Source organism: Artemia sp. Qi Xiang Cuo, chromosome 12 (assembly GCF_049724085.1).
Source record: "Artemia sp. Qi Xiang Cuo chromosome 12, ASM4972408v1, whole genome shotgun sequence".
In the NCBI taxonomy this organism is placed as follows: domain Eukaryota; kingdom Metazoa; phylum Arthropoda; class Branchiopoda; order Anostraca; family Artemiidae; genus Artemia; species Artemia sp. Qi Xiang Cuo.
The window spans coordinates 33,444,441-33,501,523 of record NC_142805.1 but is presented as its reverse complement, the minus strand read 5'-3'; the positions used below and the strand labels follow the sequence as shown (position 1 = coordinate 33,501,523).

The following is a 57,083-nucleotide window of genomic DNA, read 5'->3' as shown; positions in this document are numbered from 1 at the left end:
AAAATTTTGACTCTGCCCTTGCAGAGCACATTTTTGAAAAACCGGACCATACTATTTTGTTTAATCAAGCTAGTCTTGTTTCGCATGACAAAGATATTTTCCAGCACTACAGAGAAACTGTTGAAATTTATAAATACCAACATTTGGGTCTAGCTTTAAACAAAGATTCCGGTGATTTAAGAATAAACGAGTCATATTTCGGTTTTCTCAAAAGAGAAGCCGATACTTTAGTAATCCCTGAAATAAAACTTGAACCACTTTCCCAGTCATCTAATCAAACACTTGATCAACCCCTTAGGTCTCAAAGGGTGTCTGCAAGAAATGAATTAATTAAAATCCGAAATCAAATTACATAGTTCTCCAACTTATTTAATTCCTGGTTCTTTTTGTTTTTTTGAGGGGATGAATTGGTTTCCCTCTCTTTGTTCAGTTGTTCGCTAGTATCCGTCGATGGCAGTAGATGTTTTTTTGGATTTTGTGAAAATCAATGATCTTGGTGAATAACTTGCTTTTATTGTTGTTAGGTAGTTGTTTTTAATTCTTCTATATTTTTAGCTTTTATTGATACATCGTTTCGTTTTGCTCTGAAGAAGAGAGGCGTTTGTCCTCTCGAAATATTAGGTTTGTTTTTTAAGTATCTTCATTTGGCCTATAAAAACACCATTTTTGCTCGTTTTTCTTTCTTTATGTGATGTCAGGCCAATGTGGTTTAAGAAATTATATATATATATATATATATATATATATATATTTATATATATATATATATATATATATATATATATATATATATATATATATATATATATATATATATATATATATATATATATATATATATATATATATATAGTAACGGGCCCTGGCACACGACAGGCTTCTATATATGGATTATCACTGTTGCTTGTCTTCTAAACGAAGACAATTTCAGCCTTTTCCTGATGTCGTGACGTCCAAATGGACCTTAAATTAGAAGGGGTGTCGTTGTAAATTACATTTTTTTATTGGACCTTTATCGTTTGCCTCGGCTTGTCTTTTGCCAATAAGAAAGACATATCGCCGAACCTTTGTTTATTTCCATTGTTCAGGTGGTGGGACAAAAACTTCTTTCTCGTGCAACGATTTATCTAGTCCAGGTTTTTGATTTTCAAAGGTATATATGAAAATCATATATACCTATATATATCATATCATACATATATAATCATATATATATATATATATATATATAGTGGTTTCTTTGTAAATTACATTTTTTTTTTATTGGACCTTTAACTTTTGCCTCGGCTTGTCTTTTGTAACTATGAAAGACATATCGTCGAACCTTTGTTTCTTTCAATTGTTCAGGTGGTGGGACAAAAATGTATTTTTCCTCCAACGATTTATCTAGTCCAGGTTTTTGATCTTTAAAGGTATGGAAGGCTTTGACGACTACCTTTGTTTCTTTTAATTGTTTAGGTGATGGGACAAAAACTTCTTCTTTTCCCTTGGCTTGTCTTTTGTTATTATGAAGGACGTATCGCCGAATCTTTTATTCATTTTTACTGTTCACTTGGTGAAGCAAAAACTTTCTTTATTTCAGTGGTTTATCCAGTATGCATTTTTGATCTTCAAAGGCTAAGTAAGTATTGATGATCTTATCCAGGGTAGAATCTAAAACCCAATCATCTCTATCATTTTCAATTTTGTCTGGTTCGTGACACCTTGGCTTATCTTTCGTTATTATGAAATATGTATCGCCGAACTTCTATTTTTTTAACAAAGGTATGGGGCACGCGGCAGGCATCTATATATAGATTTTCACTGTCGCTTGTCTTCTAAATGCAGACAATTTGAGCCTTTTCTTAATGTCTTGACGTCCAAATGGAACTTAAATTAGAAGCGGTGCCTTTGTAAAATTACACATTTTTTTATTGGGCCTTTAACTTTTGCCGCTGCTTGTCTTTTCCATTACGAAAGACATATCGCTAAACGTTCGCTTGTTTTATATGTTCAGGTGATAAGACAAAAACTTCTTTTTCTTCCAACAGCTTATCTAGTCCATGTTTCTGATTTTACAGTGTATGGAAGGCACTGGCGACTATTCTTGTCACTTTTGGTCGTGAATGTTGTGAGACAAGAACTTTTTCTTTTGCCTTGGCTTTTCTTTTGTCATCATGAAAGACAAATCGCCGAGTCTTTGTTTCTTTTAATTGCTGAGGTGACGGGGCAAAAACTCTTTTTCTTCCAATGATTTATCCAGTCCATAATTTCGATTTTTAAAGGTATGGTAGGTATTGATGACCTTATCCATGTCAAAATCCAAAACCCAATCATCATCGCTATCATTTTCAATTTGTTTGCTTTGTTACACCTCGGCTTATTTTTCGTCATTATGAAATATGAATTTCTAATTATGCAATAAACGTCGCCAAACCTTCGTTTTTTAACAAAGGTACAGTTGGCATTGGTGACCTTATACATGTCCAAATCTCCAATACAGTTATCATTACAACCGTTTTAAATTTTGACCCATTTTGATACTCGCTGTCCTGTCAGATTCTTATTGATTCACTGCTCTTCATTTTCCTTATTGACTCCCTCACTCGTTTGGTGTCGTATGTCTTCTAACCGCGTGTGTCTTTGCCCTTCATTTTCATTTTTAACACGCTCTAATTGTCGTTTTCGCATATCCTCTAACTCCCCGTGTCTTTGCTCTTCATTTTCATTTTTTCACGTTTTTGGATTGTAATTACTTCTGACAATTCAGCAATAGCCTTTGCTTTAGCTTTTCGTATTGGTGTTGTCGCAATTGATGGTCCAGTTCGTAAAGTTTAAATCTTATCACGTTTGATAGTTCAGGTGTTGGTTCCAAAGAATCATCTTTTATAGTAACTGCAACTGCAAATTTTCGTGTTTGGGTCTTTCAATAGACATTATATTATATAAATTACTGTTGCGTTAGAAACTCAACAATCTTATTTATGCTATGCATAACATCATATAAGAAAATACTTATATGATGTCATAAGAAATGCTTATATGATGTAATAACAGCACATGACGTCATTCGTAAAAACCAAAATTAAGGCTCTTAACGATTTTTCTCAGACTTCTGACCTATCTAGATCGTTTTTTTATGCGAGAATATCGCAAAATACCAATTTTCCCGAAAAAAATATGGAGCCGTTTTTGAGAACATACATATATACATACAAACACAATTATTACTCACATATAAAGATAGTATATATATATATATATATATATATATATATATATATATATATATATATATATATATATATATGCCCCACGTACGACCTAATTTAAACACATTCAATTAGTCTTATTCCAATGCGATCTTTGTAATTTAGTATCAACCTAGCAATCTATTCCCAACTATTTCCAAACTCCACCAGAACTCCTTGGGTAAGAGCTGCTACCGAAATTTTCTTGAGCATTTAGTATCCTTCGTAATTCTTCTATTCTCAGGGAACAAACACCTCCTTGCAAAAGTGAAGCATTAAAATTTCAGTTTGAAAGCTTTGATATTGCAAATGTTCCTCCTTGCAATATAATACGTATTAATGATATGATATGGAAGGAAAGAGAACTCATTTCTTGGCTTCCAAGGTTTCCTTTTGCATACTTTCCATAGAACAAGATTTAAATGCTCATTATTCTTGATAGAGACAGTTGCATCATCTGTTTCGTTCAAAACAACTAGCTTTCCCGCGGAAAGTAGGCAGTTGAGTATTTGCTACTGACAACTCACCGCTTGAGGCCGCAACAGATGCACAGACTGCGTCTTCCAAAATTATTTCCGTCACTGTTTACTCAAGCCCCTCCTCCTCCTCCCCAGAAGTTCTAATTGTCTTTGAATCTTTTCTTGTTGCCTCTTTTCATCCCATTATAAGACGTTCAGCTTTTATTTTGCCCCCATATTGTTTACCAAAAAGCATTATTTTGGCAGACTATATTTCTTCATCCGTAACTTGTGATCTGATTATCTAAACCTTTTTAAAGCAGTAGAAAGCGAGGTAGAACTATATTTATTGTACCACTTCTTGTTTATATGCCATCTATCAAATGAGGACCTAAGACTAATCTTAAGCAATTCCTCTGGAAAACATTTAGCATATCTTCCTTAACTTGTTAAAGCGCCCATGCTCAAGAGCCATACTGTCATTTTCGTGACGGCTAGTATCGTAATTTTAGGTTTGATGACATATCCTCCTATTCTTCCAGCTTTTTTAGTTGCAAATTAAAAACACCCTACGCAGTGTATTCCCCTTTTTGTGTCTTTGCTACATCCGGCATACTTGTCTCTAGCAATTTATTCTTTTTGGTAACTCTTTTTCATCTAGAATATTTAAGTCATCTGCACAATTTAAGTCTAGGAGATTTTTACTTTCTCATTTCACATCATGTTGCCCTGTAGCTTTCAAATATTCTGGGGCCTAAACTGGTGACTAGAACACTATGGGACACTAAGACGGTGAGATTTTGGGTAGATTTTATGATTATGGATTGCAAATAAAGATAGTGGTCTATATCAAACTGAAAAAGTATTGATAAGTTGAACGCATAAAGGGATACAAAATTAATTGCTCAGTGGTTAGGATACGGCTCTGATTATAATCCTCGGATAGCTACTAAAAATCTAAAAAGCAATACCCAATCCTAAAGGTTCCTATGTGATATGTGTATCCGATGTTTCCGATCTTCCTTACGATGACTTGAATAAAACCTCTGATTTTTAGACTAAACTCTCTCCCACTACCAAATTTGACTGGAGGGGGGGGGGGGCAGATTTGAAATATTTTGGTCAATTGTATTCTCAAGAATACATATGATGTTCTAAAAAAGGGAAAGATAAATGACGACAGAGTAAGACCTAACGATTGGCCATGTTCCAGTTTCAAAAACGTACATAGATATAACTATTATGTTTCCATTGAGCCCTTTAAAAGCTCTATATGAAGTTTATGTGCCCATTTGCTACACACAAAAAAAGAAAATAGAGACATGCCAATCCAACGGAAGCTAAATTTTGGATTTCTTCAATTTATAAGATGACTGGCTAAAAACCTCCGGTCAAGGGTATTATTCCTATCGACCACAGTTTTTGAGTCTTCAAGCTCTTATTTGAAATTCTCATGAATTTGTTTTTGCGGCGTCTCTTTACTTTTAAGCATACTATGGCTAATAGCTGCTCTTCAACAGATTGCAACCAGGCACGTACGCAGGATTTTTTTTTGGGGGGGGGGGCAAATCCTTCAAATACCTCATTCTGTGAGAAGTATCAGAAAATTATGGAAAAATATAAAAATTGTAAGATTTCGGGGGAGGGGGCGGCAATATGTAAACAATATGTTATTGTTTACATCAAGAGTTAGAGCTACCGAACCATGAAGTATGCTAGATTCTTCTCTTCCGGCGTACGTTAATGATAGTCCTGTACCCAAGCACAAAAGATATAACTATTCTAAGGTAATTTTTAGAGATGCTATCACTCTTGTTGTTATGATTTATCATATGGGACCTCATTCCCATTCACAACGCCTAAGCATACATGCAAAGACCTAAGATACAAAATTGGAATGGTTTCAGATTTAGATACTCTATCAGGAAATGGTATGGTCAATACATGGTTCAGTTACTTCAAAACTGGATGTTTAACAATGGATATTCTAAGGAGAAAATCTTACATAGAAATGGACAATGGCACAACTACCAATCTAACTAAAAATTTTGCTAGTGGGGACAGGGGAATGGGATTATCACGGTTAATTTGGTTTGATGAAAATCTTTTAGCAGTTGATGATCTAACAGGAATTATGTACATCATAGATGAAAAAAGGCTTATCCTTGGGTAATTTTATTAGATGGACATGGTAAAGTCTCAGGAAATGGGTTTAAAGGGGAATGAGCTATTCAGTCTCTGTCCTGTTAAGACATATTTATTCTTTAAAAGGATTAAATCCCATTTTTTGAACAACTGTGAATTAAAAGGATTATATACGGACTTAATTAGAGACTAAACTCCATTTTATCCTAAACCCCAAGAATGACTAGGAGAGTATGTCCCGTATGTCGCTGCAGGGCAACTTTAAACTGTTTGATATGCAATGACTGTGGATCTTACTTCTACAAACAATGTGCTGGAATTGAATGTCTCCAATGGACTAAAAGTTGTCTGTAGCTAGATCCTTTTGTGAAGAAGAGTAGTTTAAACAAGGATGGTCCAAAAAAGGTAAATACTTTTGCTAATACTTGTTCCAGTCAACTCCCACCTCTCCCATTTACTCCCACTCGTAGTCTATTGTGCAATGACCAGACGAACATTGTGATGGAAATTCGATCATCTCTTCTAGTTCCATACCTTCCAAGTAATAATGACCATCTCGAAGCCAACAAATCTAATGCCTCCTGCCAGACTGAAACTACTACTTGTGGCAATTGTTGTTCTAATCCTCTATCGGACTTATCACCTCTTTCCCTTACAGCAATGAGAGATAATTTAGAATGAATAAGCAAGGAAATATCTGCCATCATAGACCTTAGGTCGCGTCTAAATGAAATCCCTCCAAAGTCGTCTGATGTTAATGAGGATCAAATCAGGAAATTATCATTAACAAATACCACCCAGATAAATATGCAATTGTTTCCTGTAACAAAGAGGTGATGAAACAAACTTGTATTATTCAAAGTTCAGTTACCTTGGGGATTACTAAGTTAAGAGTTCATCTGACCAGTAAACTTTAAGCTGAATACTAATGAATGTAAACTGAAGGTTAAGTCAATTAAGATAAGTGGTCATGAACTGACTAAAAGTAAGAGTGTATGCGAATTCTTCTGGAATGATATTTGCAAAAAAGGAAAAAAATGTAAATATCTACATGTTTGCAAGAGTTTTAATGTTGGGGGTGAGTGTAAAGACTATGACTGCCAACTATTACACCAGAAAGTTTGTTTTAAGTTTGGAAGTGGTCGTTGTTTTGGTTGTGACCAGATTCATTTGAATCATGGCTATGGCGCATTCAAAAAACTTTTTAATAATACCAGAAAGAGTTATCATCAACTGTCAAACTCTCTTGTGTTATTATCACTATGAATATTGAGCAGACAAAAATCGAAGTTTGCCACACCAGCCCACTGTTTCCACCAGCCCTCAATAGCGACAGGAATCCGAATTATCAACAGCATCAAATAAACCCATTCAGGAGACATCTATGTTAAATTCCAGCTACTTCTCATTTAAATTACCAAATCAGTCCATCTCCTCAGTCCCGTTATTCACATCAAATGTACCTAAGAACTTACAACAAGTCTACAATAACAACTCAAGAAACCCTGGTTTAATACATTGTTCCACCTCCTACACATTTCCTAGAATCTTTCCAGAAAATGTAAGGTCACTGGTAAATAAAAAGGATAAATTTCAAATTAGTCTAGAAAAAAACTGGATAGATATCGCGTGCTTTAACAGAAACCAGACGGCAACTTAAGACTTTTGCTCCATTCAAAATTAAATTATCCATTTTAAACCGGGGTTGGACAGAAATGGTATCTCTATATCTAATGGTGGAGGGGTAGCTTTTTTTGTCGATCTAACCTTCCTAATCGGATTATTTCATTTTCTGAAATAGGGAACAACTCGAAAACCGAAGTTCTATGGCTATGGACCAAACCCAGAAACCTCCCAAAAGAAGTATCTTGCATGATTTTTTTTGTATTATTTATTACCCTCCTCGTAGTGGATTTAAGAAGGAGCTGACGGAATATCTGCAACTTTATACTGACAGAATTCGCTGCAAGCATCCTTATGCTGCAATTACATTAGGTGGTGATTTTAATGAGCTAGACCAAACGTGGCTTAGCTCTGCTCTTAGCCTTGATCAAGTGGTAAAGTCACCTACACGCGGTGATAAAACCCTTGACTTAATTCTTACCAACATTGAAGATTACTACTGTGTCCCCAAAGTGGCCCCTCTATTAGGCAAGGGACCATCTATGCATCTTTTGGACTCCTTTATCTTCCTTTCCCCCTAAGCAATTTATCAGTTACTCTTATAGACCCACTACTGACGAGAAGGTCGCCCATTTCAAATTAAAACTTCGTTTCAAATCTTGGGCCAATATTCTATATCTTACCAACGGTAATAAAATGGCTTCTAGGTTTTCAGCGGAACTTTTCCATTTATATTGTCACACCTTTCCAGTGAAAAATGTTACTCGCAAATCTAACTGCAAACCGTGGATAAATAAAAAAAATTTGTACCTAATAAATTAACGAGATAAACTCTGTAAGGAAGGATTTTTCCAAGAATATCGAAAACTTAGAAACGTCGTTGTGATCGAAATCCGTAAAGCAATAAAGGAGCATGGTGCTCACCGACTCAATATGTTATTGTATTCGGATACTACGAAATTCCCCAAAAGTGCCCAATATCTCATGGGAAAGGTGTCTTCAAAGTTTTTCTTACTGGACAGTAATCGTGACCCAGTGGGTGAGGATGTCACAAAAGATCATTTTGCTTCAATTTGTAAAATTCACCCGCCACTCCAGCATATGCCGGCCAACAGTGCAGTGAGTGACATTCCTGTGATTGAAATTCATCAGACTCAACTTAAACTCGAAACTCTTGATACAAATAAGTCAGAATGCCCAGGTGATATCCCTACCAAATTGATTGTGGAATGTGCCCAGTATTTAAGTGTACCTCTAACTGCTATTTTTAACCAATGTTTTGTAGATGGTGTGTTTTAAATGAGCTATTATATCTCCTATACCAAAAACCAAGACCCCAAAAGTTCCCTCTGACTTAAGACCAATATCAAAAACCCCCATTTTCTCTAAAATCTTTGAAAGTTTTATTTACCATTTCCTTTTTGACGATATTCATGATAAAATCAACCCAAATCAGTTTGGTTTTAGGCCAAATCATAGCAACACGCATTACTTAATTTATATACTTGACACTATTTTAAAACATCTTGAGTTAAATAGTTCCTACGTTGAGGCTGTTTTTGCTGATATCAGCAAAACCTTCGACAATTGGGATCATCGGACAGTTATAGATAATGCAAGGGCTTTATGTGCAAGAGATTTTGTTTTACGTATGTTAGATAGCTTTTTGTCTGGCCGTGAGCAATGTGTAGTCCTCCCTAACGGGGATTCATCAGGTTTATCCTCGATTTCCTGTGGAGCACCTCAAGGGACTAAGTTAGGTCCTTTAGCATTTTTAATAGTTTTTAATAATGTTTTACTAAATTTTGACAACTCTTTTAAATTTGTGGATGATTTGACATTACTGAACCTTTGTCAAACATCTAATACTTTGAATGTTAGACTCGATTCACTAATTAACAATTTAAGGAATGATCTTGACAATGTCAAACTCAACTTCAGCATACCCAAAAGCAGTTTCAGGCTATTTTCTTTTTTTAAAAATATGCCCCCTATCAATAATTACCTGTGCATACCAAATCTAAATGCTGTTGAACTGCCGGGTGCGGAGTTTGACAACAATCTAAAATGTAATTCCCGCATTTACCAACTATTTCAGTTAAGTAATTTTCTGTTCAAATCTTTTTCCCTTCTCAAACGGTTCTCCATATCAATCCAAAACCTTAAAATAATTTATTGTTCTTATATAAGACCCTGTCTGGAATATGCTTACCCTGTCTGGAACCCAGGGTTGACCAAAGACCAATGTTATAAAATTGAACGTATTCAAAAAACGGCAATAAAAATTATTCTGGGGACGGCCAATACTACATATGATGTAGGTTTGACTAGACTTGAATTTATTACATTTAAATCACGACGTCACATCCTTACCATGAACTTTGGTCTCAAGTGCCTTAATTCTGATTATCATCGATGTTTTCTCCCTCCCTTTAAAGAAAATCCCCCAACCCTTCCTAATACAAGACTCAATGGTCGTAGAGCTCCAAACATCCATCTGGACCTGCATCCCCAAATGTTGACCATAAGCTACAAAAATTCTTTTGTCCCCTATTTTGTTACCCATGTTAATAATTTATGTAACTTTTGTTTTATGTTATCCCCTGACATCTGTTTTATTATTGATTCAATTTTTTGTTTTATGTTTATAACATTTGCCATAACATTTGTTTTGTTATGGTAATTCTGACGTGCTTATGCTAGCTTTTGTGCTATTTTAGCCAATAAATCATATTCTATTCTTCTATTCTATTCTAAAAGATGGTCTCTTATATGTTGGACGTAGTGGAAAAGTGTGGACGAACGCACAAGGAGAGGTATTAAACAGCTACTGTCAGTGGGTTAAAACAATATCTCCCAAAGGACTAGTTCGACACTATGATTGGACAGAACTACAAACTTTTAGCTAAGGCTGTCAACACTGAGCACCCTGGCTGTTTAGTGCATGAAGCATGTGCATGGATTAACACACACCAAAAATGGGTATTCTTACCCAGAAGATGGAGTAATTTACCTTACAATGAAAGGGATGATGAAAGTAGAGGAACAAATTTTGCGTGTCGGCAAAATTAATCCAAGTCATTGATTTTCTAGTTTAAAATTTATTCCCGGTTCCAATGATGATTGGATTGTAGCACTTAAGTTCAGACTATTTTTGTTGCTACTAGGGCCATGTTTGTCTTTTACTCGATTGCAACTACCGCTGCAACCACGATAAAGAATACACTTGACTTGAAACTTGACATTAATACTGAATCAAGTATTAGAAAACTACAGTTATAACGAGAGAGTACATAATAGAGATCTTAAACAAATTTTTATTCAGATTTGCACGAACTACACTTTCAGTAACAAAATAGTATAGTTACAATATAACAAAGATAATTATTATAATACAACAGAAGGAAACAAAATTCGGCCTTCTCCAGAACGAAGTTACTCGAGAGTAAGAATTAACTAGCCAAATACTCCTTAAAATAAAACAAAAAAAAAATTAATCATTTACAATTATGGTACTTACTATTTTTCTAACTTTTCAATGATTTCTAGATGCATAGTAAAGAGATGATTCTCTAAGAATGCCATCAATACATCTCTCCAAAATCAAAATCCATTAAATCTAAGAGTAAAGAAATAGACTTGAGACAGCTTTTAAACTCCTAGGCGAGCACACTGTTAGAATTTTTTTTTTTTTGGGGGGGGGGGCATAAAATTGTCAAAACTTACGGAAGTTATGGGAACTTTAGTGTAAGAAAGCTTTTGGGAGAACCAGGCCCAACGCCCCCCCCCCCTGCATTCTTGTCAACTACTTGGGCAAGTAGGAAACTATAGTAAATATTATATTTTTTAGCCGAAACGAGTCCAAAAGGAGGCACGCAACAAATCTCAAAACAGCAATTGGTGTAGCAAGTCCAGCTAGAGTGACAAAAAACGTGAAAATATACATTCTTTGTTTGATTTGGACGATAGAATACCAAACTGATAAAACAGGGTTAACCAGCAGTGACAAACGTCTTTGTAATAAAAAGAAACGGAAAAATACTAGGATTACACAGAGAAGGAAAGAAACGAACAATTACACAATGTATTACTAAATCGCAATAAAATTCAGGCGCTCGAGTCGTTCTGAGCCCAACGTATTTGATTTAGTTTTACCTTATAATGTCTTAAACAATAGAATCCAACTCTACACTAAAATATACTCATGTATATTTTCCATCCTTGAAATTTAAACAAAAGCCAAATCCTGAAGATTTTTTCACCAAAAAATAAAATTATTTTCCACTTTTCTCGATTGTAAATGATCAGGCATCTACATCTTTAATGGCCAAAATATAGCACCCATCTTCCTATTTCCAGCCACATAATATTAACACCTAAGTTTCGAACCATTCAGGGATATTTCTGTTCCATTTTGTCACGACCTTGAAAGTGTCTTTTCCCTTAAAACTGTTTTACCGGTTTCTGTTTATTCATTCCATGGACACCGGATGGGGTGGTTTACAAGGTAATGATCCCCCTGGGAAACCAGACGCCAATAATATAATGAATTAAAAAAGGAAAAGAGAAATATCCCCTACTTAAATCTCGATAAAGACGAGGCTCCTCATAGTATTTGCCCTCTTTCCCCTCTGAGGAACTTCCAGGCAGTGCTCGTGATTCATTCCCGAGGATACAGCTAGATAGCATTTTTGCCGTTGTGTGCCAGAGTCGGGCAAACCTGTTGCAGATGATAAAAATGTAACTTGTGTGTCAAATATAACTGAATTGTTTTAACATACCGCTTTTAGGTCACGATACTTTAAGTACACACTATTCCCCAAAACCTTTTTTTAGGATTTTTAATTTTAGCCAAATTTAATTTTTGAAATAGAAAATACAACTGAGTCATTTTAACATACCGTTTTTAGGTCACAATACTTTAAGTACACACTATTCCCCAAAACCCTGTTTTTTAGAATTTTTAATGTTAGCCATATTTGATTTTTGAAAGAGAAAATACAACTGAATCATTTTAACATACCATTTTTAGGTCACAATACCTAGTATATACTATTCCCTAAAACCCTGTTTTTTAGAATCTTTAATTTTAGCCATATTTAATTGTTGAAAGAGAAAATACAACTCAATCATTTTAACATACCGTTTTTAGGTCACAATACTTCAAGCATACACTATTTCCTAAAACGCGATTTTTTAGAATTTGAAATTGTTGAAAAAGCTTACAACCTGCATCATCAATAAAAATAAAACAAATTAATAGCTTTGCAACATAAATATCTTTGAATTCTACATTTAAGCAAAATATGACAACAACTATATTTTTTCTCAAAATAAAAAATAACCCAGGAAATATCAAATTTGTTCAGTAGGAGAATTAAAATTAAGTTTTATCAAAGAAAAATTTTGTGGATTTCTGAAAAAGCATTATTTATAATTTATTTGTCCATATTTTTATTTATATGTATTACGCATACTCGTTTTTATATAGTATGCACCATACAGTGCTTGGAAAAGTGTGAGAGTTGTGCACTAAATGAGAACAGTTTATAGGAACTGCAAACCTGAGAATATTATTCTCATTTTCTTTTTCATATCTTCTTTTATTGGCTTCTTGTTTTCCAAGACGACCACTGCCCTCTGACCCCCACCGCTCCTACTAGCGTCCATGGTAAAATAAAACAGTTTTAAGGAAAAAGACGCTATAAAGGTGATGACCAACTAAACAGAGGCGTCACTGAACGGTTCAAACCTGGGGACTCAGCATCGCGCCATGTTTTTGAATGTATAGGAAGAGCGTGTAGATTAGTAGGATAGGTCTTAATTTTTTTTTCTACTTTAGACTCCAAAAATTTCATTCTAGTTATAGCCATTTAATTAAGAAAAAGAAAAAAATTGCAAAGCGCCAGGTCTTAAAAAGCAATCTCTATAAACTTTCGAATTAAATTTGTAGGTTTCTGGTTCTTTTCATTTGTTCTGGACAAGTATTACATGCTACTGACGAAGATACCACACGTCTCAGATGAGGAACAATTAAAATCTGGCGTGGTTTAAATTTTAAAACATATTTTTTTTTTCATATTCGCAAAAACCAGAAGCTCGACAATAGCAAAGAGTAGGAGCTTCTTGACACATAGGAAAAAAAAGTAAGCAGAAAATAATACAATCTTTACTAACAAAAAAAAATTTTTGGCATGGGTTTACGAAATGCTATACCTTCTTTAGGTTAGTCTTTGGTTTTGACGGTAAAAATCCATTGCTACTTCATTAGCTGTACCCAAAAGAGTTAAAGAAACTACAAATCGACAGTGAACAGTCTCACAAGCTCCATGAAATCTAATACAGAAATCACTACATGGGGACTAAACACCAATTCAAAACAAACAATTATTCCTCCTTTAAAGCAGTGCATTAAGTCAATAGAAAATAGAAATATTTGACAGTATCTTGATAAGTACTATAAGAGAGATTCAGTAAGCAGGTGTAGAGGCTACAGTAGCAGTCGTAACAATTCTTTCTCCTTGAGCTACTCTTCCGGCTCGCCAATCAACAAACTTCATATATGCATCAAGGCCATATAAAAGGCAAGAACAGAATCCAAAAAACTAAAAAAAAAAAAAATTACAGTTGAACTGGCATTAAAAAAAGATATAATCTTATGGCATCTAATTAATACCGAATGTCAGCAAATGAGGAGTTTTGGAATTAGTTTGATCCAAACCCGCTAGCCAGAGGTTCTGCTAGCATCTAGAACTAGATTCATACCAAGGGCGGTTCAGGTGGGGGAGGGGGGATTTCCCTGCCCCCAAAAAATTTCTTACGTTTAGAAAAAAAAACATAAATATACTTTTTAACTTATTTTCTTCATCAATTTATCTTTATGCTTATTCTAAAAAAAATCATTGTTGAGAATAATTATAATGAAGTGCTTTAATGAGATGAAGAAGAAATTAACATTTTTGACTTGATCTTAAATCCCGTATTAGACAGCTTTTGACATCTGCGTACGGAGGCTTACCCCATCATGGTTGCAGCAATAGCTGAAACTTAGTAAAGAGCGAGCTACGGCCCATAGTAACCGAATGTCTAATGTCTTTTTAGACTGTCTAGCGAAAAAAATTGCCATTTATAGCTGATTCAGGAATGGTAGCTATTATTTTGATTAGTCTTAATAGTAGAATGTTATTTTGAAAACAAATTTGCAGGAGTTTATTTGGTGCCTGAAACCACCCGAAAACAGTGCCGGAGCAAAACAAAATACACCATTAGAATTAGACCCCGGCGCCACACCGGCGCATCAACCGAACGCCGCCAATGAGAGGCATGGTTGACCGCCACCGAAGTGTCGCAACGCCACCGGCGTGCCACCTTCTGCGCGCCGCCACCGGCAGAGGCGGCGGCGTTCGGCTTACTTTGAATTAATTTTGCAGCAATTCTTTATTGCGTCAACCGCAAAGTCGGACCATTTCTTTTCTCGTGTGGTTATGTTTTTTAAATTTTCCTGATTAGAAATCAAGCAGGGCTTGCACTATCCCTGAATTTTCGGGGATTTTTCCGGAAACATAAGTGTCACCCCGAAAAAACATTTGGTTCCCGGAATCCCCGAAAATCACCCAATCACGGTGCCACCCCTAGTGATTTATCACTAGTGACTATCCCTGCCAAATATTACTTTGTATACCATAATTCTTTACTACTCTTTTGTTCGTTAATTTTCGTCTCTTGTATTACTTTGCATAAGTCAGGTGTCCCTTTCCAAAAACTAACACACAAGTATTTGTCCAACAAGAGAGTCATACTTACTCCCACCATTTACCCGTGCCATTTAAACATTTTTGCCTCTCAATTACTGGAACTATCTGTCTTGTTTTTTTTTTCTACAATTAGCCATGTCTTGATGCCTACTGCAAAATACTTCAAAATTCTTCAATTTTACTCAATTTTCAATTCAAAATCGACGGAGCTCGTAGAAAGGGAGTGAAAATCATTTAAATAACTAATATTTTATCAACCAAATGGAACTTTCTTTTTTTCACGAGTAAACCCTAAGAAGTGATAATTAAACGATTTCCAAAATGTTTTTTTTACTATGCTGATTTGTAGTTTAAAGCTGTAGCTTCAAATTGTGCAGAATGAAAATATTTGTTTATTTAGTTTTTCGTTATTCCAATACACAAGTTACTTTCTGAGCAGACCACTTCTATAAATCAAAGGTTGGGAAGAAGACTCACTCATTAAGGATTCTTGGAGCAGTTAATAAATTTATTAGGAGCAATCAATGACCAATTTTCGAAAACAAAAGTGAAAGGTGCACTCTTTGGGGTTGAGAACGAGCATACAAAAATGTTCATACTAATGACGTAACTACACTGCGCCAATACCCCAGAAAACATCAGTTTGGTTCTTGCAGGCACAAATAGTATACAAAATGTGTGCATTGTAATAGGACAATCTTTTCGAGACGACGAAGAAAGAACTAGTCTAGCTAGTATTATTTCAATAAGTCCGATAAAAATAGTAAAATAAAACTGATAAAATAAACTGGCAATCTCTTGAAAAGAAAAAAGCAATGAAACTCACCGCTGCTGCAGCAAACCAGTTACTGGCTTTACCATAGGAGGCGCAGGCACAACTAGCCGAAAAAAAGAAAAAACTCCAAACAGCACAGTAGATGAACTCCTATTTTTAAAAAAGGTCATGAATAATACATAAAACCATAGAAGCGAAAAGAGTACTCAATATTTAGACTAAATGTAATTATATACGCAAAGAAACAGAATTAGCGATAAAGAAATACAGGATAAACTATTTTAGACAAAAAAAAACCTGAGCTCTTCCACTGTATGCCTGTCTTCAAAGTTTCAGCTATTGATGAAGTGGTACCGAAAAATTTTCCCAATTCTAATCTCGATTCAATTCAATCCAATTTCAATTCAATTTAACTTCATATTTCGATTTTAGACCTTGAAAAATTCCGATTCTCCCATTGTTGTTCATCGTAATTCAATGGTTTTTGAATTACTTCAAACCTTTTTTACCTTTTTTAATTCAATGGTGAGCTTTTTGAATGTTTGGCCTCAATGCGCAAAACAGCTTCCCTAGAAATGCTAGTGAACAGTATCACTAGGTAGCTTTTCAGCTTGATGGCCTTAGTTTTAATCAGTTCTTTTCTTCTTCTTTTCCCCTAAGAAGAAAGAGTAATTGTGCAATCACTGTTTCATTAGTAGAACAATCAGGAACAGACTTGCTGCAGTTATCATTTGATTTAATTAGAAGAAATTCAGTTACAAAGAGATAAAAGCCTAAGGCCGTTCGATAACAAGGATCATTCTATCTCGTCCATTATAAACTTATTTAGTGTAGTGTGCCCAAAGTATTCAAAATTGATTGACTGGTCTTGCCATAGCTTGTATAGCTTTGATAAGAGATTTGAACAAACGACAGAAAACTACAAGTCGACACCTTCTTTCCTGGATATCTTAGAAAAAACATTTAACTTCTACCATTTCGTGACGGAGATAGAGATATTCAGATTGAATGAAACTTACATCGTGAGAAAGCATACCTTTTTTATTGAACGGAGCAAAATTTTCTTTTAAAGTTCAAGAAATGGCAGCCCCTAAAAATATTCTAGTATACCTGCTTGGAAAACATTAAAAATCAGCTAAAAAGAACTATCATTGAATAATTTGACAGTTTTGAAAGTTTCCTGCTGTGCTAAATGTCTTGATTCAAATCTTTGCGGATACGAAATATACATTATTTATGCTATACGTATATTGATTAGACAGCGATTTATTTAACAATTAGTAAGAGATTATAAGTTTCCTTTGTTTCAAACTAGCCTCTCGTTAGCTTTTCGGACTATTTACACGCTTAAGAATCCCTGTCAATCTTTACCATCAGAGCTTCGGAGGCTCCGTGTGGTGGTGGAAAAGTTAGCTAATGGGCCATTTGTCTTTGCAACTCTCAGCCGACACTGCAACTCGCAAATGACACTTATGGTTTCAAACGTCCTTAATGAAAGAGTATTAGTACAAGTACAAAGAGCTTACCTCAGCCTTTTAAAATCGAAGTGTATTATGGTATACACAATATTTGCGATTTTGAGTTAGATAGACCATTTATAGGGTTCAAAATATAAGTTAAGTTAAGCCCACAAAAGTTTTGGTCTCTTATTTCCCAAATACATAATGGCTCTCAAATATAAGCTAAATTGCTCCCTTTTTGCTATAATAGTGCGAACATCCTATAGATTATGAGACGAACTTGCAATAAAAATGTGAATCTTTTAGGTATAGCAAAGAATAACAAGACCTCTGGTGCCAAAATCACCATCTATCAAGCATTAAAGTGCATGTAAAATTTGGTTTAATCTTACTTTGAAAAAAAAAAGGTTAGAATGGCTAGATCGCGTTTTATGGGTGAAGAAGTATAGGTTACCCGGAAGTGTGCTTTTGGCAATCAGGTTGGGCCTAACTAAAAACCAGATCGTTCTCAAGTGGAATGCAACTACTACTAACAACTCACCGCAGTACCAAGCCACCTGAGGCCAACAAAACTACGCATCCCGATCTATCCAAAGCCTCCCTCTTTACACCCTCTCAGTAAGTTCCTATTTCCCTTAAATCTTTCCTTAAGACATCCTCCCATTCCAACCGAGGGCAACCTGCATTCCGTTAAGTCCTAGACGGTTGGCCGAAAAGGGCAATTTTTGGCAATCTGTCATCCTTCATCCGTAAAACGTGTGCTAACCATCTCAACCTTTCTCTCATTATAGCCCTAGAAAGCGAGATTGAACCACACTTTTCGTACGGCCTACTATTTGAAATATGGTATGTCAGTAGAGTACCCAAAACAATCCGTAGGCAATTTTTCTGGAAAACATCTAGCAAATCTTCCTCTCTTTTTCGGAGCGCCCATGCTTCAGAGCCATATTTGACCACTGTCGCCACTGCAGCTTCCAATATTCTAATCTTGGTTCGCAGACTTATCTTCTTATTCTTCCAAACTTTTTTTCAACTGTAAAAAAAAACACCTGGGCCTTGGCTATTCTACTTTTAAAATCTTCACTGCACTCACCGTCTTCACTTATAATACTGGCAAGGTAAGTGAAGCTGTCCGCTTGATCCATCTTTTCGTTACCCAACGTCACCTATTCATCTTCACTTATGAATCACATCTTCAATTATTAGAATAGATTTCAAGTAAGTAGAAATTTGATCGAGGAAGTGGAGCTCTGAACTGAGTAGATATGGAGGAGGAACGTACACAGCTACATTGGCCTCAATCGGATTGGTGTTGCAATAAGTTGTCAATATTACTATTGACAGCTAATTACAACACCGAGTGTGTTGCAAAACACAGTGTTTTGTTTTTTTCAAGAAACACTTTCATTCAAATGTGTAATGGAAATGGACAATTTGGAAAGATAGTATTTTTTTTACGAGGTGGTGAGGACAGAACTTTTGAATAGGCCTAGGTGTAAAAATGTTCATGAGAAATCTTGGTTGTCCGAAATCAAGTGATGTTACACAGCACGACCCAGTTTGTGTCCCAAGAAGTTTCGTTTTTTTTTCTATGCATTGAATTCACAGATGTAACCTACATTTTCTGTTACTCAAAGTTCGTATGCAATAACCTTTATAGTTTTACTTTTTGCAAAATTTGGTTGTTTTTGGTTTTCCAAAAGAATCCTGTTTTTGTTTATGGAGGTCATCATAATGCAAGTTTTTATGATCGACTGACAAAATTGGTTCATAATCTTCGTCCTAGCACAAAATAATTAGTAAGTTTTTTTTCTGTTTAATATACAAGGAATCCTACAAAATAAATAAATAAATATCATTAGGAATTCGTAAGCGAAAGAAAGTCTTATTTTTTATTTTAGCATACGCATTTGAACATGGCAAACCTCTAAACGACTGTCTCAAAACCTAAAACGCCGAGATTTTGCAAAAACTTGAAGCTATAGAAACTATCAAGCAAGGCCGTACCCAGGGTTTTTCTTCGGAGGGGGTTTTACTCAAAGATTTTTTTTTTGGGTGGGGGGGGGGTACGCAAAACAAACCTCAAAAAAGCATACAAAATTTGTTTATAGCCATTTTTGTTAAGTTTTTATGAGTTAAACAACTATTTCGGGGCAGGGGGGGGTCAAACCCCCTCTGGGTACGGCCTTGCTATCAAGTAGAAGCTGTGTGAGTTTTTAACAGCATACTTCACATTGACACATCCTGACATTTTGGCCAGATTAGCGTCTGAAACAGTTATTTTTATTGGTATCTTCCAAATCCGCTTTTAATAAGATATTATGCTCATGGAAGTGTCAGCAACATTCTATAAAGCTTACCACAAGTAGCCAAGGGATGAAATGAAACTTCTCGATCAGATGAAGACAGTAAAACAGGAGCAGCGTTCCAGTTGTAAAGAAACCAGCCCAGGCACAGAATGACATCCAAGTAGCATTGGAATGGTAATGAAAATCAGAGCTGCTAACACAAATGAAGGCAATAATGTTTATGACCTGACAAAATATAAAAAAAATTAAACTAAATTTTTATGGATGCTCATTTTTGCACTAAATTTTAATCATCTAAAAATACAAAATATTCAAAAACACATTAAAAAATAATAAAGAAAAAAACTCATTCCAGAAGGCTTGTAGCACCATTTCTGAACCTTCAATCTATAAGAGCTAAGGGCTTTTAAACCACCAACAACGGCTCAACAGCTCAAGAGCTTAAAAGAAGGAAGCATAGTAAGTGCACCAGCCCAGTAAAAATACTACGAAAACGTTCAACATAGGTTTCTCTTACTTTTAACAGAGCCAGCATACAGATTTTCATAGGAACATGATCAAAAACCAGAGTACAATCAATAGGCTAGCCTATTTTTTAACTTGATGGTGTGATTATTTAACTTGATTATTATTTAACATTATTTAACTTGATGTTGTGATTGTAGTGTTCCAAAAAGACCTCCTTAAGGCTTGGACAATTAAAAAGCAACACAGCAAGTTTGCCTAGGTCGAATTGAAGACTAACATCATCATTAGTTTTTTTCATGGAAAAGGGAAGTACATTGAATGAAGAACACAAATGAAACAGATTCAACAAGTCTTCTTCAAAACCAAAAAGATAAACATTCTACATGCTTCAAAATCGGACTAGTTACAACGAAAGCTGGACGTTATTAATACTACTATTACGCACGTTCAGAGACGTTATTCCGCCTTATTTAGTTCCCTAATATACAGGCATTTCAGCACCCACCATATCCTCATCTCCATCCATATAAAGGTTAAGATCACTTTGCATATTGTGCAAGAATCCAACAATAGAATGAGAAAGCCCTTCTTTACATGGTTACTTCACCCCTCCAATAGCCTACTTAATATCATAGTGGTAAAAATCCCCCAATCTTCAATAAAATCATGAACTAATCCCCCACTAAAACACCTCCAACGTGCATATTGGTTCATTACAGTATTAGGCTATGTGTAATAACATAAAAATATGTTGGTATAGCGTTTCATCACTAAAAGCCAGGTGCACACCCTAACCTAAATGTTATCAGAACCTAACCTAATATACTTTTTTCAACTTTTTAATTGCCTGGGAGATTACCATTGTTAAAAACGATAAAAAAAAACGACAAAGATAAATAAAAAAATGAAAAAAAAAAACAACAAACGAGACTGCGGCCAATGTAGAGACAAAAAAAGGCAAATGCAAAAAAATATGAACAGTTTACCTATATAAAATAAAGGGCATAATAGGTACGAGAGACAAAAGAAGACCAATAGAAAATAAGACAAGTTAAAACTAAAAAAAACAATAAAACCACCACAAAAAAAAAAAATATATATACAATTGGCGCAAACTGATCCACGGAGGGAAAAGATCTTTCATTCGTAAAAACGATCATTCAATAAAACCATCAAAAAATGAAAAAAAAATTGATTTCAGTTCCATATTATTATTTTGGTTTAGATTTTGTGCATCAAACTTAATGGCAAAATGCGAGCTACAATTTGTTTTCAAGTTTTTGAGCATTGCATTTAAATCAAATTTCGGTTTTTAAGACTTTTTGTCCAAAACTTTTCTTATGCGTTGCATCTAACACTTAATCTAACACATGGTAATGATTCTGATTTTAATTATTAATCCCATTTTCCATCTAAAAACATCATGCAAAATCTGGAGCCACAGCTTTGTACTCACATGGAGACATCAATTTCGGAGTTAGATGACTATCCTTTATCCATGTTCGAATTTGCCAAAAACAAACAAACATAATGTGCATTCTTAAACATACAAAGCAAGAATATTCCAGCACAGTATGTATTTATCTCAACTGACCGCAGTTAGTATTCGCATTGTGTTGTAGAACATGAAATAGAACTCTGATTTAGTTAGCTTCAGAATAAAGAAAATAATTCTGTAGGTATATTTCCACAATTATAATATATTCGCGAACAACGTTTACAAGGACCCAGTATTCCAGAAGTTTTCAACGTTACAATAAAGGACAGAGGTAAATGAACAGAAAAAGAATAATCCATGACAGCTTACACTAGCATGATACTTAATACCAATGGGGAGGTTAGACAATAACAAAGCCAGAACTAAATACCATTTTGTACAAAATAATAAGAACATGGAGATGATAGATCATCAGAAAGCAAGTTTAGCACAATTTTCACGTGTTCAGGATAACAATGCAGGGTCATAGTCCCCTTATATTCCCTCAAGTAATATCCTTTTTTTAAGCAGAAAATACACAATTTACAAAAGAAAAACAAAATAACCCTACCATAACGACTGCTTTTAGCATTCCAGGAATTGAACGCAAATACTCTTTATCAAATCTCAGAGAGGTATTAACGGCAGTTGACTGAGTAGTAGTGGTAGTTGTTGTTCCTCCACCCACATAGGGACCAGCACCAAACTGACCTTCCATTTTATTTCTGAAAATAAAAAAAGCAATAAATATGGCAAAAGAACAGGTCTTATCACATCCTGACAAAACTTTTAAAGGCATTTCATACAACTCAAGAATGAAAAGGTCTCAAACTAAATTAGTTGTTCAAAGTCTTGTTCCCTCGTTCATCAAGTTTTTTAATTCTGTACCCACTCGTCGATAATTGTATATATTTATTTTCTTTAGTTCATTATTCTTTTATTCTTTTTATTCGTTTGACTCTGTTTAGTTTGAACTTATGATATTTAAAATCAATTTATAATTTTGCATGACAATGGCTATGGCCGTGATTTTCATATGTTTTATATATTTAGTGCCTTATTATGATAAGAACTGCTGCTGATCGGCATGACGTTTGAAAATAAAATCGTTATTTATTTAAATCAAATTAACTAATATAAACTGAATTACACCAATAAGAGAAGGGCATGAAAAGCCCCCTCAACCTGAGATGATCAACCAGATAAAGCATGTAATATAAGAAGAAAAATGACGCTTCTCTAGAACAAAGTTTTCAAAGCCTTTTCCCAAAATTTTTTGGAGCCATATGTCTCCAATATTTTTTTGTTTCTTTTTAGGCCTTATGATATAGAATGAGTGGTCATAAAAACTTGGTAGAGGGCATGTTTCATTGTCAATTATAAGTTCTACTGCCCTTTTAAGAGTTGAAACCGATTGGAACACAACATAACAACCATTCAAAGCCCCCTTTCCCAGCATCACATGGCATCAAATCAAACTTTCAAGATGGCCATTTTGATTCAAAATAACAGAAAGGTCCAACAAATCTGCTTGACTTGCTGCCATAATAATAATATATTGCCCATATAAAATAGAGGCTTTATAGATATGCTTTAATGTCAACATGTCACATGTTCTTACTGAAATTAGTCATACAAGAGTATTCAATCTGGATTATTAGAGGGCCCAAAGTGAGGCCCATAGAATAACACTCATCTAGCTCCTTCAGGTCCCAGCATTGTCAATATGTACAGTGCCTCTCTCGACTTACTATATATTCTATCTCTGATTCCCTTTTATCAAAGTGCATAAGCTCTGTCTCCTACACACTTGGGTCAACATCATAAACAATTTGTATCTGAACTTAACAGTACATACTCTTATGCTCTGTAAGACTATTCTACCCTCTTTGGGAAACAAGGTTTACACTCTGCCTCCAATAATCTTTGGTAAACAGTACAGACAACATGTCACACGTTTGATTTATATGGGACACGTACATCAATAAGAGAAAACATGGAGCAAAAAAAAGAAGAAATTCACAGTCAATAAAACAAGAAAAAATGCAAACATTTCAGTCTAGACCTCCACTCAGCTGTCCTCAGTGGAAAAAGAATAAAAATTACATGACTGAAAAAGGTTTTAGGTCCACCTCAGGAGCCATTAATCAGAGGCAATGCTATAGCGTTGCCTATAATAAAGGGCATACAACTTCAATATTGTGTTTATTTTTCTTATTCATATGGAAGGAGTGGTCGTATAAACTTTGGAGGGGGCTCATTTGATTGGAAATCGGAAGTTCTAGTGCCCTTTTTTAGATTCAAAAGTGCTTGGAGGGCTACTAGGCTCCTCCAAGCCCTCTTTTCCCTAAATACATCTAATTGAAATTTTGAGATAGCCATTTTGTAAAAAAAAATAGTCCAACTATTATATAACAATGACTCGGGGTCATCACATCCCCCCCCCCCAAAAAAAAGCACAGGGGCAAGGTTTGAAAGTTATTCCCAGGGGCTTATAAGGTTTTTATTGAAGGGATGGTATTATAAACTTTGGAGGAGGTTCATGTTATTGGAAATTGAAAGTTCAAGTTCTCTTTCTAAGATTCAAAAGTTATTGGAGGACAACTAGCCCCTCCCCAGTCATTTTTTTTTCTCAAATGCATCCAATCAAAACTTTGAAATAGCCATTTTGTTCAGAATAGTCCAAAGACTATATAACAATGCCTCCAGGGTTAACACAACCCCACATAGCCAAGGCAAGTGTTGTAAACGCTCTGAAGCCATATAAAGTTTTTATGAAAGGGGTGGTTTTGTTGACTTTGGAGGAGGCTCATTTGATTAGAAATAGAAAGTTCAAGTCCCCTTTTTGAGAGTCAAAAGTGATTGGAGGGCAACTAGTCCTCCGTGTCCTCTTTTCCCCAGATTCAACCAATCCAAATTTTGAGATAGCTGTTTTGTTCAAAATAGTCCAAAGGTCACACAGCAATACTTCCAGGGTTGAAATAACCCCAGGGCCTGGGGGCAAGGGTTGTAAGTTATGCCTGAGGGCAAATAAGGTTTTTTAAGGAAGAGGTGATTGTATAAATTTTGGAAAAGGCTCATTTGATTGGAAATTGGAAGTTCTAGGTCCCTTTTAAAGAGTCAAAACTGATCAGAGGGAAATCAGCCTTTCCCCCTTGCACCCTTTTTTCCCAAATGGATCTGATCAAAATTTCGAGACAGCCATTTTGTTAAAAATAGTCCAAAGGCAAAATAACAATGCCTCCAGAGTCTACAACCCCACTGACCCTGGGGCAATTGCTATAGGTTATGCTAGTTGCCCATTGTTAACATCTAAGGTTTTTATAGAAGGGGTGGTTGTATAAAATTTGGTGGAGACTCATTTGATTTGAAATTGAAAGTTCTAGTTCCTTTATCAAGAATTAAAAGTGATTGGAAGTCAACCAGCACCCTCTAAAACCTTTTCCCCCAAATAGATCTGATAAAAAATTTGAGATAGCAATTTTGCTCAAAATAGCCCAAAGGCAAAATAACTAAACCTCCAGGGTTGACATCTCCCCCTGCCCCCAAAGCAAGGATTATAAGTTATGGTAGTTGCTCATTGTTAATATATAATGTTTTTATGGAAGGGGTGGTCATATAAACTTTGGAGGGGATTCAATCAATTCGAAATTGAAATAGCCCCTCCAAAGTTAGTAAAGCCTTATAGCCACCTCCATAATGAAATTTTTTAAAATTCTGCAAATGCCAAACTAATATAAATCCAAGGCTGAACCCCCATCCCATCCCCTGGCGCAAGGGCTGTAAGTTACGCAAGTTGTTTATTATTAACATATAAGGTTTTTATAGAAAGGGTGGTTGTATAAGCTTTAATTGGAAATCATAAGTATTAGTGCCCTTGTTAAGAGTCAAAAGTGATCAAAAGACAACCAGTCCCCCCATGCCCTTTTTTCCCCAAATGCATCAGATCAAATTTTACTGATAGCCACTTTGTTCACAAAAGTTCAAAGATCAAATAACTATGCTTCTGGGGTTGACACACTATCTAGGCTGTAGTAAAAGAGCCTTCAACTATCAAAAGATTCTTACCAAATATGAAAGAGTTAAATGCAAAAAAAGCAATTTCAAACTTAAAATGTTGAAAGTTTTCACTCCAAAAGCAATATTCCTCTTTTAGTTCATAAAATACTATCTAAATAATATGTTTAATAGCAAGAAAGTAAAATAACAATATTTTTTATCATTTAAAAGATATACATATGCTAATTTGTGGGTTATGCCACCTGTGATTCTCTCCTCTGTTGCTATAGCTAACCCTTATATAGCCTAATTGCATAGGCTATTCAAATGTTGTTCTTAAACTATTCTTTAGATATTGTTAGGCTTGCCACTTGTCTGAAACTGAGTTTACCTATTGTCTAGTATGTGGCCATATTGTTTACCAATGTCAATACAAAACCTATTTTGGCCATAGTATACACATAATTCATTGCCTTAATTTAGTAGCCTAGTTACATGAAAGGATATTGAACAAGCAAATGGAAAGGAAAGATGAAAAGAAAGTGCCAAAATAAGCTGAGAAACCACACCAGAAAGATAGTTAAAGAACATGAAGATTACTGCTGAATCAAAAACAAATCCAAAAAGGTTTTGACATTATGTCTCCTCTGCAAACCCCTCAAGGCGGTGCATCCCTCACCTTAACAAAGTGGAAAACACTAAGGTTACTAATCCTAAATGCATTGCTGATATGCTGAATGATAGCTTTGCCACAAATTTCTCTACCAAGTCATTACCCAATCTACCACTTGCAATACCATCATCCTTGATTCTTACATCTATGCCTCTTCATGTTATAACCACTGAAAATGTCCTCAAAAGGAGCAAAAATCTTTATGAGAATAAAGCTGCTGGGTCAGATAATAATTCACAACAATGACTCTAAGTAACTGCCAAAATTTTAATAGAACCTATTGCTAAGATATTCCAAAAAACCTAAACACCAAAAGTCCTCCCTAGTGACTGGAATCTTTCCCATATCAAGCCCATTTTTATGAAGGGAGAAAAGGTCCTAGCAAGCAACTACCAGCCCATCAGCCTTACTTCTGTACTGTGCAAGGTTCTGGAAGGTATATTAAATGATTAGTTGGTCAATCATCTATATAATAATCAGTTACTCAGAAAAAGTCAGCTTGGATTTTCAGTCAACAAAGGTCACCCCATTGAACTAACCTCATTGAGTCTTATGATATTATCATTAAACTCCTTGACATAGACCTTCCTGTGGACATCATCCTTCTAGATCAAGCAAAAGCTTTCGACAAGGTGCAACACAGCCTCCTTTTATTTAAGCTAAATGCTTATGGAATCCATGCATAGCTTATAGGCTGGATTAAGACATTCTTAGCAAATAGAATACAGAAGGTTCTTATAAATACCGAAAATGGTACCATCTTCCCTGAGTCAGCTGTAGTTCTTAGTGGTGTCCTGCAATGAACCATCTTGGGGCCTACACTGTTTATTGTGTATGCCAATCACTGTCCAACAAATCTGAAGAATCCTCTGATAATATATGCTAATGACCATAAACTACTAGGGCTAGCCAGATGTAATGAAGAACCCTCAGCCATTTAGAAAGACCTCAACACAGGGGCAAACCCAGCAATAAATTTCGGAGGGGGATGGATATTTTGACAGAGAGATGGTAGTAATGTCTAAGATAATTTCGGAGACCACACTGCCTTTCCATGACGATAAAATAAAAGTTCAAAATAGGGATAAATCCTTTTTAATAGACAGTGTATAGAAATTCACAAAAATACCAGATATTTTGGTCACATATACAGTGACCAAAATATCTGGTATTTTTTGTGAATTTCTATACACTGTCTATTAAAAGGGATTTTATCCCTATTTTAAACTTTTATTTTACTGGTTAAAAAAGATAATTAAAGTTTTTAGAATATAAGGAACATTCTTTATTGAGACAACACTGTGAATATGTAATTATAAAATAAAACCAAGCCCCCTTTTTTGTTGTGGGCTAGTTTCTCCAAAACGTATGCTGCATTTACTGGAACAACCCTGTGTATGGATACTAAGGCCAATCCATTAATGCCTTTCCTGACCCGAGGCACTCCTGGTATAAGATTTCACTCTTCTCAGGGTAGAACAAGAACGCTCGCACGTAGACGTAGTGACGGGAATTGTTGCACCAATCTTCAAATATTGATAAGGAAAATGTTCTTATCGCATTTTTTTAAGCACGTTAGGAGACATTTTTGTGTCATGTTTCTCGAATGCATCCATATTGTTTTCCACAGAACTAATTCAGCTTACAATTTTTCCCTATAGCTGTCTGCATCAAGATACCAAAAATTAGTCAGAGTATCTGATATATCCTTTGTTTTTTTCTTTGTCGAGGGAAATACAGATCTGAACAAATAGGTACTACAGTGACTCCAGCGACTTTCTATGGCTAAGGAGTCTTTGATGCAGCTGCTGCAGAAAGCAGTCCATAAATGGGATAAACACAGAAAGTCGGTAATACGTTTTAAGACCCTTTTACGCAGTTGCGTAATTATTCCTATAAGTTTGTTTAGGAGCTCATCTGGGCATTCCAATGCTGATTTCAGCATCTTGACCCATTTCAGTCCCTTCAGAAAAAGAGGATGAAACATAGCTTCACTCCTCTCTCTCATATCTCTAACTTTGCTTTTAAGACCATCAACATGTTTGAGAAAGAATGCGACATCTATACTTTTTGATTGCAAAATATTGTCAACAAATTGTGTGACAGACTAAAAACTTTACTAACAATAACCATAGCTGCAACAAAACTGCATCTCTCAAGAGCAGATAGCGAAGAATAAGTTTTGCTTGAAGATTCAGAGTCTGAATCAGGATGTTCTTGAATTTCCCTCGTAGCCTTATAGATAATAATGGACATCTCTAAACGAAATGATTGCTTTTAAGTGCCCCTCCCATATAGTCTCACAAAATTTTTTCAATCTTACTCATTTTGTCCCTGTGATAAGATTACTTTCTTGAACAATTTGTCTGAAAATTGCAGGACATTTAGATGAAATTCTAAATAAATTAATTACTTCTTTCAAAATTCCGTAGAAAATTTATTATAACAAGTATGTTGTACGAATGACACAGGGAAAGAATGACTTGCACAGTGAACATAGACTGCATGGGGAAAACTTTCATAGAGTATAGCAGCACAACCTTGAAACCGACCGCTCATAGATGAAGCTCCATTATAACCTTGCTCCCTTCAGTATTTTAATTTTTTCCCATTCCAACTAAGGTTTGTATCAACCAACCAAGGTCTGCTATCAACCAGCTGTTTCTTTTTGAAAAAGTCTATAATTGTTTATTTCTGTTGTGAAATGATGGATGACTGTTATTTAATGATGGATATTGTTTTTGTTATTGTTATTTATGGAAATAAATGGAAATAAATGGAACTTGAACTTGACTAAATAACAAATGTTCTATATGTTCTAAATAACAAATAAGTTCTATATAAAAACTGAAAAAGCCCACACGTGACTTAAATGCAGTTCAACAATCTTAGAGACTGAGGTTATAATAGCATGTGGCTTACTTGGCAGCAGCCTGGTTCCCAACTGCATTTTCACAAAACAAAAATTCTTGTGTGGAGATTGTCACACATTACCCACTTGTTGTGCATGCAGTTCTCTACATCAATGGGATTAAAATCCATAATGAATATGCTTAGCTTTTAAGACAGTTGTGTTTTAAATTTATTTTATAAAATGAATAAATAATTCAGTTTTTATCCTCATCACAATAAGATTTACAGCATACATTATCCTTTTTTATTACACAAGATCTATAAGGACGTTGACCCTACAAGACAAATTTCCCAAATTTAGGGGGGTATCTCCATTATCCCCCCCCCCCGGGGTTCACCCCTCTTTCCCACCCTCAACACACTTTCAAGATGGTTCAAAAACGGGGGCCTGCAGTTCACCACATCCAAATGTAAAGTTCTTCATCTTGTTAAACAAAAAACTAACCAATCATATACCATTAGAACAGCCAACTTGGTGTGGTAACTAAAGAAAAAGGATAGGCATTATTGTTGAGCTTAAGTTCCATAGACATACATGAAGTCAAGGCGCAAAAGCAAACTGGGCCATTGGACTCATTAAGAGAACATTCACCACCAGGAAGCCATGTATGGTAGGCAAACTCTAGAAGGCATTATAACTTACAGGATAACTATAAGGCATTATTCTGCCCTCATTTACAGCTTAATATTACTTTGGCATATCCCCAGTACATGATGGATGCTAAAGCATTTAATGTTCAGCACCAAGCTACCAAGCTCGTTCCACACCTACAAGAAAAAACCTTATAAGGATTGCCTTAGATCCCTAAAACTCCCTGCACTGGTATACAGAAGAAAAAGAGGAAATGTCATCATGACTTGTAAGTTGCTTGAACACCCAAGTCTAAGTTCAGGTCTCTCTTCACCACTCTACAGCTCCTAAAGGGGACACAGCCAGAAACTACAGATTCCAAGAAAAAAGCAATGTGTGTGTCAGAACTTCTATGTTGTTCACTCTGTGGCACTATGAAATAGCCTCTTAGATGCCACTGTTCAAACCAGCTGAATCAAACAGCTGAATCAAACAAACTGTTCAAAACAGCTGAATCATTCAAGAAGGGCATTGATTTGGACTGGAAAAATGTTGAATGGAGGCTAACTTGGGATGCTGCCTAACCTTGATGAAGTTCACACCCCAAGTGAGTCTCTACAGGAGGCTCAATACCACCTATCTTGCTGGTCAGTGTGATTTAAGGTAATTTAAGATACTTCAAATTCAAAACTGTACTAAACTTCACCCAATAGTGGGTCTAAAATATCAAAATTTACAAATGGTGGGTATACCAAGGCAGCTGTTTCAAGTTATACTGGTCCCTAAGCAGCTGGAGGATTATGTCCAACATTAAAGTTTACTATCAACAGTAATTCAGGCATAAGCCCAGAATTGGGCCTATTGAGAAAGAAACATATTAAGAAACCATTAGTTATTTCATGTTCTGGGACTCGCATTGTTTCTTCTTTATATAAATGATATGATTCCTGAAGTCAGCAACCACTTAGCCCTTTACACTGAGGATTCAAAACTATTTGGTGAACCAACAAATCATAAATGCAATCTGACCTTGATCACATACAGGCATGGGAAAACAGGTGGCATATCTCTTTTGACATATCAAAATGTCACCATTCATTTTGGTCAGAATAATCCTCTGCACCAATACACTATGAATGATAGCTAGATATCATCCCCCATTCCTTTCTCAACTTGCACTGGTGGCAAAAACCTGGGAGTCACTATGGATAATATTCAAAAGTTCCACAAACACTCTGCACAAACTGTTTCCAAAGCAAATTCAAGCCTTGGAATTATTAAAAGAACACTTACTAGTCAATCTTCTTGAAGCTATACATGGGGATTGTGAGACCAGTTCTTGACTTAGTAACCTGCCTTGCTGGTTCTTTTTACAAAGGTAACATGCAGTTGATTGAAGGTATATAAAGGAGGGCCACCAAGTGCATCTCTGGAATGGCAAGAAATCGTACAGTGAAAGGCTATCTAACCTAAAAATCCCATCTTTGACCTTCCATTGCAAACACAGTGACATGCTACTAACATATAAATTTGTAAATCAACCCCAAAATAAGCTCTTTACTCAGTTACCCAACAAAAGACAAGCACAAGGTCATTCTAAGAAGCTTCATAAGCCCAGAGTTAACTGTAGAATTAGACAAGACTTTTTTTAGCCAAAGGTTCATCAATGATTGGAACTGTTTAAGCAAGGAGACAGTGTCTTCAACATGAGCCAAAGTTTTTAAAAGGAGACTAAAAAAAGAATGGGAAACCAAACCTACAAGAAACAACTGGGGCTGCCCATCATCTGTGTTGTATCTCATAAATAGTGATTAATATGCATGTCTATATAAAAGAGTTGGGCAAGGATGCTGATGCTGCTTATCATACCCAACCAACTTGCATACTCTATGTTGTGTGGTGGTGCCTCCTCTAAACTGCAGAAGAATGGTCTCCTTAATCATACCTATCTGTGGTCACTGTCAATAAGTGGGCATAAATTGCATATATCCTAGCACACTCTTAGTTAGAAGGCACATCACTGGGCTGCAAACACAGTCACAACCTTATTTTTTATATATTTTGTGCAAAGTGTTTTAACAGCTATCTCAACATTGGAGCCAAACAGATCTAACATTGGACCTTATTTCACTCCAAAATGCAAATTATGCTTCTTAGAATGACCTTGTGCTTGTCTTTTGTTGGGTAACTGAGAAAAGAGCTTATTTTGGGGTTGATTTACAAATTTATATGTGAGTAGCATGTCACTGTGTTTGCAATGGAAGGTCAAAGATGGAATTTTTAGGTTAGATAGCCTTTCACTGTACGATTTCTTGCCATTCCAGAGATGCACTTGGTGGCCCTCCTTTATATACCTTCAATCAACTGCATGTTACCTTTGTAAAAAGAGCCAGCAAGGCGGGTTACTAAGTCAAGAAGTGGTCTCACAATTTAAGGTAATTTGAGGTATAATATACAGAAAAGTTGTAGTTAATCTATTTTGAAGGTACTTTGGTAAATATGCAGTTTTCAACATAATTTAACCTGGATTAAAGTGAACACTACTTGATGCCCTTTTTATGCTCTTTTGTAATTCAATTATTGTTTGGGGGGATTACATTTTGAGCCCTTAAAGGGCCCTAAACAGCCCATAGTAGACAAAACTTTAAAAATATGTTTCCAAAAAAAAACTGGCTAGTGAGAAAAAATTATCATTTGTAGCTGATCCAGGAATGGTAATTATTATTTTCATTGTCTTGAAATATTAATATTACTATGAAAACAATTTTGCTGGAATTTGGACAGTTATCACAAGAAACATATTATTAAACTTTTGGTTTGCCTCCTATGGAATGTCTTAGCTTTTGGGGCCCTGTTAAGGGCTCAAAATGTAATTTCCCTCTGAAGCAATTATTGAATTATGAAAGAGCATAAAAAGGCATAAAGTTATCTCACCACTCTGGTTTTCAAAAAGCCATATAAGTTGTTTATTTTTGACATCATTGAGGTCCCAGGTGCTCAGTTCTGAGACAGTCTAAGTTGTATTTCCTTTTCATAGAAAGACTTATGTATTTCCAAAATTTACAGTAAAGGAATGGCTGAACTTGACAAAACTCAGCTTCAGGCATAGATACCAAAAACCAAATTTGCATCTAAATAGAATAAAGTCATTTTCTTTTATCATCTAATTTATTTTTTTTATTTCGTTTTTAAATGGAGTCGTTTATTTTTAATATAGTTTATAGGGACTGGATTGGTAGCAATTCATGCTTTAAAAACCTCAGATCTAACTCTACTTTTTATGAAATCATTTAAGTTGTTTATTTTGACCTTCTGCAGTTCTTTGGCACTCAATTCAGTCAGAGACAGTCCACATTGAATTTTCCTTCTCCTGAAAAGACTTTGGGATTTTCTGACTTCTCAGTAGAGAAATGGTTGATTTTAGCACTATTTAGCTTTGTAATTTTATTTTTAGCAATTTTGGATTTAAACGGAGTCATTTGAATTAAACCAGGTTTAAAGGGAATGGACTGGTATATTAGCAACTTGCCTTAAAATCTGTTTATGTTCGCATTTGATTTATTTCTGTTTGATGGTTCAATAGGTTCGGAATATTCAACTGAAGCATGAAAAGATCATATGAACAGACAAAAAGCAAGAGACAAGGTTACATACATGGAGTGTCAGTCAAACTTTGACTATGTGTAGAAAAGAAGGCAAGAAATTTCTAAGCACAATGGAAAAGTAATTAGAGTTCAAAGAAGAGAAGCCCAAGAAACCCCTTCAAGGCAAGTGCATACAGGACAATGAAAAAAAATCGATTACAATACAAGATTAAGACAGAAACATTACTTGTGCTGCGTTTTCAGGCACCAGGTTCCAACAAGGTTAAAACCCAGTTCTGTACCAGTCGTTTTCAGAAGTCTGGGTTCTACACGAGTCTGCTATCAACCGTTTTATGCCATCATGTTCAAACCCAGGTTTCTCAAATCTGGAACCTGCTTTAGTACCAAGTTCAAACATGGGGTTCATAGTAATTGGCGTTAAATTTAAAAATCAACTACAAACCCAAGTTTACAGTATCCATAAATTCAATCTTTCACAATATTTCCAATTTATGCATCTCTTTAAGATGCAGTTGAAATGCAATAATAGAAACAGCTTACAAAATTTAAATTATCTTTATGGAAAACAGTTAAAATCAATGAAAATCTGAAGCATAGCTAACAAACAAATATCTTTGTACTTTTTTATTTATATTTTTTTCTTTTTAAACCTTAAGTTACTAGAGTCTATATTGGTTTAGAAGTTCATAATATACAATTTTTGAATTCTTGTCTTCAATCCCACCATAAGGTGTTTTCAGCAGAGCAGGTTCCAACATTGTTCTTTGGTGATAGAACCCACATTTTAAAAACGCTTGTTGCACAACATGTGTCCAATGAGACCTGCAGTGTCTGAAAACGCGGCTTTGGGAAGAACAAGTAAGAGTTGGCTGTGTACTCAGAATTTTTTTCCCCAGGACAGGAGTGCTTTTGAATACACTGGGATACCTAATTCAAGTTGGGAGGTAAGTTTTTGCCTGGAATGAAAGTATTGAGCAGTGTTAAAATTTATAATGGACAGAAATTATATAGGAAAATATTCCAAATGTTTGTCCCTGGCTCTTAATGGCAATTTTTGCTGTCATGCCATTGATCAACACAAATGATGAGAAGGGGTCAATATAGGCCAAGGTTCTTGTCAACTTTCAGCCATTTTGGTTCTTACTTCAGCCTTCTTTAAAACTAATGGTTCCAATTGCAGATATTGAGCTAGCAACAAAGTTGTTTCCAAACCAAGAAAGAACTCCAGATTCTACTGCTTTTTATGCAGATTTTGAAGTTCTGTTTCAGTTTTGCCATGTTGCTACTTGCTTCAGAGAAGTCATAGGTGAAGGAAATTGATGGCAACACCAGCTTAAGCAAGCAAATCAAATTTGCAAATTGGATGTGATGGCACCTAGTGCAGTTGCTGCTGCTGAAAGAACATTTAGCAAGCTCAAGTTTGTTAAGAATTTGCTGGGAACTGCCATTATTGATTCTAGACTAGATTCCCTCATGCTGATGGTGAATGAGAAAGACCTGACCAATGTCATTGACATTAACAAGAGTGTCCAGCAGTGGTCCACTTTGAAGAAACGTCTTTCAATATACACAAATAGCAGTTCATACATGTAGCATTATCTATTATATTTGCTTGTGTTTGCTTATGTATTACTTGTGTATGCTTTTGCTTATATTGCTTGCTTGTGCTTATTATGTGCTTATTTTATTATAGGTGCTTGGGTCTAAATTAAACTATTGAATCAAAGAATTCAACATGGTGTCAGAAGTCATGGATATAAGTCAACCTTCAATCAACTGGAACACCAATGATCTTGCTTCTAAATGGACCAAGTTCGAGAGTCATGCAACACTGATGTGCAAAGGTCCCCTTGCTGAAAAGTCAGAGAAAGTGCTATGTGGCTACCTTCTCATATGGGTTGGTAATCAAGGGCGAGAGACATTCAGCACATTTGAGCTCACAGAAGCAGATAAAGACAAATTCAAGGTGTATTTGAAAAAGTTCAGAGAGTATGCAGCCCCAAAGAAAAACCAAGTGTTCTCATGCTACATCTTCAAAAAGCGAGACCAAAGAGATACTGAAAATGTTGAGAAATACATAACAGAACTAAAAATTCTAGTCAAACCAGCTGGATATACTAATGAAAGTGAGAGGGTGAGAGACAAAATAGTATGTGGAGTGACAAATCCTAGGCTGTGTGAGAAACTCTTGGGAATTGGTGACACTCTTACACTTACCCAAGCTGTCACAATTTGTCATGCACATGAATCGACCCAAGCGCAACTCAAAACATTTGAACAGAAAGAAATCAAGCAAGAAGTGGATGTCATTTCAAAAAGCAAATACTATCCGCCTCATAAGAAAGCAGAGTGCTACTTCTGTGTTGGCACATACTCTCCCCAACACATATGCCCTGCTAAAGGAAAAACATGTTCAAAGTGCAAAAAGAGTAACCACTTTGCCAAAGTCTGCAGAAGCAAGGCAGTGAATGCTGTTGGCAATGGTGCAACAGAGAGCCTTAGTTTCACTAGTGAATTGCGAAATCAGGAAGAAACCGAGGTATTTCTATATACAATTGGAAAAGACTCCAGCAGTGATGAAGTCTTTGCAGAAATATCTGTCAGTAGAGAGCTGAAGATCAAATTTAAGGTTGACACTGGTGCTCAGGTCAACATACTCCCATTGCAATACTTAAGTAAACTGTCAGAAAAGCCAAAGCTATCCAAAGCCACTCAACGACTCACCAGCTATTGTGGGTCAGCCATACCCTACCTTGGGGTATGCAGCCTGTCATGAAGCTACAAAAATGGACCTATACAATCACATGTATTCTACATAGTCAAATCAAATACCACACCCATACTTGGCCTCAAAACAAGCAAAGACCTGAACCTGATCAAGCTTGTTCTGAACATTGAACAGTCCCCAGAAGCTGAAAATGTTAATATGTTTAAGGGCATAGGGAAAGTTGAAACAGAATGTAAGATACGTTTGAAGGACACTGCAACCCCAACTATACACCCATCTGTAACAGCAAAACTAGCAATACAAGAAACTCTTAAAAGCTAACAAGATAAACTATAATCCTTTGACCTCATTGAAAAGGCCTGCGAACCAACAGATTGGGCGAATACCAGGGTAATGGTTGATAAAAAGGATGGAACTGTCAGATTATCTATTAATCCTATGGACCTTAATAAAGCCATAAAATGTCCACACTACCCTATCCCAACCTTTGAGGATGCTGTTGCCGAGATAGATGGAGCAGTTATTTTCAGCAAGTTAGACGCTCGCTCAGGCTATTGCATACTACCACTCTTTACTCGATCTTCATACCTAATAACTTTCAGCACAATATTTGGACGCTATAGATGGAAGAGATATCCCTTTGGCCTTGTGTTGGCACAAGATGAGTTCCACAGGAAAATGGAAGAAGCATTTGAAGGTCTTAAAGGCATCAGAATACTTGTGGATGATATCTTAGTATACAGAAAATCCAGTAAAGAGCATGACAAAAGGCTTACTGCAGTTCTCAACAGAGCTAAAGAAACCGGAATTTGATTCAACAAATGCAAATTTGCAAAAGATCAGGTCAAATACTTTGGACATATCATCAGCAAAGAAGGAATAAAGCCTGATCCTGAAAAAATAAAAGCAATAAGGGATATGCCGAATCCCAAGTCAAAAGAGGAGCTACAGACGTTACTCGGAATGTTGAATTTTCTATCAAAATGCATACCTGATCTATCTTCAAAGAACAAGCCATTGAGAGACCTGACAAAAGCCACAGAATTCAAGTGGGAAGCTGTCCACAAATCATTGATGGAAGAAATAAAAAAGTCCATATCAGACAGCTTATCTTTTTTTGAACATGATTGCAAAACACTGAACCTTAAGGTCGACGCATCGAAACACGGGCTGGGAGCTGAACTATCCTTGAAAGGTAAAATATTTGGTTTTGCTTCACGGGCGCTAAGCAAGACAGGCAGAACTGTTCACAGATGGAAAAAAAGCTGTATGCCATCGTTTTTGGATGCAAACACTTCCACCACTACATCTATGGTTGCAAAGTCTTTGTTACAACTGACCATTACCCACTAAAGACTATCCTGACATGCCCACTCCATGATGCACCCACCCAGCTCCAGCAAATGATGATACAGATTCAGCCCTACAACTTAGACGTCCAATACAGCCCTGGAGCAGAAATACCAATACCTGATGCACTTTCACGTCTTCACTTACCTGACAGGGACACTCAATTACAGAACGACATCAAAGTTTATGTCCATACAGTGATGAAATCCTTACCAGTGAGCAACTCTAAACTTGAGGAAATCCAGCATGAGACACTCCAAGATGCCCAACTAGCAACACTTGCATCCCTTGTACGTGATGGTTGGCCGTCAAAACGTCAGTCTTGCCCAATGGAAATTTTGGCCTTCTGGAATATCCAGCACAAACTGAGTGTCCACAATGGTCTGCTATTGAAAGGCCAGCAGATCATCATACCTCACATGCTGAGAATCAACATTCTACACCAACTCCACCATGCTCACCTGGGAATAGACAAAACTAAAATGCACAGAAGAATGATTGTATACTGGCCAAAGATGAATGCTGATATAGAGAGGTTTGTCCAGAATTGTGAAATATGTTTGAAGTTTGCTGCCAACAACCAGAAGGAACTGCTAAGAAGCAGCCAGATACCATCAATCCCATGGCAACACCTCAGTATTGACCTATTTGGGTGGAACAGAGCATGCTACCTCATAATCAGTGATTATTATAGTAGGTTTTTTGAAGTTGAAAAATTGCCAAGCCAAACTTTGTCCACCATTATAGAAAAAATGAAAACCATTTTTTCACATTTTGGGATTCCCCAGCTCATATCCTCTGACAACGGTCCACAACTCTTCTCCCAGGAATTCAAAGATTTTGCTCAGTCCTGGGGAATCAGCTTGAAAACATCTAGCCCCATATACCCAAGATCCAATGGGCTTGTAGAAAAGTCGGTTCAAATCTACAAGAAAATACTCACTAAAGCAAAAGAAGCTGGAAGGTGGAACCTACTGCAGAGGTCAGTGTGATAACTATGAGTAGTGGGAGAGGTAATGTATGAAAGTGGCTGGAACAGACAGATCATATCTATTACATGAAAGAGGATTTAGGGTAAAAACCTTAGGTACTTGGACAGTTTGTGATCTTGGACAAATGTTTTGACTAAAATGTATCTTCCCTAAACAAGGACAGCAGGTTCTTAATCTTGGATCAGATGCAGATAGTTGGGATTGGCTGACTACAATCTTATAGCCAAGTCTATTTAAGTATGATTACTCTTTTTCACAACACATGTCAGGAATTGAATCTGTCCACAATTGAGATGCTTCTATTTTAAGATCCTTTGCTCAAGATTAGGCAATAGCCTATTTTCTAGGATTAGACTCAAGCTAAAAATTTGCAATTACAATTAGGCCTCAATTATTAACTGTCTGTGCATTTAAAACAGTTACCATTGTGTATGGGTAAAATATTCAACCTAATGAAACACATATTAAAAAAATTAAGACACATCTAGTAGAGAAAAATTAATTTTCCAGGTGGTATAATAGACATAACTATTGAGATGATGATTAGGGACACCTGCATTTGTAGTTTCTTTCTTATTCATTTCTGTCAATGTCTGAAATAGGTCCTCATCCTGTAATTAGACACTTCCCAGTCTACTCCTAGTTATTACCCCTCCTGTGGTTTTATGACAAATATAGAAACACATTAATTGTCCTCAATGTTAAATTCAGAGTTTAACAGTTAGGAACTTAAGAATTTTCAGAACCTACCATTTCAAGTAATGCTGCTATGCCACAGAATCAAAACCTCAGTATTTATAAACACCTGCCTAGGGCAAGGACTCTGTGTCTGTTTGAAAGGCAACTGTCAATTCAATGGATGTGCTACAAGAACAAGTGTTGAATAAAACTCACCCTGGAAGCACAAAGAATTCTTGCAAACTATTTGTGTGCATACTTGTTTGTTTAATTTTGAAAACTGGACTTGATTTCTAAGCAGGAAAATCAAAATTCTTAACCACACAAGAAAAGGTCCAATGTTGCAGTTGCACAATAGAGAACTGACTCAAATCAATTCAAACTCAGTGAAATGCTGCCACCTTGGCAGGCAGCAGCATTACAACACTGGTGGTAGTCATCCATGCGCCTCAATGCATGTGTGAGCATGGTGCCAGGGTCTAAATACAATATTGGAAGTGCAGATTAGACCAGGTAAGCCCCCCCCCCCTAAAAATCAGCTTATGGGCACCCATTGTTGAAATTAGAGGGTCTCACTCCCCTGACCTGGATTTTTCAAGCCATCCCTGGTTACCAGTAGATGTACTATACTCTCCATCTCCCCTAATTAGCAAATATATAGCCTAGCCAACATTATAGGCTACAGTCTATTTCCCATGTGTTTTTTAATGTCTTGATTTTGTCAGTGTTGACTCAATTTATAGGTCAGGCAGCCAGTAAATGTTGAGCAGTTGATAAATCCAAACAAGAGTGATACATGGCAAAATGTATGGGGAATAGGCTAATTTGGGCTATATATTTGTACATCAAGGAAAGTGGGGGGTATAGGGGGTTAGGTGTAGTGGAAATACCTTCCAAATGAGTTAAATACAATTTTTCTACATATTATGAAGTAGGCCTAAGACTTGGGTAAATTTTTACCAAATCATATTATTGAGTTTCAAATAAAGTGAATATACCATTTGATGCCTTTTTTTCTGCTGATTACAAATATAAAAATCATTTTTATTGTAAATGAATTTTAAACCCCCCCCCCCCCCTATATATGCTGATTCAGGGTATATATTTCTACATTTGGGGGGTTGGGGGCAAATTTTATTTCTGATGTAAATGGGAGGTAAGTTTAAACTTTACCCCCACCCCCCCCCCCTAATGTAGAAATATATAACCTGAATTGGCATATATAGGGGGGGGGCTACAATTCATTTCTAATAGAAATGATTATTATATTTGTAATCAGCATAAAAAAAAACACATCAAATCGTGTATTCACTTTATTCCTAACTCAATAATATGATTTGGTAAAAATTTACCAAGACTTTTTTTATTAGACAACAATGTCACCTTCTCAATGGCCATAATTCTAAGCTTAGCCTATAGGCCTAGGCCTACTGTTACTTGTATTAACTTTTCTCTAGGCTAAATATCCCTAAACTGAGAGTTTAGGCTAGTTTTAACTATCAATAAAGAATCACTTTGCACTGAGCTACCCTAACTAAAGGAAATAGCCTACTAGCCTAGTATAGCCTGCTATCTATGCCTAGCCTACTGAGAAACACCAAGTTATGGAAGTCAGACAAGATGCAGAGAAAGTCACTCTTGGGGTGTACTTACATTAGAAGATTCTGAAAAAAGAAGGTGAAGTCCTAAAAAGATCAGACTTTTGACAAATTCTCGACAGATGATAGATAAATCAACCTCAATGAATCATCATTTTTCTTCTACTTCTTTTAAATATATAAGTCTCTAATAGTGAACTGTCGCCAATGAAATATTAGGCATGGCCGCTTAAGGGCTGGGCACACGTAGCTGATTTCGGGAACTGAATTCCAAATCAGCGCCGATTTTAAACGAAATCGGCGTCGATCTGAGCTTGAAAAGTTTTCTACGTTTCGGTGCCGATTTACAACATCAGCGTTGATTTTCATCATGATCATTACACAAAAAAATAGGGCTACAAATAAATAGTCAGCCAGAGGCATCTGTGGAGAAAGACCCCACAACTGAGCTCAGAACTAAACTGAGAACTAAGCTGAGATCAATCAAGCAACTATTAATAAATTCCAGTTGACTATTTGTGTCCATGATTTTTTTGTTTTGAAAATTATACGCAATAGATTTTTCTTTCAACAAAATTTTCTTACCGCTATCGTTTGTCCACTTATACTGAAATCAGTTCCCGAGATCAGCTACGTGTACCTAGCCCTTTACTGATAAATTGCTCTGAGCCAATAATTTAGGGAAAAAACAAAATATTGGATCCAATTTAAATTTTTACGACACTTGAACATCTAGTCTAAGTGTCTAATCAGGAAATTATCCTCCAGACTGAGGATTTAAATCTTTTTAGCTTCTTATCAATTGCTTAAATTCTAACCGAACTGGGATTTATCTCGCTTTTTTGCGGACTCAGTCCACGGAAAGGCTACAAAACCCCTACAACTTAGAGTTAGCTCGCTTTCGCATCAATCCATTCACAGCATTCGGAACTTTGTATCTGTGCTTAGTTTGCTTTTCATCAAGTCAGTCCATAGCAATTCAGGGAAGTTTTACATCTTGGACTTGGTTTATTTTTGCACAGAGTCAGGAATCAGCTGTTTTTTTTATACCAGTTAGAAATTAGTTTGTTTACTTTAATTCAGTCCGCAGCTAAATTGCTAAAAGGTGCGAATACGCTCGCTTATGCTATGAAATTCTTGATTCGGGTCAGTCTTCTTCTTCTATTTCACACAGGCAGGCTTTTCAGTTGATACTATTTAGCCCTTTTCCTTTTGCTTCACTTTGTGGGCTACAGAGCTACTGGCTTGGTTGCCTTTTATTTATTAGATATCCTCAGATATCTTTCAGTAGGTCTTTTGACTCAAGGAGTTCAAATATAAGATGATAGATATCGATTTCTGTGCTCTGTGTGCAGGTATAGTTAGCTAGGTTCTCGGCTGATACTGAGATTTTGTGGTGCTTGAAGCACTTTAACAGTTTACAATGCAAGGTATGCTGTGCAGACGTCAGCGTATTACATTCAAATAGGCAGTAGTCAATTGCTTAATTTTCATTATTACAATACCTGTAAAGAGGGGACAAGGGAACTGAACCACTTGAATTAGGAAACTGATAAGAGAATGCAAAAAAAATTTAGTCCATTTGATCCAGAACAAATTCTATGATACATTTTAGAAAAATCCATTGTTGGGAAAGGGGGAAAGATTAGGATTATTCTTATTAAACATAACATCTGATAGTCTCCATCGGTAAATATCTCTAATGGGGATTGGTCTCCCACTTGGCTGGTCAATATTTATATCATTTTTTGCTATTTCATCAACCTGATGATTACCACTTATACCAGAGTGGCTAGGAATATACTGAAGATAAGTTCTTATGCCACTTGAAGCAAGATTATCGATAATACTAAGACAATGATAAGTGTCAACATCAAACTTATACTGAGAAGCTGAAGACAGCAACTCAAGGCTTGACAAAGAGTCAGAATAAACAATAATATTATTTGAATTAGCAATCAAAAGTTGGTTTTCCATAAGGTATTCTAATGCCATGATTATGGCATTTAGCTCTGCAGACATTATAGATACATTATTATACAATCTCTTACCCATTACAATGTTCAGGTGAGGAAGGAAAGCACCACTTGCTACCTTCTCATTCAGTTTGGACTCATCAACAAAAATTTTAAAATGGTTTTTATAAGTAATTATATTAAGTTCAGCGAATTTTTTCTGGACAAAAGCAATGGGGGTTAAATCTTTAGTCCACTTTGAGAAATCAGTATTTATTATGGGAATTGACCAATTCTATGGAGGGGATTGGGGGAAAGTAGGTGCAATAGACTTTACAGGTACAAGGAACTTCTTCTGAATATTGGCGTACTCATCTGTAATGCCTCAATACATAGCTGGATTTTTCAAGCAATTATGCAGAGTGTGTGAGCGATTTGATTAAATTTTTCTAAGATATTTTATAGAGAGAAAGCTACGTCTCACCCTTATTGCTGTTAATCCACTCTCAATGAGCAGAAACTTGGTGCTTGTGGGTTTCCTAAGACCAAATATGAGACGTATTATATCATTTTGAATTGTTTCAATTTTTTGCATCTAGCTCTTTGCACATGCACCATAGACGATGAGCCCATAGTCAATATGGGGTCTTATATGTGACTTATAAAATTGGAGTCAGTCCATAGAAATTATCCAGAACTTGACAGTTTCTTCTGCAAACTGGTCCATATAGCAATGCTTTGACATTTCATGTTTTTGACTTACCTTGTCGTTACAGAGAGTCGGAGCTTTCCTTTCGTTTAAAATTTCTCGTTTGTCCGAGGTATACTTTCATTGTCTATTCTTTTAACAAAAAATTAGATCCACTTGAAACCGGTGGTATGAGTATCGTGAGCCAAGGAGGAAAACATTGGACGGCTTTTAATGTATTTGGGGAAAAAGGGGCGTGGTGGGGTCTATTTACTCTAATCACTTTGACTCTTAAATTGAGTACTAGAAATTTTAATTTTCAATAGAATTAGACCCTCTAAAGTTTACACGACCACCCTTTCCCTAAAAACCTTCTATGCTATACTTTCAGAAATAAACTCGCGGTCTATACATAAATTTCGAAAGGTGCTCAAAACTTTACATCCCCACTCTTTCCCTACTTGTCAGTTCTGAAACAAATTATCGAAAAAAGGTCCTAACTTTTTTTCAAAAATCTTGTTTTTCGTCTGCTCCTCGCGCTAAAGTGCCCCCCCCCCACGCCCTTTTTCCCCAAATATATCAGATAAAAATTTTGAGATAACCATTTTGTTAAAATTAATTAAGAAAAACTTTCCGAAAAATAAGTTTTTCAAAGAAAAGTAAAGGCCCTTTTAAACTTAAGCTCAGGAAATTCAAACTCAAAACGACCAGAAATTACTATTAAAGAATAAATGAAACCCAAAACGAACAGAAATTAAATAAACAATCATAGCAAAAAACATACAACAAGCAATAATATAAATGAATAAATAGATCTTAAAGCGAGTAATGATTTGATTGAATATGAAAATGAAGCTTGAAACGACAACAAATATTTTGCTATTAAAGTATAAATGAAACTTAAAACGAACAGAAATTAAATAAAGAATCAATGCGAACAAACATACAATATATATTAATGTAAATGAATAAATAAATCTTAAAACGAGTGAAACTGAAATTGAATATGCAGATCAAGTTTGAATCGAATAAAAATAACTACCAACAAGCGTTTGGGCATCGTGTCACTGCATAAGCTTAAAATTTACTGCATCATTTGTGCTTTGCTGAAAACAATTCTTTGGAATATTCTTACTTTTATAACTTTAAGAAATCCAAAGTTAATTAAGATTTTACGGAATAAATATCAGCATATGTATATTAAATTGGCAATTCACATTTTTTTTCTATAAAGTACGAATTATATTCTGGCTTTTAGAAACCAAAGGGGGTTTTGAACCCTTCTCATATTACTTTATGCTCATTTTGAGTTTGAATCTAATATTTATTTTAGATTTTGTTCGGTTTGGGTTTCGTTTATTTATTGATATTGATTTTGGGTAGTTGTGTGCTTGGTAGATTATATGTTAGTCCGGACGCCAGGTGTTGAAAATGTGAATCATACCACGACTGAATGGGGCTACTATAAGATTTAGCCTACCCTCCACCCCCTAAATTGACCTTGCGGATTCAAAAATACCAATGGTACTTGCTTGCGAGAGGTGTAACACTCCGAAACTTGACATTTTATTATATTTTGGTGTTTCATGCAAGAAAATGCATGTTCCACAAAGTTTGAGGTGCAGTTTTCCGCTCAAATTGAAATGTCTAGAAACCGTGGAATGTTTTCATAACAAACTAACACGATTAGTTACAAAAAACGGCAGAGTTAAAAAAAATGGTAAAACTATATGAGTCTTGAACAGTCTTGGAAAGTATAAACAAAATCAAATTGAATATTAGATATATAATGATATTAATTGTTGAAAGATCCATCAGTTCAAGATTTTTTTTTCACTGTAATTTTTATTTTCATTTTCAATGCTGTAAGAACTGGAAAATAATAAATTTGTAATATACGAGTAATTCGTTTTCAGTGAAGCACCAATGACGCAGAAGGCTTTAGGTTTTTGCAGTTAAAGAAGGAGGTAGTATCCAAATTTTGCTTGTAGTGAAACTATATTTGTCTTGACCAATCTTGAAAAGATCTAATAAATTAAACTGAATATTTGATGCACAATGATATTAATTGCTAAAAGCTCATCAGTTAAAAATTTTACTGTAATTTTAATATTTATTTTCAATATTAAGTACAAAAGAAAACACTTGTAATAAAATTCGTTTTCAGTAAAGCGCCAATGACGCAGTAGGTTTTAGGCTTCTGCAGTGAGACGATACCCAAACTCTTGTTTGTAGTTATTTTTATTCGATTCAAACTTGATTTGCATATTCAATTTCAGTTTCACTAGTTTTAAGATTTATTTATTCATTTACAATAATATATATTGTATGTTTGTTCGCATTGATTGTTTATTTAATTTCTGTTCGTTTTAAGTTTCATTTATACTTTAATAGCAAAATATTTTTTTTCGTTTTAAGCTTGATTTTCATATTCAATCTAAGCATTACTCGCTTTAAGATCTATTTAAACATTTATATTATTACTTACTGTATATTTTTTGCTATGATTTTTTATTTAATTTCGGTTCGTTTTTGGTTTAATTTATTCTTTAATAGTATTTTCTGATCATTTTGAGTTTGAATTTTAACAGGTATTTGTATCTCCTGAGCTTAAGTTTAATATGGCATTTACTTTTCTTTGAAAAACTTATTTTTCGGAAATTTTTTTTGATTAATTCTTGCTCGTTTTTTATTGCAAAAAGTTTCAAGTTTTTATGGCATGGGGGGGGGGTGCTTACTGTCCGATTATTCTTGACCTTAAAAACGTATATACAACTTTCAATTTAAATCGAACGAGGCTTTTTTCAAAGTCTATACCATTAGCTCTTTGAAAAAAACAGTATATATGACCAATACACAGCGTGCATAAATTGTGGATAGCGATTGACAACAATGAATAGATTGAAAAAATAGCTCCAATAAGGGGGTTTAGACCATTTCACTTGCTGACACAAAGAGATCACGACTGTTTGGAATTGACCTTAATAGGAATTTGTGTGCCAAAGCAATTTTGTATCTATCACAGAGTATGTATTTTAACCTTATAATTGGATAATTATAATAGATTTCCTATGTGTTCTTCCCATACAAAACCCCTTCTCATAAGTTATAAACCCCCCTTAAAAAGTTATGCCCCAGGGCATAGTTGCCCGCCAATCACTTTTAACTATTAAGAGGGGCACTAGCCCTATGAATTTCCAATCGAATGAATCTTTTTTAAAGTTTCTACAACAACGCCTTCTATAAAAACCTTATATTCCCCCAGGGAAAAACTTAAAACCCTAGCCCTGAGGGTTGTGTGGGAGTGTCCTCCTCAAAAATATATTTTCAATATGGAAATCAACTACGCTGAAAAAAATGGCTATCTCGAAATTTTGATTGGATGTGTTTGGGGAATGATGGGCGTAGGGCGGGGGCTAGTTGCCCTCCAATCACTTTTGATTATTAAAAATGGCACTATCCCTTTGAATTTCCAATCGAATAAGCCTTTTTTGAAGTTTCTATGACAACACCTTCTATAAAAACTCTTATATGCCCCCAGGGCATAAATTAAAACCCTTGCCCTAAGGGTTGTGGGGGATTGTCCTCCTCAAAAATATGTTTTCTATCCGAAAATCAACTACGCTGAACGAAATGGCTATCTCAAAATTTTGATTGGATGTGTTTGGAGGATTGGTGGGCTTGGGGGGGAGGGGGGCTAGTTGCCCTCCAATCACTTTTGACTATTAAAAAGGGCACTATCCCTTTCAATTTCCAATCAAATGAGCCTTTTTTGAAGTTTCTACGACAACACCTTCTATAACAACCTTTTATGCCCCCAGGGCATATCTTAAAACCCTTGCCCTGAAGGTTCTGGGGGAGTGTCCTCCTCAAAAACATATTTTCTATCCGGAAATCAACTACGCTGAACAAAATGGCTATCTCAAAATTTTGATTGAATGTGTTTGCGGAAATGATGGGCGTGGGGGGGGGGGCTAGTTGCACTCCAATCACTTTAGACTATTAAAAAGGACACTACCCCTCTAATTTCCAATCGAATGAGCATGTTTTGAAGTTTCTACGACTACGCCTTCTATAAAAACCTTATATACCCCCAGGGCATAACTTAAAACGCTTGCCCTGAGGGTTTTGGGGGAGTATCCTCCTCAAAAAAATATTCTCTATTTGGAAATCAACTACGCTGAACAAAATGGATATCTCAAAATTTTAATTGAATGTGTTTGCGGAAATGATGGGCATGGGGGGGGGGCTAGTTGCCCTCCAATCACTTCCGACTATTAAAAAGGACACTACCCCTCTAATTTCCAATCGAATGAGCATGTTTTGAAGTTTCTACGACTACGCCTTCTATAAAAACCTTATACCCCCAAGGCATATCTTAAAACGCGTGCCCCGAGGGCTGTTGGATAGTATTATCCACAGAAACACATTTCCTATTGAAGATTCGACTACACTCAACAAAATGGGTATATCAAAATTTTGAAAGGATGTGATTGGGGCAATGGTGTGCGTGGGAGGGGCTAGTTGCCCTCTGATCATTTTCGACTATTAAAAAAGGCACTAGCCCTTTAATTTCCAATCGAATTAGCCTGTTTTGAAGTTTATGCGACAGCGCCTTCTATAAAAACCTTATATGCCCCCAGGGCAGAACTTAAGACTCTTGCCCTGAGGGTTGTGGGGGAGTGTCCTCCTCAAAAATATATTTTCTATCTGGAAATCAACTCCGCTGAACAAAATGGCTATCTGAAAACTGTGATTGGATTTGTTTGGGGAAATAATGGGCGTGGGGGGGAGGGGGCTAGTTACACTCCAATCACTTTCGACTATAAAAAAAAAGGGCACTAGCTCTTTAATTTCCAATCGAATGAGCCTGTTTTGAAGTTTCTACGACAACGCCTTCTATAAAAACATTATATGCCCCCAGGGCATAACTTAAACCCTTGCCCTGAGGGTTGTCGGGGAGTATCCTCATCAAAAATGTGTTTTCTATCTGGAAATCAACTACGCTGAACAAAATGGCTATCTCAAAATTTTGATTGGATGTGGTTGGGGGAATACTGGGCGCGGGGGGGGGGGGCTAGGTGCCCTCCAATTACTTTTGACTATTAAAATGGAAACGAGCATCGTTAATTTTTAATCGAATGAGACTTTTTTAAAGTTTCTACGACAACGCATTCTGCAAATACCATATATGCCCCCAGGGCATAACTTAAAACCCTTGCCCTGAGGGTTGTGAGGGAGTGTCCTCCTCAAAAATATATTTTCTATCTGGAAACCAACTACGCTCAACAAAATCGCTATCTAAAATTTTGGTTTGGTTGTGTTTGGGGGAAGGGGGGGCGTGGGGGGGGGGGCTAGTTGCCCTCCAATCATTTTAGACTATTAAAAATGGCACTAGAACTCTCGATTTCCAATCGAATGACCCCCCCTTGAAGTTTCTACGACAACCCCTTCCATATGAAGTGCCTCTGGGAAAAAATATAAATAAATAAATAATAAAACATTGGAACCGTATGGCCTTTACTATAGGCAACGCTACAGCGTTGCCTCTGATTACTATTATTATTATTTTTATCCCAGAGGCATTTCATATGGAAGGGGTTGTCGTAGAAGCTTCAAAGGGGGCTCATTCGATTGGAAATCGAGAGATCTCGATTTCCAATCGAATGAGCCCCCCTTTGAAGCTTCTACGACAACCCCTTCCATATGAAATGCCTCTGGGAAAAAAAAATAAATAATCAGAGGCAACGCTGTAGCGTTGCCTATAGCAAAGGCCATACGGCTCCAATGTTTTATTATTATTATTTATTTATTTTTTTCCCAGAGGCACTTCATATGGAAGGGGTTGTCGTAGAAACTTCAAGGGGGGATCATTCGATTGGAAATTGGGAGTTCTTTTGCCCTTTTCAATAGTCGAAAATGATTGGTGGGCAACTAGCCCCCCCCCCCACGCCAATCAGTCCCCCAAACACATCCAATCAAAATTTTGTGATAGCCATTTTGTTCGGCGTAGTTGATTTCCAGATAAAAATATGTTTTTGAATAGGACACTCCCCCAGAACCCCCAGGGCAAGGATTTTAAGTTATGCCCTGGGGGCATATAAGGTATTTATAGAAGGCGTTGTCGTAGAAACTTCAAAAAAGGCTCATTCGATTGGAAATTCAAAAAGCTAGTGCCCTTTTTAATAGTCGAAAGTAATTGGTGGGGAACTCGCCCCCCCCCACGCCAATTAGTCCCCCAAACACATACAATCAAATTTTTGAGATATCCATTTTGTTCAGCGTAGTTAATTTCCAGATAGAAAATATATTTTTGAGGAGGATACTCCCCCGCAACCCTCAGGGCAAGGTTTTTAAGCTATTCCCGGGGTGATTATAAGGTTTTATAGAAAGCGTTGTCGTAGAAACTTCAAAAAAGGCTCATTCGATTGGAAATTCAAAAGGCTAGGGACCCTTTCTAATTGTCACAAGTTATTGGAGTGTAACTAGCTCCCCTCCTCCCCCCTCCATTTTGTTCAGCGTAGTTGATTTCCATATAGAAAGTATATTTTTGAGGAGGACACTCCCCCACAACCCTCAGGGCAAGGGTTTTAAGTTATGCCCTGGGAGCATATAAGGTTTTTATAGAAGGCGTTTTCGTAGAAACTTCAATAAAGGCTCAATCGATTGGAAATTAAAGGGCTAGTGCCCTTTTTAATAGTCGAAAATGATTGCAGGGCAACTCCCCCCCCCCCAGTCCCATCATTTCCCCAAACACATCCAATCAAAAAGTTGAGTTAGCCATTTTGTTCAGCGCAGTGGATTTCCTGATTTGCAATAAGTTTTGAGGAGGACAATACCTCAAATCCTATAAGGCAAGGCGTTTAAGTTGTACCCTGGGGGCATATCCGGTTTTTATAGAAGGCGGCGTCACAGAAACTTCAAAAAAGGCTCATTTGATTGGAAATTCAAAGGGCTGTTACCCTTTTTAATAGTCGAAAGTGATTGGAGGAGAACTAGCCCCCCCCCCACGCCCATCATTACCCCAAACACATCAAATCAAAATATTTAGATAGCCATTTTGTTCAGCGCAGTTGATTTTCACATAGAAAACATGTTTTTGAGGAGGACAATCCCCCAGGACCTTCAAGGAAAGTGTTTTAAGTTATGCCGTGGGGGAATTTAAGATTTTTAAAGAATGTTTTTTCGTAAAAGATTAAAAATAGACTCTTTTGATTGAGAATCCGAAGGGCTAGTGCCCCTATTAATAGTCAAAAAGGATTTGAGGGCAACTAGCCCCCCCCCGCCCATCATACCCCCAAACACATCAAATCAAAATTTTGAGGTAGCCATTTTGTTCAGCGTAGTTGATTTCCAGATATAAAATAGGTTTTTGAGGAGGACAATCCCCCACAACCCTTTGGACAAGGGTTTTAAATTATGCCCTGGGGGCATATAAGGTTTTAATAGAAGGCCTTGTCGTAGAAACTTAAAAATAGGCTAATTCGATTGGAAATTCAAAGGGCTAGTGCCCTTTTTAATAGTCGAAAGTGATTGGAGGGCAACTAGCCCCCCCCCCCTCCCTTCGCCCATCATTCCCCCAAACACATCCAATCAAAATTTTGAGATTTTTTGCCATTTTTTTTACAAAATTTGCCATTTTGTAGAGCGTAGTTGATTTTAACATAGAAAATATGTTTTTGACGAGGACACTCCCCCACAAACCTCAAGGCATGGGTTTTAAGTTATACCCTGGGGACATATAAGGTTTTTATAGAAGGCGATGTCGTAGAAACTTCAAAAATGGCTCATTCGGTTAGAAAGTCCAAGGTCTTGTACTCTCTTTTATAGTCGAAATTGATTTGTGGATAACTAACCCCCCTCTCACACCCATCTTTTCCCCGAACAAATGCAATGCACACTTGAAGATATCGAAGATATTAAACGTAGTTTTAATTTCTAGACTTTAGGTCTTTGAGGTCTACAACTCTCCCAAAGCCCTCAGCGCAAGGGGTATAATTTAATGATCCTTCATATCATTTCTCATAGAAGGGATGCTCGTATAAACTTTAGAGAGGGCTCATTTGATTGAAAATTGAAAGTTCTTGTTCACTTTTTAAGAGTCAAAAGAGATTGAAGGGCAACTAGCCCCTCTCCCTCCTCCTCGGCCTAAACGCATCAGACCAAAATTTTGATATAGACATTTTGTTAAAATAGTTCAAAGTTCTGATCACAAAAAACTCCGGGGTCGACACAGCCCACCAGGGCCCGGGGGTAGGCGTTGTAAGTTATGCCCTGGGGTACTATAAACAATCAAACAATCATTAAATAAACAATCAATGCAAACAAACATACCATAGATATTTATGTAAATTAATAAATAAATTCAGTTTTTTAAATTAATTTTCTTACATTACTATGTTTCAGACAATAGAAAACTAAAGGTCATAAGTGCACTAAGTTTTTGTTATTTTATTGTTTTTTAGACGTGCGCTAAGATTAAAAAAAACGGGACCACAAACGAAACGTTTTTACATAGCGAACCCCGTCCATCCACACCGTAGGATACAACCCAACTCCCTAAACATATGTCATCTGTATTGCAAATGTGAGGATATCTTTATATAGTGCTTATTAATTGTTATCTCTTTTGAAAAGTTATTTTAGTTTTTTTTAATTAATTTTTGTCTGTTACTAAGTTTTAGACAGTAGAAAACAAAAGATCAAAAAGACCATAAGGCTTTAATGTTTTATTGGGTCTTTTTCTAAAAACTCCTGATTTTGTTCTGCTCAGCCAGCCTTGTCCACCCACCCCTTATCACTAAACCCGACGCCCTGATATCCTCTCATTTCCAGTGGAAATGGAAGGTTAGGTCTGCCCAACCCCGTATTATCCTCCCTTTTGGAGCGTGAATGGAAGGATAGCTTTATGTACTGCCTGTGACTGGTTATCTCGGTTGTAAAATTATTTTAGTTTTTTAGATTAATTTTCATGAAAACATTTGTAATATAATTCGTTTTCAGTAAAGCGCCAATGACGCAGTAGGTTTTAGGCTTCTGCAGTGAGACGATACCCAAACTTGTTTGTAGTTATTTTTATTCGATTCAAACTTGATTTGCATATTTAATTTAAGTTTCACTCGTTTTAAGATTTATTTATTCATTTACATTAATATTTATTGTATGTTTGTTCGCATTGATTGTTTATTTAATTTCTGTTCGTTTTAAGTTTCATTTATACTTTAATAGCAAAATATTTTTTTTCGTTTTAAGCTTGATTTTCATATTAAATCAAATCATTACTCGCTTCAAGATCTATTTATTCATTTATATTATTGCTTGTTGTATGTTTTTTGCTATGATTGTTTATTTAATTTCTGTTCGTTTTGGGTTTCATTTATTGCTTTAATGGTAATTTCTGGTCGTTTTGAGTTTGAATTTTAACAGGTATTTGTATCTCCTGAGCTTAAGTTTAAAAGGGCCTTTACTTTTCTTTGAAAAACTTATTTTTCGGAAAGTTTTTCTTAATTAATTTTAACAAAATGGTTATCTCAAAATTTTTATCTGATATATTTGGGGAAAAAGGGCGTGGGGGGGCACTTTAGCGCGAGGAGCAGATGAAAAACAAGATTTTTGAAAAAAAGTTAGGACCTTTTTTCGATAATTTGTTTCAGAACTGACAAGTAGGGAAAGAGTGGGGATGTAAAGTTTTGAGCACCTTTCGAAATTTATGTATAGACCGCGAGTTTATTTCTGAAAGTATAGCATAGAAGGTTTTTAGGGAAAGGGTGGTCGTGTAAACTTTAGAGGGTCTAATTCTATTGAAAATTAAAATTTCTAGTACTCAATTTAAGAGTCAAAGTGATTAGAGTAAATAGACCCCACCACGCCCCTTTTTCCCCAAATACATTAAAAGCCGTCCAATGTTTTCCTCCTTGGCTCACGATACTCATACCACCGGTTTCAAGTGGATCTAATTTTTTGTTAAAAGAATAGACAATGAAAGTATACCTCGGACAAACGAGAAATTTTAAACGAAAGGAAAGCTCCGACTCTCTGTAACGACAAGGTAAGTCAAAAACCTGAAATTTCAAAGCATTGCTATATGGACCAGTTTGCAGAAGAAACTGTCAAGTTTTGGATAATTTTGGACCTTTTTTCGATAATTTGTTTCAGAACTGACAAGTAGGGAAAGAGTGGGGATGTAAAGTTTTTTTTTAATTAATAAATAATAAAACATTGGAGCCGTATGGCCTTTACTATAGGCAACGCTACAGCGTTGCCTCTGATAATTCAAAGGTCGGATAACAAAACTCCTATGTCAACCCCCCCCCAGGACCCGGGAACAGGCGTTTTAAGCTATGCCCTGGGGGAATACAAGGTTCTTATGGAAGGGATGCTCGTGTAAGCTTCAAAGGGGACTCATTCGATTGTAAATCGAGATTTCTAGTGCCCATATTTAAGAATCAAAAGTGGTCGGAGGACAACAAGCCCCCCCCCCCACACACACCTGTTTCTCCAAATACATCCGATAAAAAATTGTGAGGTAGCCATTTTGTTAAAAATAGTTCAAACATCATATAAAGAAAACTGCGGTGTCGACCCCAGGGGTAGGCACTGCAAGTTATGTCCTGGGGGCAAATATGGCTCTTATAGAAGGGATGCTTGTATAAACTTCAGAGAGGGTTCACTTGATTTGAAATTAAAAGTTATAGTTCACGTTTTTAGAGTCAAAAGAGATCGGAGGGCAACTAGCCCCCCCCACGCCCTTTATTCCCCAAATGCATCAGATAAAAATTTTGAGACGGACATTTTGTTAAAAATAGTTCAAAGGTCAAGTGATAAAACTCTGATGTCAACACAACCGCCCAGGGCCCGGGGACAGGCGTTGTAACGTACGCCCTGGGAGCTTGTAAGGTTCTTATGGAAGGGATGCAAACATAAACCTCAGAAAGGGCTCATTTGATTGGAAATTAAAAGTTCTAGTTCATTTTTTAAGAGTCATAAGTGATCGAAGGGCAGATAGCCCCCCTACGCCCTTTTTCCCCAAATATATCCGCAAAAAATTTTGAGGTAGCCATTTTGTTAAAAATAGTTCAGAGATCATATAACAGAAACTCTGGGGTTGACACAACTCCTCAGGGCCAAGGAGCAAGCGGTATAAGTTATTCCCCTGGGGCAAATATGGTTCTTATAGAAGAGATGCGCATATATACTTCAGAGAGGACTCATTTGTTTGGAAATTAAAAGTTCTAGTTCACTTTTTAAGAGTTAAAAGAGATGAGAGGGCAACTACCCCCCCCCCCCAAACCCTTTTGCCCCAAATGCATCAAATAAAATTTTGAAATAGACATTTATAAAAATTACTTCAAAGATCAAATAACAAAACTCCGATGTCGACACAACCACCCAAGTTCCGGGGACAGGCGTTTTAAGCTATACCCTTGGGGCATATAAGGTTCTTGTGGAAGAGATGGTCGTATAAACTTCGGAGAGGACTTATTTGATTAGAAACTGTTCTTTAGAAAAGTTCTAGTTCACTTTTTAAGAGTCAAAAGCGATTGGAGGGATGCTATCCCCCTCCCCGAACACCCTTCTTTCCCCAAATACATCCGATAAAAATTTCGAGGTAGCCATTTTGTCAAAAAAACTCAAAGATCATATAACAAAAACTCCAGGGTCGACACAACCCCCAAGGGCCCAGGGGCAGGCATTGTAAGTTATGCACTGGGGGCAAATATGGTTCTTATAGAAGGGATGCTTGTATAAACTTCAGAGAGGGCTCATTTGATTGGAAATTAAAAGATCTAGTTCACTTTTTCCGAGTCAAAAGAGGACCCCCCTAGCCCCCCCCCCCCCACCATGCCCTTTTTTCCCCGAATACATCAGATAAAAAATTTTAGATAGCCTTTTTATTAAAAATAGTTTAAAGGTCAGATAACGAAACTCCGATGTCAACACAACCCCCTAGGGCCCAGGGGCAGGTATTCTAAGTTATGCCCTTGGGACATATAAGGTTCTTGTGGAAGGGATGCTCGTATACACTTCAGAGAGGGCTCATTTGATTGGAAATTAAAAGTTCTAGTTCACTTTTTAAGAGTCAAAAGTAATCAGAGGACAGCTAGCCCCCCTCCCCCCCACGCCCATTTTTCCCCACATGCATCAGATAAAATTTTAGATAGACATTTTGTTAAAATTACTTCAAGTCAGATAACAAAAACTTCGATGTCGACACAGCCCCCAGTGCCCCGGGACCGACGTTGTAAATTATTCCTTTGGGGCATATATGGTTCTAATGGAAGGAACCATCGTATAGACTTCAGAGAGGGCTCACTTGATTGGAAATTGAAAGTTGTAGTTCTTTCTTAAGAATCAAAAGTGATCGGTGTGCAGTTCCCCCCTCCCTAGAACTTCAAATTTACACTAGATATTGTTGAAAAAGCAGTCGATAAAAGGTAGATGGTTGAAAAAGCTGGAACTAAACAGCTGGAATGACAGAATAAAAGTCGAACAAGAAGCAATTATCCATAATGTCTTGGAAATCTTTAGGTCTAATCCATAAAGATTGATTAATGCTGTAGCTTATTGATGATTTATGATTTTTTGTGATTACTTATTAATAAAGATTTTATAGGTATGATAGAACTTGCTCGCAATGTAAGGTTTTGTGAACTGCCAACATATCTAAGCCCCCCACCCTTCATCACAGAATCGGCTGCCCCCCCCCCAGAGTAGAAGCTACGTACGCCCATGCTCTAGTTCACTTTTAAAGAGTCAGAAGAGATCTAAGGGCAATTACTCCCCCCCCCACGCTCTTTTTCCCCAAACCCATCCGATAAAAATTTTGAGATAGTGATTTTGTTAAAAATAGTTCGAACATCAGATAATACCAAAACCAGAGGTTGGCACAAACCCCCAGGGGCAAGTGTTTTAAGCTATACCCCGGGGCATATAAGGTTTTTATGTAAGGAGAGGTCGTATAAACTTCAGAAGTGGCTCATTTGATTTGAAATTGAAAGTTTGAGTTACCTTTTTACGAATCAAAAGGTATCGCTGGGTATCTAACCCCCCCCCCTCACACCCACACACATCCTTTTTTTCCAAATGTATCCGACCAAAATTTTGAGATTGCTAGTTTTTTTCAAGTAGTCCAACGATCAGATAACAAAACTTTGGGGTCAACATATCCCCCCCCCCCTAAGCCCGGAGGAAGGGTTGTAACTTATGCGGGGGCATACAGGGTTCTTATGGAAGAAGTGGTCGTAAAAACTTTGGAAGGGACTCAAATGACACACCCCCTAGCATTAAATCCGACCCACTAATATCCTGTTATTTGCAGCGCAAATGGGAGGAGAGCTCTATTTAGCATTTTAGTTGTAATTGGTTATCTCTTATGTAAAGTTAATAATGTAATTAATTTTGTTCTGTTATTAAGTTTTAGACAATAGAAAACTAAAGGTCATAAAGGCAATAAGGTTTTGATGTAGTGAAAACAGGGCCACCACGAGAAGTTTGTGCATAGCCAATCCCGCCCACCTCTTAGAATTAATCTCCCCCTCCTTGTGCCCTTGTGCCTTTTTTCCCCAAATGCATCATCACAAATTTTATCAGAATTTTGAAATAGCTATTTTGTTCAAAATAGTCCAAAATTCATA

At 36.3% G+C, this 57,083-nt stretch overlaps 2 protein-coding genes and 1 pseudogene across 2 annotated transcripts; 2 read left to right on the top strand and 1 right to left on the bottom strand.

The window, feature by feature from the left end:
* Positions 1-5,585: 5,585 nt before the first annotated feature.
* LOC148946041 (soluble calcium-activated nucleotidase 1-like) lies at positions 5,586-10,365 on the top strand (annotated as a pseudogene).
* A 388-nt stretch (positions 10,366-10,753) lies between these two features.
* LOC148946039 (plasmolipin-like) lies at positions 10,754-41,004 on the bottom strand. Its single transcript, XM_089097989.1, has 5 exons — positions 40,862-41,004; positions 22,271-22,424; positions 19,806-19,979; positions 16,037-16,135; positions 10,754-14,061 (listed from the first exon to the last, which is right to left on the bottom strand). The coding sequence occupies exons 2-5, from the start codon at positions 22,415-22,417 to the stop codon at positions 13,927-13,929; spliced, it is 555 nt and encodes a 184-aa protein (XP_088954115.1). The 5' UTR covers positions 22,418-22,424; positions 40,862-41,004; the 3' UTR covers positions 10,754-13,926.
* Positions 35,196-36,236, top strand: LOC148946040 (uncharacterized). Its single transcript, XM_089097585.1, has one exon. It carries the CDS (start codon positions 35,196-35,198, stop codon positions 36,234-36,236), a length of 1,041 nt encoding a protein of 346 aa, XP_088953711.1.
* Positions 41,005-57,083: the final 16,079 nt, after the last annotated feature.

Bases quoted from the DNA above. Each gene is read 5' to 3' on its own strand.
- LOC148946039 (XM_089097989.1), bottom strand. From the start codon at position 22,417: ATGGAAGGTCAGTTTGGTGCTGGTCCCTATGTGGGTGGAGGAACAACA. The intron at 19,980-22,270 runs GTAGGGTTATTT...ATATTTTGTCAG, and splicing joins TGCTAAAAGCAGTCGTTATG to GTCATAAACATTATTGCCTT. The intron at 16,136-19,805 runs GTAAGCTTTATA...TTTTAAAAATAG, and splicing joins TCATCCCTTGGCTACTTGTG to GAGTTCATCTACTGTGCTGT.
- LOC148946040 (XM_089097585.1), top strand. From the start codon at position 35,196: ATGGTGTCAGAAGTCATGGATATAAGTCAACCTTCAATCAACTGGAAC.